We start from the raw sequence: 50,747 nt of genomic DNA, 5'->3' as shown, positions 1-50,747 counted from the left end.
GACGAAAGGGAGTAGTCACCACCTGCTGTGGGGTGCTTCCAAATTGAATCAAATATAGGCGGTTTCACAAAAACCATTTTGTACAAAAGGTACATAAAACCCCGGTTATTGGGAAAGCACTACCACTAACAACAAGGATCGACAATAACAACAATGAGAGCAAAAAGGAATAATGCAGAAAGGAGAGAAGGGGGCGGAGCGATTGCTTGTGATCAGCACATTGTTGACCCATCGGTTTTGAAAACTTGCCAGGTTCTATTGTATTGTATTGTTAAATCAAACAAAGGAGGTTTCATATTGGCCGCTTACTTGATCATGATCATGATCTTGATCTCTTGGATCTCTTTGTTTCAAGATTACTATAGGTGATCACCTTTTATTGTGATTTGTGTGTAGAAAAGGAAATTGTAGATACATCATCATCCATGTAAGATATTTAATTTCTCTTCTAGAAATGGAGAAGCATGTGATGTAACTTAACTTCTTTGCGAAAACACAAATGAGGAGACATTTTAGTTTTTTCAACCTTTCGATTTTTTTTATCATTCGGTTAATATATCTTGACGGACAAGCAATTGCGGAATCGATTACAAAAACTCTAGAAGGAAAGAACAATAAAGATCAGCAATTGAAAGGGGACAATAAACAATGAATAGTGAACAAAGAATAATGAACGTGATTAAAACCCAATGCATCTCGTGATGAAACGAAAGCAAAATAAAGGTTAGAGAGAAACGGAGTAAGAAATAAGAAGTACGAAATAAGAAAGAAGAGGGAAGTAGAAACTTATTAGTAAGGAGATACGATTTCCAAATAAAAGGCAATTACCACCGAATATACATTCTACCGACAATCATTTGCTCTTTTTGTGCTCTTTTTGTGTTCTTTTTTTTTTCTTCTTCTTTTGCAGATCTTGTATTGAAGCCAATACTTCTATTGCGTCCATTTCATCTAATTTTAAATTTAGTTTATAATTGACCGAAAACGAAGAGGTAAGGCGTAAATCAACAACAAGACTACTTTTTTTTTTCTTAGCGGTCGAGCTCAGTTTTGTTACACATAGGGATACGGATACGGATGCTGCTACTACTGCTGCTGCTGCTGCTGATGCTGATGCTGCTGAATAATTGCCCCGATTCTTCCTTTATATTCATACGCACGCCTTGAACTAAAAGCGTAAGCACCATCCAGCAGCAACAGGATGTGGAGCGTGTGATGACGATGGTGACTAAATAACTACACCGCCTTGCATCAAGCATCACAGGCTTTTTACAGGCGGTCTGTTCTTTCTTTTCTTCGTAAACCTCGAAAATTTCGCAATCATTGTTCACTGTGCCAGATCAAAGTTAGAACAAAAGTGATTGAGACATTTGGAGATAAGCTTTTTTTTTTCTTTGTAGCTTAACAACGACAATAAAACCGTTGTAGTCTATTGTCAAGTATAATATGTGTCATCATAACAATGATCGACAGAGAATGGAGACGAAGACTAAAAAATAAGTCATTTTGGCAGTTGGATTTCGGCTAAGCAAGAAGCAAGAAAAAAAAGAAAGGTGTTTATGGTTATGAGACCTTTGTCTGTTATTTTAGTCTTCTCTTTTTATGTTTAGATTTCCTTTGTACAGTATGTTTTTTGGTCTTAGACAAAGAAAAGCAAAAAGAAGTGACTTATCATATGATGATAAATGCATATACGAAACCGAAAAAAAAAGAAAATAAGAGACGAAAAGCACGCCTTATAGATTCGTACTAATAGTTTTAGACGATGGGGAGGTGGATTGCGTAAAATGCATTAATTACATATGTAATACGAAGTTTTCGGGAATTTTGAAAATAGTGTGTGTGAGTACAGGTGCGTCGTCAATGTATTGCGCAACGAGCTTAAAAAGAGTACACGAGAGGTTGCTTTTTGAGACGCAAAAGAAGAAGAAGAAAAAGGGGGTGATACTGACATCGTAAGAAAGTAGCTCGTTCTTATTATTCTCTTTTTTGTTTTAGGTGCTTGTGGGGAAACGGTATCAATGGAAATTGTATTAGAAACAGATTGATAACAAATGCCGAGGTTATTTGAAAAAAAAAAAAAAACAAAAAAAAACAAAAAACAGGGAAGGAGACGATGCATTATCTTGGTGGTTTAGAACTGCCCAAAAGAGGTATACATGTGTGATTATTACCTATAGAGGATTGATTCATAACCATTACAGTAGTAGCAATCAAAGCAAATAGTTATACGTCAAGAGTAATATGTACCGTATAGACGCAAAAACGGTTTTTGTTTAATTTGCTCTCTTTGATTATTTTCTTAGTATTTTAGACCCTTTCAAGGCACACACTTTTTTATGAATTGCGTACCTATTGGGAGACACCGGCATTAATGCATTGTTGATCTCTAAAAGGGAAATATTATTTCTTTTTATTTTTTTTTGCTTCTGTTTCTTACAACCAATGGGGACTAAAAATAGTACTAGTTTTGTGATTTTAAAATTAATTAATTTTTAGTGAGACAAAGACTAGCCCCGTTGATATTTAGGTGTGCGTTTTACTTCTTTTTCTTTTTTTGTTTTTTTTTTTTAATTCTGGAAGGGGGGGGAGGAGAGAGAAGCAACACAGCAGTTGAGTGGTACTTGACTGATTATCTGTTTATTTAAAGATTCGAAGAGAGAGAGAGTGAGAGAGAGAGAGTGAGAGAGAGAGAGTGAGTGAGTGTCTGTGTGGCTGTAATTGGGTAAATATCTTATATCAATAAACAAAAATAAAACAATTACGAACAATATAAAGTGTAAACAATGACATCATTGTTTATTATATTCTGATTCTTTCTATTTGTTTGTGTTTTTATTTTTATTTTTATTTCTATATATTTATTTATTTAATTTTGTGAATTAATTTTATTCAAGATTGATTCAATTTTTTTATTAATTTACGAGAAATTAAAAGACAAAAATTAAGGTCTAGAGCCAGTAGAGTTCTTCTCTACAATATAGAGTGAATAGAAATTAGGATTAAGGTTTTGCTTTAAAGAAAGCATTTTAGTGGAAATATATAAAGTATTAATTTTTTGGATTTATTCTATCTTTTTTCTACAATATTTTATATATTTCTCTGTATTTGTGTAAGACACCAAGGGGTGTGTGTCTATTGTTCAAAAAAAAAAAAAAGGAATTAAAATTAAATCTAAAATTAAATTTAATTTTTTATTTATTTTGTGTAATTAAATACTTTTTGGGTGATGTCATGAGTAAAGGTGATATCTATATATAATATATGAGTCATTACTTAGACAACGGTGCTAATTAAACGGTAGAAGAAGAGAAGCAGAAGTTACTTTGCATTTAGTTAGTTACAGACAAAAAGCGGTTAATTAGAACCAATTTGATTCTCTTTCTTTTTTTTCAAAAAAAGATACTTTTTGGATCTCTACAAAATCTTTTAGTTTAACAAAACAAACGTGGTGTGTTGTTGACGAGGCAAAGTGAATAAAATAAAATAAATAAATATGTATTGCATTGTTATGCATTATACTCTATTGTGTTGTACTCTATTGTTTATTGTATCTTTTTTCTTTTTCTCCTCATCGTCACAGCCCACCACCAATTGAATATATTTTCCCCTATTTTAGTATTTTTACTATTGTTCTATTCTATTATTATTGTATTGTTTTTATAACCATAATACACGGTTATTATTATTATTATTATTTTATTTTTTTTTTATTGCCTCTTCCTTGTTTCTCCGTGTATATGTGCTGATCTGGTCCCCCTGGAATTTGATTGGTATTGTTCTAACAATAAACAAAACAAACCTTAGAACTACTACTACTACTACTACCACTACTACTACTACTACTTTACACAAATACATAGACAAAAAATAAAATTTAAAAATTTATCCGTTTCTTAGTCTTAATCTTCTTCTTCTTCTTCTTCTTTTCCGTTTTTCTTCTCTGTTTCTTTTTAAAGTGAATGTGATAATATTCGTATGTGTATATGCTTTACTGCAAGACCACACGCCATTAAGATACAAGATACTAAAAAAAAAGGAGAAGAAAATATAAGAGAAAGTCTTAAGCTTAGATTTCTTCTTAGCTTGCATTCTTCCTTCTGTTGCATATGTATACACTAAATGTACGATATCATCACACACGCATTCAATCTGCCTATAAACTCACTAATTCTCCCTTGCTTTTCTAAAATAAGTGGCAAAAATAACAAAACAAAAAAAAAAAATAAAAAGGTTCACCTCCGCAACTATCTCCGTTGTCAAACACAAAACATACACAATATAAACACGTGACAGACAATATGGAAATGAAAATAATAAAACTGTGGTTATATGTGTTATATGGGATTATCGTGTTTCTCAGTTATCTATTCGTTCTTCTTCTTCTTATGTTTGCCATTATGCTGTTCTTATTTGAATTTAACCGAATTATATACAGGAGCATATATTTTGAAATTTATCTGATGTTGTGCATACATTTTTAGATGGAAAATTCTAAATTTCTTTTTTTTTTTTTTCTTTTCCATTTTGTTACATATTACTCACGTGCTTAGCTATTAATAGTATACTACCACTACTACTACTACTGCATATTAAAAAATTAGACGTAAATGTATCTCTTCCTAAAGCTTGAAATATATATATAGAATAAAGTGAATGGTAGTGTAAACAGTGTTAATTCCTATTGTTTACAATATTTTAATCTCTTTGTGTATTTATTGAATAATAGATACACAAAGGTAGTAATTTTAAATTTAAATTTTTTTTATAATTTTTTTTTTGTTTTATGCAATAGGTACACGCACTTATTCATATTACACAAACTGTACACACAAACATATTCAGTCTGATTGATCCGCATCCTTCTTTCCATTATTCCTTTTCCATGTGTCTGTGTCCTATATCCAAACTCATTTTGTGGTTTTAAACCCAAAAAAACATACTCAACTCTCTCACAAATGAAAACCAATATAAATTCAACTCAATATTCCCTCTCTCTCTTTCTCTCACTCTGAAAAGAATAGAAAAAGAATACCATCTTTCTACAATCCACTTCCAATAACGACTCATATACAATCACTCTGTTACTACTACTACTCCTCCTGCCACTACTACTACTCCTCCTGCCACTACCTCATACTATCTTTGACCCATACATTCCTTATTGAATAATATACAATCCCTAATATTGTTCTTTGTCTTATCTCATTGTTTTAGATAAAGTTTAAATTCATTTTTTTTGCAATAATTACCTGCTAGATCCCAAACCAGCTATTATATATACACATATCAAGTCATAAATGTCCACAGCAGTTTACTACACACATACTATGCCAGGTGACGACTTACAATCAAGACACAACAACAACAACAACAACAACAACAGTAACAACACTAGCAGCAACACATTACCATCGCTAGCTCAAATCATGCCACCACGTTCCCAACAACAACAGCAACAACAGGATGCTATCAATGCTGCTAATGGTTACTACCCACAACAACAACTGTATGTTCAAGACCCATACTCACAAATATCCACTTCTCACACTACACCAGCCACTGCATACGCAGACCATGCATTAGCAGCAGCAGCAGCTCCTCCATCACAAAAGGGTAAAACTACAGTCAATTCCGGCCGGTCATCAGTATCTTCAACAACAACAGGTACCAACAACACATCGGCTAATGGTGGTGCTGCCCAATGTATATGCAAAAACAAAACTGGCAAGATCCCTCGTCCAAGAAATGCATTCATTTTATTTAGACAAAAGTATCATCAAGCTATATTGGATGAAGGTACAGTTATTCGCTCCAACCCTGAAGTTTCTCGTGAATTGGGAAGAAGATGGAGAGCTTTACCCGCTGCTGAAAAGGAACACTGGAATAAATTGGCTGAAGAAGAAAAGAAGAATCATGCTTTGAAATATCCCAATTATAAATATGAACCAAAAAGAGGTGGTAAAAACAAAAATTGTCTTGTTTGTAAAGATAAACTTTCTACTAAACAAATTCAAAAAGAACAACAAAAGCAACAGCAACAACAACAACAACAACAACAAGCTGCTGCTGCTGCTTCTATCCAAGCACAACGTCATCACTCCGAAGCTGCTCTTGCTGCAGCTGCTGCTCAACAACAAATGATGCAACACCACCATCAACAACAACAACAACAACCACAAGATCCATACCAAAACTATTTCAAACAACAACAACAATTCAACAACAACTTACAAGGGTATCCAGGATACATTATTTCCAATAACCCATACTTGCAAAACTCATCAACTTCATTAGCTTCTACATCTACAGGTAACTTGCCACTTCCAAGTGCACCAGCAGCAGCACAACCACTATCCAATACCACTGGCTCAGCTACCGCTTCTTCAGCAATGGGGTTCTACGACCAAGAGAAATTATCCCCATTATCAGCCGCTGCATACGCTAATAGCAACAATGGAAATAGCAATGGACAAGCTGCTGTTGGAAACGTTGAGATTCTCCAACCTGCTGCTGCTGCTGCTACTGCTACTGCTGCTGCTCCCTACTCGATGTACCCACAGCAACAACAAGGTGGCCAAGGACAACAACAACAACAACAACCACTCTTGCATCATCCTGCTATGGTTGCTCCTGCTGGTGCTGAGTATCAAGTACATGGTGGTGTTGGACACCCACAACAAGTCCAACCACAGGGCTATGGATTGGATGGATACCACCAATAGAGAGATAGAGAGAGAGAGAGAGGGAGAGAAAGACAGGCAGGAAGATCTTTGCATTTTTGTTTGTTTAGAGTTTGTTTCAGTTTTGATATTTTTACCATTTTGTTTGATTTTGTTTTCTATTCAGAAAGATTGTATTTTTAAGAAAAAGAGAGAGACTACTAAAAACACATACACACGTGTGTGATTTTGATGGTTGATGATGGAGTTTAGTTTTCCTTCTGTTTTATCTATATTTTGTATACTAGATGTATAAATTTTAAAGTAACGAATTTCTCGTTTTTTTTTTTTGATATAATTAGAGAGAGAGTTTGTGTGGTGGTGGTGTACTTGATTTAGTATTTGCAACCGTTCTTTACGCTTTGACGTAGTTTGCATTGTTGTTACGTCAATACAATTGATCTTATTGTCAATGGAAAATTGTACCTTAGCCAAGAAAGAAAGAAAGAAAGAAAGCAAGAAAGCTTATCATGAGGAAACAGTTTTTATTGTTGTGCATTGATATTATATTAAGCTTTTTTCTATTGTTGAGAACAGGGGAAGGGAAGGGGAGGGGAGGACTGGGTGATGTTTCTGAGAGAATCCTGTGAAAAGGTGAAAGGGAATAGAAAGATAATACAGTAAAGTTTTTAAATAGAGTGTAGTTGAAATCTTAGATACCAGGTGATGTTTTTTTTTTTTTTCCCCTTCTTTCTCAATATGTTGACCAAGAGAAGGAGGTCGGGATGGTTATTATCTAAATCCCTCGGCACTTGAGTTTTGTCTTTGTTTGTTTGTTTTTGTGAAATTCCAAATCAAGGCTGTGTGTGTGTGTGTTTACTTGTTTGCTATTGGGCATGTTCAAAACCACAACAATACAACAACAACAACAACAACACAAAAAAACCAAGGAGGAATCAGGACATTGACAGAGAGACACAAATCAACAAACTTTTATTTTATTTTTTTTTTTATTTTTTTATTTTATTTTTGACTCTGAATCTATACTTTATCTTTTTTTTTTTTTTTTTTTTTTTAATGGCTCCGTTAAAAAGTGTGGCTATACAAGTCCAAGTATTTTAACATTTTACACTTTTTGAAAATCGAGCTCATTGTTCTAGTTTTTGCCAGAGCCTCTCTTGTTTCTTGTTTCTTGTCTCCTTTCCGATGGTTAGATTCCGTTTTATTGTAATATTTTTTTTTTTGACTTAACCATAAAACAAGAGAAAAAAATAAAATAGAAAAGAGGTGCCTGAAAATTGATATATTTATGTTACCAAACACACGACTTAAGCACAATAAAAGTAAGGGAAATATTATTTAAATATATTTATTTATAGCTTTTGTGATTCTTTGTCACCCAAAAAAAGAGCCAGGGATTTTTGATTCCGTGTTTTATCACACAGTCTTATTGGCTGCTGAAAATTCACTAACCATTTCAAAGTCTCTAATAAAAAAGCTCAATAACGCATTAATGTAAATGGTTTATAATCGTTCACTAGATATGGGTATCAACAAACCTAGAGCTTTTCCCCTCTTCTCCTTACTATTTTTTTGCCGCGGTATCGCCGCGGTATCCCCCAATAAAGTTCATTTTGTATTCAAGCTTTTTAAGTGCATATTTTAAAAAGAAGAACTGAATTGTTATCTTTTGTAAATGCATGAATTAGAAAAAAAAAAAAAACCAAAAAAAAAATGTGTTGTTTATGCACACAAAGAAGATTATGCAGTTATGGCTATGCATCACGTGTGATTGTCTTATCTTTTTCAAATAATGTTGTATAGCACCCTATGCGTTATATGTACCCTGTGCAAACAAGAAAATTCGAGACCAGAGAAAGAGAAAGACGTGTGGAAGGGTTATAAACACGGATAAAGGATATTTCCTCCAGAAGAACTTTCTCCTCTTTTTTTTTTTTTTAGTGTGAATCAACAGAGTTACAATAAGTATTTGGTCTCCCAAGGCCGCAATAGTAGAATACAATAACAGCGCAATTGTTCTTTTCTTCATTACTTTGAAGAATAGTTTTCAGGTTTCAGGTTTCAGGTTTCAGGTTACTCTTTCTCCAGTTTTCTTCTCCTTTAAACAGCAGCGCCCCTTGTTTTATTTTTTTTTCTTTTTTTGCCTTGTTTCTAGAATACGCCTTGTTGTTCTAACAATGGAAGGACCTTTATAACTGTCTGTTTTGGTAATTGTTGGTATTGTTGTTATTGTTTTAATACTATTGTTGTGGAATATTGCTCGGAAGAACTGAACAATACAAATCCTAGTGACAAAAACCATTCAAAAAACAAAACAAAAACATCAAAAAAAAAAAAAAAAAAAAAAAATTAATTACAACAATTTGTTTTTTTTTTTATTTTATTTTATTTTCTGTAACAAAGGACACGACTAAACACAAAAAAAGATAACACTTCTAACAGAAAAAAAACAACAACGACGGCTTTAACGCAAAGCTAATTCCGCTTCTTTTTTTTTTTTTTGCAAACTACACAAACTTGCATTGCCATTGCCAAAACACACACAGCCTTTATTTTTTTAGTTCAACAGAACAATAATCTCTATCTAATCTAATCTCACGGAGAGATCCTCCATGCTCTCTTCCTGCATCATGTTGCCAAATCATATTATCCCCAACCTCTAGCCTTGTGCACCTTTTTTGTAGATTTACTTTACATACATACCCAGTGAAGGGACCTTTATTTCTAAAAAAATACATGGTCTCATTTTTTGGGTTAAAACGGTTATATCATACAAACAAAGCAGATGAGCCGTTTTGATTGTCTGTTTTTGTGTTTTACCAGTTGGCGAGTGGGGTGAATGATACATTCAATTAGCAATTTGCAAATTCCAGCCTCACTTTGAGCTTTTGAATCATAACCTACAGCGTGAAAAACGATTTACAATTTAGGTTTCCAATAGGTGATTCTCCACAATACGTTCACCATCATAGACAGAGCATATCCTACAATTCTTCACTTTAAACTTCCCAATTCCTTTTTTCTTGTTTTGTATTACCAATACATAAAATAAATACCCCTTTTCTCATTCTCCCCTAAATATCCTCATCCATTCCATCCAACGTAATAGCCTCACCAGGTTTGAAAGGAGGCAATCCCAAATAAGGACACCCATCACATCGGAAAGCATCACCCAAAGCACAAGACCCACATCCACCAGTCTTACCCTTGACAGTAAAATCAATCTCAGTCAAATCTTCCTCTTTGAATTTAATTTGCTCACCTTGCTTTTGCTTCAATCTAGCTTCGATTTTCTCTGCTTCTAAACTTGCTGATTGGGCCATTTTACCCAATATTGAATTCTGAAGCAGTTGTTGTTTTGAATCTTCCAATTCTTCCAATTCTTTTAATCCACATGTGCAATCTTTACATGCTTTTCTTCTTCTTTTACCATTGGGTAATTCACATTTCTTGGGTATGATTAGGTTATCAGTTTTCAAATCTTGTATTAGTTCATCTTCGTTAATGTATTCTTCTTCATCTTCTTCGTTTTCTTCATCATCGTTATCTGATTCACTGAAATAAGTAAGCTTAGTCTCAACTAACTTCCTCTTCATACCTCCATTATCATTCTCTTCATCAGTATTTGACGCGGATGTGTCAGTTAATCCCGGTGTTGCTGTAGCTGCTGCTACTGCCTGATCAGACAATTTCTTAAACATAGGCATTTTCTTAACCGATACACCACCATTCACATGTGTATAGTTCCCACCACTTACATCTCTACTATTATTCTTCTTCTTCTTCTTCAATGAAACAACCTCAGTCACAGGCTCAGGCTTACTCCAAGACCCATCCTCCTCAACAACAAACCCCTGCATCAAAACATCCAAATTCTGATCCTTAGGTAAATCACCCTTGACTGACCCACCACCATCAACACTCAACAAATCATGAAACAACTTAATCAACAGTAACGGCATCTCACGATACTCATCTTCATTAGGATTGATATAGTGAATCTCCTTGTAAAATCCATTATCTAGTATCACGTCACCTTGAGTTACTCGATTAATAATTTGTTGATCAATGTGGTGTTCACCAGGGTGATTTTTAGCAATTCGTGATTTGATTGATTCTACTACGTGGGCATCGGTGACCACTGTAGGGTGGAGAAGTAAAAGTATCCTCGTTGTCATTGTGTGTACGCGTGTGTGTGTTTAAAAAGACATGTGTTTTGTATCAAATAAAAGCTAATCAATCTATGAATTAATCTCTGTTTATAGATGTGAGCTATGTTGTACTTTTCTTTATGCGATGGGGTATCAGTATTGATGATATATATTCTTTTTGTTAATCAGTTGATTAATTTTTTCTTTCTTTCTTTTTCTCTTCATTTCTTTCTTTTTATTTTTTTATATGGAATGCATATAATAATAGATTACTAATTGGTTTCAATTAGTCACGTGAACAGAAAAAAGAAATTTAGAAATGTATGACTAAACAATATCGTAATCATTGTTATCTATTCCATCATTGGTTTAAACTATACCACAAAATTGCTCCATTTCTTAGTCACACGACAATACCATACTCCTCAATAATCTAAATATCTATACTTTAATTTGTCAAGGTCCTCCTCCTGCAATCCGGTAACCTTTATAACCTGTGGATTATTAGGAAACAAATCAATCCCATTATCACTAAACCATTGACCATTGTCATCAGCCGAGTCAAAATACAATTGCAACCCTTTCACTGGTTTATTTGTAGATATTAGTAGCTCCCCCATTCCTTGATACTTGGTATCAATTTGTAAGTTGGAGCATAGTCGTTGCCAGCCGATGCTCTTTAAAGGTTGTGGCCAATCTGAAGATCTAGCGATGGTTACACCACCATCTTTTGACAATTTCAAATATACAATTGTATCGTTCTTCAAATGATCAAAATTTGCCCCTTTCATGAGTGTATTAACTCTATTCTCTTTAAAGTCAATACCATTTTGGATGCTCTCATCAACAAGTATCCCATCCGAGTTATAAAACTGAACAGTCAATGTCAAATTAAAACCACTGCCAAATCCCCAAACATCAAAAGCCAACAGTGGCGCCTGAAACACCAATTGTCCCCCATGTTCTACACCATGACCTATCCTCTCACTCTTATACCCAGCAACGCTTATTTCACTCAACTCACGCTTCATCCCATAATAACTCAATTTGGGAACTTTTTCAAAATCAACAACTGACCAAGACACACTAGGCCAACAATCATTCAACTGCCAAACCAATACTCCGTCACATTGAAATTGATCCCATTGTCGTCTCCAGTACCGGAATGCTAATGAAACCGCCTCCAGTTGCATCAATTGAGTTAAATATATCCATTCGCGTAAACCAAGCTTGCTCTTTACAGGCTTATTGAAATTGGACCATACATAATGGTTTAAATTCTCCTTATTTGCTGCCTTGGTGTGGAATTTAATCATTTCCAGATTAGGATATAGCTCACTCACATTTGTGATGTACTTGTGTAATGTGGAGTACAAAGGCAATGCCAACATACCAAACTCACTGACAAATCGAGCTGATAATTGTGGCCAAGCCTGATATGGCAATTGACGACCATGCCAAACATCCCATTGATGCGAATCGCCAAATCTTAAATCATAGGAACTGTGAGTAGGATCTGAATATGGCGATCCATATCGATAACTTACTTGATTGTTAACCAAGTGGCTTACAACCAGTGGGATCAAAACTTCGTAGATGTACTTAGCTGGAAACTGACTTGCATTGCTCGTATCCAATTTCAAGGCATCGGCAATTTGATAATCTTCATTGTTTCCAGCATATATTACAACACTAGCATAATTGCGTAACCGTTTCACTTGACACACAACTTCTGATTCAACCAGAGTGAGTATTGATTTGTTAGGGTATATTCCACAAGCAAACATAAAATCTTGCCATACTAAAATCCCCTTTTCATCACACAACTTATAAAACTCATCTCCTTCATATTGACCACCACCCCATACTCGAACCATATTTTGATTTGAATCAACAATTAAATCAATATAGCGTTGATAGTCTTGTTGAGTAACTTGAGATTGAAATGAATGAGATGGAATCCAATTTGATCCTAGCATTTGGATAGGTTTATTATTTATTTTGAAATAGAATGAACTTCCTATATCATCTGGCATTGTAATGAGTTCAACTTTCCTAAATCCGATCGACTTGGTAACCATCAACTTGTCATCAAAGAACAACTTGATGTTGTATAAAGTAGGTGATCCGTGCTTTATAGGCCACCACAATTGCACATCTTCCAAAATATGACTAATATTCATCTTCAGCTCAACATGATCAATCTTAACCACATCAATAGTTTCATCACCCAACTCTATCTCAATCCTACCTTCATCAACAGTGTCAATCAACACACTATCAATTTCAAACCATAAAAAAGCCAAATCCAACTCATTATTCAAATCATACCGTACATAAAAATCATCAATAAACGTACCAGTAACCAAACTAACTTTATTAAACCCAGTAGTTATCAAATTAGGCCCCCAGTCCCACCCATATTGAAATTGAGGCTTGCGAACATAAACTCGACTACAATCACCATTCCAACATTCCTCAACACCAAATTGGTTCTCAAGTGACTTACCCAATTCAAATCCCGACTTCAACCGTATCTTCAACTCATTCTGTCGTGATACGTTGACTGCAACTTTATACATTTGAAAAGCATTTTCACTTTGTAGAATCACGTCATTGTTAAGCTCAACTATAGCTTCAGTATCCAATTGATCAAAGAACAAGAAAGCAGGTTGATTATTATATATCGCATCCGGTACGTCGAATAAACATCGATACTCCCATGTCAAATCACTAACCCAACTGACGTTCAACTCATTATCATTGATAAATGGATCAGGAATGAGGTTGTAGTACATTAAATCAATGTGGATTTGATGAGATTGTTGATCAGGAGTCGCATTGTACCATGTTTCTGTTAGCACTGGTGGTACGAGATCTTGTTGTATTGGACCCTGCCTGAATGTCCAATTGGTCAATACAGACATGAATCTTTGAAAAGTGGAGTGCAATAAATTTTTGTGTCGCACTTTGCAAAACACCATTTTGCACTACGAATACACCCAGTTTAAATCTAAAAGTCTACATTTTCTCTTGTACACAATTGTCCTCCTATTTATCCTCTTCAACAGTCCGATCAGAATCATTACCATCGTCAACCTCAATAGCAACACCACCTCCTGCTGCAACAGCATCCTCATCATCAGTATCATCAGTAGCAAACACAAGTCCCTTTCGCGACCCCTTTTGTTTCGCCTCAGGACTCTTCATAAACCTAGTCAATGGTGGCAAATGTGGTGGTTGTTGCATATTAGCAAATGTCGGGGATGCAATATGCACCAGTGAAGATCGTGATGAAATTGGTGACGATGCTGCATAGTCTCCCAATTGTCCCGTTGACGGGTAGTTGCCATTACTGTTTAGACTTTGACTTCGTGAATGTCCATATTTGGCAGATTGTGGTGATGCTAGTGACATTAAAGATATGACTGCATCTTGTTCATTGTTTTTGCCAGTGAATCCCTTCATTGATGAACTATTGTAATCTCCATTCAACGCGACGTTGATTGGCGGTAGTTTAATCTCCTTTGGCGTTGTTGCAGCTAGTTGTAAAGTTGGTGTTCCTTCAGCTGTGATTGATTTCCTCTTTGATTCGCTAAATGATGATCGCGATTTCCTACGTTGACGTGAAAGGGCAGCTAATAAAGCTGAATGAGCACTTGTCTCTTCATCTGGAGATGGCATATCATTTAATCGTGACCAACTTTGTCGTTTTTCACCTTTCAATACTGGTGAATTCTTTAATGGGGAATTTGTATTTGATCTAAAGCTGCCATGTTCCAATTTAGGTGATGAATTGTTTGATTTGGCTATTGGTGACTGTTGTAGTGTTTGTAAATTGAGGTTGGCACGTTGAAGGTTGTTTGTAGGTACCCAGTTGTTACCTAACGCTGATTGTCTCTTTGGCGTATGTTTCCTCGTGGGTGAAGTTTGAGAATCAAACGACAACTCGGTAAATGAGATTTTCGAATTACTTGAATCATCTTTTTGTAATTTACCCAACGCTGAACTAAGTTTACTCCGTAACTGTGAGCTAATTTCCGTCAAATCATCACGGTTATTACTAGGACTTCCTTCATCACCTTGAAACAACTTCCTGGGCGTATTACCCAAGTACTGTGGAGTTTTCATCATTTTCACTCTTCGTCCATCTTCATCTTCGTCACCAGTAGGTGAATCTTCAATGGTTGAATGTCGTGGCGTTTTCAACAAGTGAGCAGCACTAAATGGAGAATTGACATTGTGGTAAACCAACTTCCCATCAGGTGACTTGTATGATCCAGTACTTGTTCTCTTATACGATGGTGTATACGGTAGAGCAGACCCTGAATACCTTTTGTTCGCGTCTTTTGGTTGTTCTGGAGTCCTGAGAAATGATGCTGAGGCACGTTTTCTATTTGGCGGAGATGGAGTCGATGGCTTGTCGAGACTTATTTGTATACTGCCACTGCTATTTCTGTTCAACTTAGAGCTTGTATCGTGTATGTTATTATTGTTATTGTTGTTGTTGGAGCTTATAGGAGTTTTATTGTTGCGTAAGGCGTCGGGTAACGTGGCTGCGTCATTGCTGTGTAATACTGCCGGAGCAGCCACAGGCGTTGAAGGCGTGCTCATAGTCTGTTATTGTCTTTGGTTGTCTTGTATATCCCTTCTTATTGTCGAATGCGATTGCTCCAGGCTAACTGAGTTGCTCTTTATTGATGTTGCGTTGTTGGTTTTCACTTTAAATATCTCCCCTTACAGTTTTTTTTTTAAGAAAATTCGTGTTTCGCAAAATTTGAGGTTTTTTTTTCTTTTCTTTTTGTCATTTGTTTGTTTGTTTCTCGTTGTCATTTGTTTATTATTTTATATATATATATTTGATTGTCATTTGAACCTTTTATTTTTTTTAGACATTCTCTTTGTTCCAACAATTGGCACTTGGATAGATACATTCTGTACTGTAACAAAAGGAGAAGATAGGTATCTACCTCCTTTTATGGGGCATGTCTTACTTCAAAAAGCCACTCTTTTGTCGAAAGAATCTTTGAAGTATTCACTACGCATTGCCAACTCTTCCAAAGTCGTGTACCAAATGTTAAATTGCAATTTGTTCATGAAAATATTTTGTGGGTCATTCGTAAAATCAAGCAATTGGATATCCGATCATTACGACGGGGAGAGTGTAGAAGCTTATCATAAGTGTTTCAAGTTTTCTACGAAGAAGTTAAATTTGGATGTAAAGAGTAGTGTCCAGTAGAAAGACAGGGCTTGTTATCCTTTGCAGTTAGTCGCAAAGTGGGCTTTAATCTCTGCATAGATTAGAACCAACATATGTATAATTAAGCTTAAATTTAAGCATTTTCCTTTGTAAAAGGTGAATGCTATATGTCGTGTCGAAGAATAGAATAGATTGACATTTGAAACGCATCTTGTGTGGTACTTTCCTAATTGGGTAATTGTAAACAACAAAGAGAGAGAGAGAGAGAGAGAGAGAGAGAGAAGAACAAAATTTTATTGACGAAAAAAAAAAAGAAGACAGACAAAAGAAAAAGAAAAAAAAAAAAAAATTATACTTTATTTCCTTTATACAGTTCGGTTACTAGATCTGATAAAACTACCCAATTATCTGCATCCATCGCAGTACATACATTCACATATACCAAACCATACAAGAACAATAACGTAAACATACGACAATACTGTTCTTGGTGAAAAAAAAAAGGTATATTGCAGAACAATTTGATTTCAAGAGAGAGAGCAAAAAAAAAGAAAAAAGAACAGAAACGTAAAACCAAAACAAATCTATTCAACTTCATCAGACACCAAACGACTACGCATCCACACCCACAATTGTATGCATCCATATAACCAAGGATGAGCCAATCATCAAATGCACCACCACAAATAAAACCACTACTCTCACTACGAAAACAACAACAGTTTACGAATGGCGGCGGTACTAGGTTGTCACTAGGGATAGCTTCGAGGTCATCTACAATACAATCGACGGCAGGTACTACACCTCCGTTTAGTAACATATATGGAAACAGAGCGAGTATAGGAGTCAATGGAACAACCCAACAATCAAATCCAAGACAAAGCTTTCAAGGGAACGTACAATCTACATTTTCAAACGATAATACCCCATCAACCGGAAACAAGCGAAGATCGGTCTTGTATTCGGTACCGGCATCAACGAATAAGAAAAGAGCAAGCCTGGGAATACCATCACTGCAAACGAATCAACTGACAAATGCACCAAGGACACATTTTCAAGTACTGCAAGACCTGCAACTGCAACAACGACAACCATTTGGACACGTCAGCTCGTCTCAACCAACACCGCTGTCATCTCAGCTGATGCCATTTCAATCACATATACCCCAACCCCAATTTGGTGCACTACATCTGGCCTCTACAGATCGAGCTTTAAACCGAGCCAGACAAGAAGAAATGGCACTGAAAATCTACAAATTTCTTTCTACAAACCACTTTGAAGTAAGAACATCAATATCATTGAATGAAAATACATTGAAAATCCCGACTCAGCGCAATTTTTATGAAATATTCAAGTTCATATACCATTTCATAGATCCAGCTTATATCTTTCGCAAATCAGCAGAACAAGAAATAATACCATTACTAAAGTCATTACAATATCCAGCACTCGGTACTATATCACGTTTACAATTCAATGCAGTTGGAGGCCAAAACTGGCCCAATTTCTTGGCAATTCTCGAATGGATAGTTTCATATGTTGAATCTAATATGGGTATTGTCGATGACCTCAGTCCTAATGATGATTTCGATCGTATTTTCATGGGATATAATTACAGCTGTTATCTCAAGTTTCTTGATGCCGATGAAGATTATGAAGTTCCACACCAACAAATGTTGAAGGAGTTTAATGAAGAAATGGAAAAGTTTCGGAGTCAAGAAAGGAGCCTTGTGGTTCAGAAGGAAAAGTTGAATGAAAATTATGAACATTTATTGAATGATTTGAGACTTCGAGATGATGCTGATAGAAAGACAATTGCTTTAGAAGAGGATTTTACCAAACTCCGTGAATATATTGAAGAAGTGCAAAAAAGGATACCAGAATGGGGTGCAAAATTGCACCAATTGCTGGATGAAGTGAATGCAGCCAATGAAAATTTAAAGACACTTCAAAAAGAGCGAGAGACATTAGAGCGGGAATTCCAAGCCACTGGTGTATCAATAAAGGATATCACCGATTTAGAATTGAAGCGTGATGCTTTATCAAAGAAGATTGAAGTACAGACAGTAAATTTAGAAAGGAAGAAAGATGATCTTCAAGAGAGGATAGCAGATACTCAAAACGGAGCCTTTGTTATTGAGAAATTGGTGTTGAATTATAACAATATTGTGGAGAAGTTCAACTACAGCAATTCCAGCGGCTACAACTTTGGATTACAACTCAAAGACTTGAGTGATTATAATATCGCTTACGAGAGAGATGAATTATTCAAAGACAAGACACTTGGAGAAGAATCACATCAACTAAGCGTATTGCGCAGCAGTATTGATAACAAATTGAGTCAAAACAAGGTTGAGCTTGAAAAATTGATTGATCAATTCGATTCGATGCAAGAATTTCTCACCAGTCAACGTGCAAACTTGGCCAGTATTCAAAATGACGAGTATAAGCAAAAACGCAGTAATGATGAAAAATCACAACAAATCTACAACTTACAAGCCAAGATGTCTGAAGATATTGAAGATCGTGAAAAGAAAATCAGAGATACCAAGTCTGCAATCACGGGCAACATTCTCAACTATGAACGTGAATTTCAAGATGCTCATTTGCACAAGAAAATTGTCATTCAGGATTTACAACAAAAGCAGCTTGAACTTGATGAACAACTTTTTAAAGTCCATGCTGATGTTACCAAATTCAAGACTTCATTGAGTGAACGGTTGATATCAGCGTATGATGATTTTAATTAAAGGAAAGCTCCTTCCTTCCCCCCCCTAGAGACAACCAGTCACATTGTTTTTAATTTTATTTCTTTAACCCACTTGTATTATTCAAATTTATATATCAAATACGTTATTGTATATTTGTATATATTTATAATCAAAATTGTATTATTTTCACTAAATTGAGGAAAATATAAAAAAATTCCAGACACGTAAAAAACAACAACAGTCTCTGTTCACAGTTCCTTTACACATGAGCGACATTAACATCTTCATCACGTCTGATTTGACATCATCAGAGAGGAGGGTATCTCCACAATGGTCACTCGAGTACTTTAAGCAAAAACTAGAACTAATCACCGGAGTCGAGCCGCAAAATCAGCTACTCCAATATTATCCCAACAAGTATTCCAATGAATATGTGCAAATGTCATCACCTCAAAAGAGCCAGGATGAAGATGTGCATTTGAGTCAATTTGGATTGAAAGAATATAGTCGCATACATGTAATTGACATGGATCCTAACTCAACCACCAATCAAATCTCCGCCACCATTTCACCGTCAATAAATGAAGAACCTGATATCAATCCAGAGTTTGAATTACTGGAGGAAGAGTACCGCAAGAGGAACAATACAGTATTAAAATGGAAACAAGAACAGAAATTGGGCCGATTCGATCCTGAATACGAACTACTTCAAAAACACATTGCCGAGGAAAATGCCGCCAAGTTAGCCACAATCCACGTCAATGATCGATGTCGTGTAATCAACATTGAAGGAGAAAGAAGAGGTACGGTGCGGTTTGTGGGCAAGATTGAGCATTTGGATCAAGGGAAACAGGATTGGGTGGGAATTGAATTTGATGAGCCAGTGGGGAAAAATAGTGGTGATATTGATGGGGTGCTGTTGTTTGTGTGTAGACCGAATCATGGTAGTTTTGTCAAGCCTAAGCAGGTTGAAGTTGGCGATTTCCCAGAATTGGATCCATTTGGAGAAGACGATTCCGATGAGGAGTTATAGAAAGGGTATATCACAATGTATTTCATTTGAGAAAGGACGCTATCCACTTATGAAGCATTGCTGATTATGAATTTCCAAGTTTCTTTTGAATCACACATTGTTAACGCTTTCGTCTTCATCAGGGAAAGGTTATACCACCCAGATGTTTAAGTTCGAGTATAGACTCATCATAGCTCCAAGTGCAAACTCACTATAACATCTCTTCAAAATTATCATTTCTTTAGTGCGCTTCTGGCCCTTGAGTACTCTGTATTTGAAATTACTCACTGCTTTGAAGGAGCCCTTTTCTCTACGATGATCATAAAACCAATGGAACCACACGGTTCTTGGAGCAAGAGTTGGACTGAACCATGCCTGCTGGTCAATCACAAAATACTTTGAGCTCGAACTTTCAGGATACAGGAGACTTTCCCACCAGTGGATACTCGCTTTTGGGAATTGCAAGGCAAGTGTACACACTCGTTGAGCCATTACATTATCTGCTACACTTGTTGAAACAACAACTTTTTTTACCGAGGAATGCTTTGCTGTACATATTTGTTCTGATGGGTCATGCTCGCTCTCTTGACGCATGCCAAGTTGAATTAAATTTGGGTACGCATCATCGATACAACTTCCCAGGAAAAGCACAGTAAAATCAAACAGACCAGCAACATACAACTCTTTTAAGTACACAGTGTTGAAGGTTTCATGGAGCTTGCGCACAGGTTCAAAATACGCGATATAGTGCACATGCAACCGTTTCAACTTGAATTGAAAAGTGTCAGCCAGATACTGTGAATGCCGGTCAAAAAACACGTTTAAGTCTGTAAGGTTCACAAATCCAACCGACGATTCAAACGAAAACTCTTCGAAGAGAGTTCTTGGTAAAAAAATATTCGTTATTCGATGTCTAGTGTCCCCCAAATACGTATACGATTCCAACTCAATCCTACTCTTTGGACCCCGCGGTACTGACCAACTCCACCTTTCTTCGGCTCGACTCCAATTCAAAAGGGACTTGCCATCGGATATGCTAGCATACTTGACATGTTTAAAATTATTCATAACTTTCTTATACAAATACTGTAACCCTGGTGAATATTCAAAGCAAGTAATTGGCTGCTTGGGATCCATTGTTTTCCAATACTTTTCCAATGTGTTTTCTGATATGATTGTGAATTTATTAATTGTGGGGTTGTTCAAGTACTTGGGGAATCGAAAGCTGTGCCGATTAGCAGCCTCCCATGATGTATTAAAGAAAAACCTAACACTGTATATGTAGATGTGCTTGTATAACTTGTCTTTGGTGAAGCTTTGCAAAATTGAATGCAAAGGACCGAGAGCCAAGGCTTGATGTTGATTAATTTCAGTAAATACTGTAGCTAAAACGTGGTCTGGTAAGTCAATCAAAGTAGTCATGGTGTCTGCTGACTAGATGAAAATTTTGAAAAAGTTGTATCAAGGGAATGCGTACATATATGTATAATGGCATCAAGATTTTTCTTAGAAAGTTTAAGTCGTTGGATGTGGTTGCAAAAATATTCTGCACAAGATTGCAGTACGGAAAGTCACATGTCAAGGTATGTTCAGGCAGCAATTTTCCCAGTTAAGCGTAACTAGCATCTCAACTTCAAAGTGATTCTCCGCACCCTGCTGTAAGCTACGATTCTGTCAACCCTTAGCGTATGTCATTTCGTTTGTGGCCACCCTTCTCGGTATTAAATCTAGAACTCTCCGCCAACGAATAGCCGGAAAAAATTAAAATAAAAATAAAATTCTCTCAGTCAGCACAACAACTCCGATTGACAAAAGACGCCTCCCCTTTACCCACAGAGTCCACAAGCCATGGCATTTGAAGAAATTTACGACTACGTCGAAAAAGACACATTTCTTAAGTACTTCCGTTTATCAATCGTTATTTGCGCCTACCTCATATTCCGTAAATTCTACTCACAATGGGCAGCCAAGAAACAAAGTGAACATCAACAAAAAGTGGATGACAAGGAAAAAGCAGAGAAACCAGCTAGGGATGCTGAAGCCCAGAGGCAATTAGAAGAGAGTTTGGAAAAAGAAGCTAATGAGTTTGGATGGGGTAAAAAGACTAGAAAGAATGTGAAAACATCTCAAGCTGTTTTGGAACAGTTGGCTGAAGAAACTAGACAAAGACATCAAAGCGCTTATGATGCTCAAGAGGATGCTGATATTGAGGATTTATTGGAGGATTGATGATAGGAGTGTGTATTAGAATGTAGGATACTTTTTAGCCTTCTCGATGCCATCGCACTGAAATGAAAAATGAAAAAAATATACAAAAAAAAAAAATTACTTTGTAGAGATCATCGGTATATATACAGCTGTTCACCATTGATTCCATTATGGCAGGAGATCCTTTTCTATCTGACCCTTCAAAGAAGAGAAAGCGCCTGGGTAAAGTAACAAGCACAACGCGAACCAAAAAGTCCAGGTCATCTACCCCTCAACCACAAGCATCACAACTCGATGAGGAGATATCAAGTGCTAGTGACACTGACAACGAGCAATCTTTAGAGGACCAACGACAGGACGAAGAACTCTCTTCGGATGAAGAGTTTGCAGCTGAAAGCGCAGCAGACAAACGAAGAAGACTAGCTAAGCAATATCTTGAGAATTTGAAAAATGAGGAACTACGCGATGCTGACGACTTTGACGCTCAGGATCTTGATGATGAAATTTTAGCAAAAAGGTTACAGGTGGATGTAGCTGATGCTAAGGGGCATGTATATAAGTTTTGGGGTGAGAAAATCTCACAGCAGTTGGATGGAGAAAAGCTTACTTTGGCAACTACACGTATAGGGTCCAATAACGTCACCAGTATGTGCATTCACTTCCCATACCTATACACTGTATCCAAGGATATTGAGATTATCAAGTGGAATATAAGTCTGAGAAAGCCACAAAGGATAAAGCACACCAAAGGTGGTTCAAAGTATTTCACATTAAACACCACAAACCCAGGCTTGAATCATCACTGGGAACAAATAAATTGCATTGCAGCATCTCCTGATGGGAAATACATAGTCACTGGAGGTTCTGATTCTCGTTTGATTATCTGGTCGAGTGAAAATTTAGCATGCTTAAAGGTACTTCCTACGAGATCAGCAGTCAACTCAATTGTATTTAGAAGAAATACTGATCAGTTGTTTGCCGCATGTGCTGATTTGAGAGTTAGAACATACTCAATAAATCAATTTACGCAGTTGGAAACATTGTATGGACATCAGGATAATATTACTGACATTGCCGCATTAGCCAGAGAAACATGTGTTTCTGTTGGAAGTAGAGATAAAACGGCAATGTTTTGGAAAATTGCTGAGGAGTCAAGGTTAACATTTCGTGGTGGTGATTCAATTGAAAAGAAGAGGAAAAGAAAGAATGATGATGAAAAAACAAATAATGAAGAGCCATTTCATAATGAAGGATCAATTGATGTTGTTTCCATGGTTGACGAATCACATTTTGTAACTGGGTCAGATAATGGAAATATTGCCCTTTGGTCATTAGCAAAGAAGAAGGCACAGGATACTAAAAGATTAGCACATGGGTTGCAGCCACAATTTCAACCACAACAAGCAAGTGCTGAGACCGCGACTGATTTAGCCAGTCGACAAATACCGGCTCCACAACCGTATTGGGTCACTGCTATACATGCGCCAGCATATAGCGACATCTTTTTCAGCGGTTCATTTGGCGGTACTGTAAAAATTTGGAAATTGGATGCCACATTAAGATCGTTTAGCTTAATTGGCGAAGTGGAGAATTTACGTGGGTTTGTTGTGAAAATAGATACAGTTGAAATCCCAGACACAAAACAATTGAGAGTTTTTGTTTTGGTGAGTAAAGAACACAAGTTTGGCAGGTGGTTTGGTAAAGTGCCAGGTGGAAGAAATGCATTAATTAGTTTTACATTTAGTACATAGCTTAATATATCCATGCGTCAACGACATTAGAATGAACTTCAATCTAAAATGCTGCTTCATCATCTCCTGCGTCATCCATTCCATCGTCATCTCCATCATCAAAATACTTTTCAGCATTATAATCATCATCTTCATCCTCATCATCAAACTCATCATCCACATCTTCTTCTTCACTAGGTACATCCTCTTTATCTCCACCGTCTTTCTCATCATCATGCACACCAGCTTGATTAAACATTTGCTCCTTCAAAGCTTGTACTTTTGCTTGCTCATCGATAGTTTCCTGTTTTTCTTCACTCAAGTAATCTCGTAATCCACCATTGGATGCAAATTTCGATAGCGTCAAGTACTTCTTCTTGTTCTTATTGGATATTCCCATCACTGAATACAACTCCTCTGGGAAAAACTGTACTTGATACGGATGCTCTTCGATGGTACGACCAATTTTCTGCACTTTTTTATACCGATCTCCATATCGTTCAATACCATCTTCATTCACACTGGCAACTTGTTTTAGTTTGGACACTTCACGATCTTTGTTTTTAACGAGGTTAGGTTCTAGTTTCCCCGTGTAAAATGGACCATCAGAAACCAACTTTGTAAATCGTATAGATTGTTTGGCTGCTAATGTCTCTATTTCAGATGGTTCTCCATTGACCGGTAGAACGTATTGTGGCTTTTCTGAATCTTCTGATGATTTTACTACATCGGCATAGTCTAGTCCAAAAGGTAATAGCACTTTTCCGGTACCTCCTCCTCCTCCTCCTCTAAACGACATAGTAGTTGTATAGGGTCGGTCTTGAGAAGTGATGGTTGGGTCCATCCTATGATTTTGTGTGCCTTGAAAAAAAAAAAAATTCAAGCAAACGGGAAGAGGCGCTACCGAGGGAAGCCAAAGGGCAATAGAGTTTTGCCTTTAGAAGACCAATTAGTTTATTCTTAAACAGAATATGTCTCAAGAGCAAGATCAAAAAGTCAGAACGTTTTATACTCGGTAAGCTTTTTCTTTGATTAGACGTACTCTTCATGCTCTCACTGAATTGTGAGATTGTTTTATCAACTATTTCACCAAAAAATTGGTGCAAAAATCTCTAAAGTAACAGGAACTACTCGAATATTAGCTCAGTATATAATTTCTATTCTACTTTGACTACATTGAAACTCCCCACAGCTGATTAGGACCTCCCTCATTCTTTTTCATGTAAATCTCTAAATGCTCCGAAAATAGACAGTGTCGTAAATTATTTCACGACACGGATTCCGAATCGGGAGAAAATCAAAACAGAACCAGCCCACTTAGATTTTGTGACCCAACAGGGCGATGTTCCATGCACAAGAAAAAGATGATGATGCTTATCGATTCCAGTTATTCAATAGAGAAACAGTTCAATTCAACCTATAACTTCTTTTTAACAAATGACTTCGACTATAATATCCAATATGCCTAGTGTTTATGATCATTTCGACGACGAGGCTGTTGATGTGCCAAATACAACAACGGACTCCATGTCCCTCACACAATCAGCAGATGGCACATTGGTGATAATGGTTGTTCGTGCAAAACATCTACCAAACAGAAGAAAATTAGATAAGCAATCTCCTTATGTGGTAATAAGGTTGGGTACAAATGCAAAAAAGACCAAATCAGACTTCCGAGCTGGTCAAACTCCAGAATGGACACACGAAATCAGATTTGATATCAGCCGGGAAAAGAAGCCGCTACTAAAAGTTGATCTTTTGGATGAAACAAAAGGTGATCCTACTCCCATTGGAAGTTGCGAGATCGACGCATCACATGTGTTTTCAGATCTCGGGAATAAGCGAGATGGAAAGTATATCCTCGACAAGTGGTATGATTTGACATTTCAAGGTAAAAGAGCAGGAATGGTTTATTTGGAAATGACATTTTATCCAAGTGCCCCAATACTACCTCCAAAGATCCCAACTCATGCAGAGGAACATCATTTGGTTGATAATGGAAGATCATACGGTAGTGGCATATTACCAATACATTCACCACCATCACCACCTCATCACTACGAATCCAATCCCGCACATGATGTTTTTGTTTCACTGGATAGCTCAAAGCATAGTAAGCGGTCTTCAATATTTCTGAAAACGGGTCAGTATTTCCTCAACCCTGGTGAAGGCAGTGCTTCGAGTTATGAAAATCCAGATGAGGTTATAATGCTGGCTCCGAAAGTTGGCAGCAAGAGTCCCAATAAATACATTTCAAAGCTTAACAAACTCAAGGGTAAATTCCAATCAAAACAATCATTATGGGGAAACACAGACAATGAAAATAGTGTAAGCACTTTTTTCTCAAGTCCATCAAGACGGGATATATCTCCTATAAGTGCTTATGGTTCAGGTGATGTGGATGAAATAGGAGAAGATTTGTCTAGGAGTCATATTAGTCAAAACCAGAAGTTGGATGATTTTGATCTCGACTTTGAAATCAAGTCACCACAGGCGGCCGCACCTATACCTCCACCACCACCACCGCCTCATCAGTCCCACTCAAAGCCATTGCCTACACCACCCGGTAGGAAACCTCCATCACCTATATCAGACGTAAATTTCAAAGATAGCACCTCAATTCCATTTTCAGCAGATTCTATAGGACTAGATGAAAACTCAGAGCACTTACCAACAAAGGTCTTTTTATTGGATGAACCAGTGAAATCACTAACTTGCAACGCAAAACACAACATTAGCAAGGATATTCCACACAAGGATGAAATCGATCCAAGGTTTTATGCCCCAACTCCAAGTGAACATTTCAACAGGCGAATGAGATTATCCAATGACGCTGTAACCAAAGATGATCTCAAAGTTGACTTGAGAACCAGTAGAACTGGATACGTTGGTAATGGAAAATTCAGTCCCAGTGTTTTCCAAAAAGCAAGTACAACCAAATTTTTTAATGTGTACGATGACAGTGATGATGAAGATGAAGCAAAACCTGCAGTTCCACCAAAGATCCCACTGGGCTTGAATGAGATGGAGTACTACATACTAGAGAAGGAAAAATACCTTCGTGATCTTCAAGCTAGAAGAGCATAGAGAGAGCATAGAGAGAGCATAGAGACACTGTTTATAGTTTATAAAATCATAATGACGAAACGGTTTATTAAAAGTAATACAAACGATACGAATTGGGTATACAGTTACAACACATGTAGAACTATAAAATTGCTGCGGCCAAGGCGAATAAACCAGCTACAACTCCAGTATATTGTCCATTAAGTAATTTCCTACCAGAGCCCTCCGAGGTTTCCTCAGCTGGGATAGTGATAGCTTCAGATGAACTGGAATCTTCAATTTCAGCACTCAGAGCCGACTCTTTTGTGGCTGATGAAGTTTTAGATTCCGCCTTGAGGGTGACTGTAACGTAATGGATTGTGACATTGTTGTAGTTCTTGCCTTCAAAACCTGCTGTTTCCTGTGCGAGCAAGGCCTCTGAAACTGATGCCAAGGAGCTGTAGTAGTCTTCAGCAATCAGTTGAGCGACAGCAATTGCAGCCATCGACTCCACAGAAGCCAATGAAGCTGCCTTTGCAGCCTCTGCGGCAATACTCATGGACTCTTCAGGAGTGTACAAAGTCTTTGTGATTGTGACAGTTTCAGTGATTGTAGTGTCAGTCTCTGCATTGATTAGGCCAGCTGAACCTAAAGCTAAAAGCAAGGTGGTTGAAAACTTCATGGTTTTAGTTGAGCGTTGACAGTAAAATGAAAGACTAGGGTTGGATTAAAAACTAAATAACGATTGAACGAAAACGGCTAAACGAATGTGACTAGTATATACTCTAGTGGTTGAAACGAATGTGGGTTTTAAAATGTATCAACTTAACTTGACCAAAACATTCGACCACACCAGGAAAAATGGCCAGATTTATAAGCTAAATCTTCCAACTCAAGGAGAATTATAATAGTCACGAATTCTTGCAAATAATAACTTTTCTCTCCAATTGCAAGCTCTTTTTTTTAGGCTAGCTCAATATTATTAAACTTTTTGGTTATACACGCGCTAAGATGTATCTTACCATTTGGTAAACAAAAAAAACTTTATTTTCTTGGAAAAATACCAATCCGTGCAAGAGTAGTGCGATGCATGGCTGTGCATGTTCTTGAGTTGTGATGTGCTCTTTCATGAAATGTGTTTATACAAGTCACACTTTTGTTACTGTGAAAGAGCTTAAACGCTACTGTCCTGTTGAGCCATTTAAACCTTTTATACTTGTCATACACGCCTCGTACAATTCTGCATCAATTTTGAAACTTTCTTTTTTGGAATAAGCTTTTGTTGTTCAATTTCCGGCTAACGTATTCTCCTATTTTAAAAAATTTTGCAACTTTTATTTTCTATTGTCTTGTTTTGTGTCTTGAAGAGAGTGTGGATCGGGATTTGGAAAACAGTGAAAAAAACTGTGCATCTGCGCCTAATTCCCTTTTTGGTCTGACAAAAATATATTTTACTAACTATCGTGTGAATAAGAATTTTACTATTAACAGTTTCAGATTGTACGGCACTATCAGCTTTCACCCAGCGCTTCCTTGTTTAATTGTTCAATTTCTGCCTGCTCATGTTCAAATAAAGTTACACCATGTTCCACATCTTTTGACTCATCAATCTTTTCAACATCTTCAACGATTTTATCTTGCTCAAATACGTTTCGCTCACCCTTGTCCTTTTCTTCATCGTTATAAAATTCCAGTTCTTTTTCAACTTCTTTATCTCTCTGCATTTGCGAGCCACCTTTAGTATCGATTGCATCAGGCATATCTTCATCAACATCTCCAAGATCTTCTTTATCGGCAGGCACATCTTGAAGCTGTACTGAGGGTGCATGTTTTGTGTGATCCAAGTTGGAAATAATCTGCGTTAGCAACTTATCCAAGTACTCCTTTGAGTTGTAATTGTTCATATTGGATGAACGCACATCTAGTTCGTATGTTGGCGCATAGTATTCATAGTACCCGTTGTAGGGTAGTTCCTTGGGCAAAATTACACCATTACAAATACCAGTTTCAAAAGCCCATGTTCTTGCAACATTACGAATAGTATATCCACCACCACCAACAACCATCATTGGTAAGCCAAGAGATCTAACAAAGCTGACACAATTGGCATGACCTCGCATTGACAAATTGAACGGACCCAAACGATCACCACTTAGGGAATCACCACCACATTGTAGCACAATTGCCGATGGCTGGTACCAGTCAACAATCGCTTGAATCACTGGCTCAAAAATTGACTTGTAAGAAGTATCGTCAATACCATCTCGTAATGGGACATTCACAGCGTGGTATTTACCTTTGCCAATTCCGATATCGGTCAAATTACCTGTACCGGGGAAGAACTCACCAAATTTATGGAATGAGCAAGTCATTACTCGATCACTGGTATAGAATGCTTCCTCTACTCCGTCACCATGATGCACATCTGTATCGATATACAATACCCGCGGATGTTTTCGAAGCAATTCTAAAATGGCTAAAACAATGTCATTGGTATAACAGAACCCCGAAGCCTCCGATTTCTTAGCGTGGTGAAGTCCACCAGCATAATTAATCACAATATCGGCACTTCCGTTGTTTAACCTTGCTGCTCCTTCCATTGAGCCACCACATGAAATTTTACAAAATTCACCCAAACCATCGAAAACAGGACAATCTTCTCCAACATTGAAGATTTGGGCTTCTCGTGGGAACAAATGTAAGTTGTCAGGTGATACTCGATCGATAAAGTCAATGTATTCATCAGTATGAAATTGAGTCAACTCTAGATTGGTGGCTGGTTCAGCTCGATATATTTCCATCTTCTTGTATAGTTCATAATTCATAATGAGCGAATGGGTCATTCTGATTCTGTGAGGTTTCATACAGTGACCTGTTCCGTAGAAATAGTTTCCTACATCCTGGTCGTAAAAATAGGCTATTCGTCTCTTTTCGGACAGACCTTTCAATTCATCAAATGGTAGTTCAACATACATCGTGGGGGAGATGCTTCGGGGGTTAACGGGTGGTATGGAGTTTGTACGATGTAGGTGTCAGACAATGACAGTTTCACGTAACGCCCTTAAAGAGAAGTTTGTTTCTGTGGTTTGCAATATGTGATTTTTTTTTTCCCCCTTTTGACATTGAACAATAACCGAAACTGTTTCTGTCTATAATTTACAATCTATTAGTTACACACACCACTATTGACCCTTTTTACCAACTCTGCCACATTCATCCAACTTATATATCCCCAACAAGTAAGCCAATCTCGTAACCACCAAGTCAATCGCCATTTCAATTGAATCTCTTGCTAAATCAATTTTTGAACCATCAATCTCTTGCCAATTAACGGCAATTTCCTTCGTTTGCATTCCTTGCATTTGTCCTAATAGCAACACCTCTACATCAAAAATCCACCTTTCCGTGTGCATGTGGGGGAAGATTTTCTGAACTGAGTCAATATTGAACATTTTGAAACCACATTGAGTATCATGGATTTTTCTGATGCCAAAGACAAATACCAATGTGTGAAGACCATACATTAGGAAGTTACGTATAAGCGACCTTTTAACCACTGCATCAGTGTTGACCATGTGTGCACGTGAGCCAATTGCAATTGCTGGTTCTTTCGGATGAGAATCAAGGTATTCGATTAGTCCCACCACATCTGAGAATCGAGTAGCACCATCAGCGTCAGCAAATAAGGCATATTTGCCTTGTGTATGTAAAAGACCATGAGTGACAGCACCACCTTTACCTCTATTCTTTGACAATTGCACCACCTTCATTGTGTGCGGTTCCAATTTATATTCGTTTGCCAATTTGATTGCATAGTCAGCAGTACCATCACTTGAGCCATCGTCAACGATGACGATCTCGTAATTCTTGTGATAATGTTGTTCAAGAAACTCAGTAGCCTCACTCAACATTTTGCCTAATCGTTTAGTCTCATTATAGCATGGTATTACAATGCTAATCTCCGCTTTTGGAACCCGCTTGGGGCTAGTAGAGTCAATCCTGGGTGGTAGTTCATAATCTTTATTCGAGGTGTCGTTGGTTTTATAGTATGATTCACTGGATGTTGGTAGCCTTGGCTTGTGAGATAGTAATACTAATGTCGCATATACGATAACTGATAGTATAAAGATCGCAGAAGCTGCATAGATTGCGTACATGGTAAAATTGCGGGTCCTATGCAGCTAGTATGGTCCGAATGGCTGAGTGGAGCTTACCGTTGAAAATGTTGAAAAAAAAAAAAAAAGTGAGAAAAACGCGACAATAAACAAAGGAAAGTTGAAGTTTGATTCCTGGACCTATAAATAGAAACCACTTGCCAACTACACGTATATATCACTACAATCAATTGGGCTCAAAAGAATAATACAATCTTGACTAATGAAACTAATCGCACAATATATATACACATCTAACATTTTCCTAACAAATTGTCTCTGTTCACATTGCCAATTTTGTAACTCGGTTGTTGATAATTCTAGCATTGTTCAAGAAAATCTCCACAACTTCCTCTAACCTGTAATTGTCTGTACCCAGTCTTACCTTGTCAATACACTGGAATATTTCCATCGTATCAGCCTCCATCTCCACTTCGTACTTTGTCTCATGATTCACCACCTTTTTACCAGATTTGTTCTTGTACTCACGAGGAACAATGACTCGCGTAAGATCAAACTGGGTAATTGTTGGTGTATGAGTAAATGAAACTCGCTTTTTATCACGTTGCAATTGTGGTTGGCTTTTTGACATGATGGACTCAATATTACCTTCAGGCACGGGCATTTCCAATGAAAGTGAAAGACGTAAATCATACATGGATTGTGGGTTGTGGATGTACAAGTCAGCAACTCGTTCCTTTTGAATGGCTGTGTACCTAGGTGGTTGAAGTAAATTGTCCTTTGATATTCTCACTTTACGCAAATGTTCATTTTTGCCACCGAGTTGGTAGAATGAATCAGTTTGGTCAGATTCAAGCATCTTAAATTTCCGCTTGTCTCGAATACTTTGGTCATTTTTCTTATCCTCTTGGAATCGCCTCTCCAATTCATCAAACATTTTACGCACGTCATTCCAAGCAATCTCTTCAACTTCCATATCAAATCGTACATCTGATCCGTTTGTGTAAACACACTCGGTAGTGACATTTAAGTTGATCCTTTTCCCTGTCCTCTTATCGATAATGGTGCCAAATTTCAATTCCAACTCGACATTTTTTCTATTTGAATCTTCGATATTGGCGGTGTTTGCATATATCCACTCTGCAATCCTACGCGTTATTGACGAGGGTGGAATGACACCAGTGATGCTACATTGAAGATCAACGTAATTGGTAACGGTTCTGTCAAAAACTGGTTTCAGTGATATTCTTGTTATTCCCTCGGTTTGACCATGGTCTTGTACACCGTTATAGCCATCGCCTAGTCCACGCTCGTTAGGAGGTACCCATTTTTGAGCCCATATTGGGGGAGTGCTGTACCTCTTTGGTTTGTTTGATTGTTTAATCTTTTTAATTTTAGTCAAGTCATCGTCATCTGGATTAACCAATGGCGCAGTACTAGTTTTTCTTCCGTGGCCCAGGCTAGGATGATCAGAGTTTGCTGATTGGGGCTTGACTGCTGGAGAGTCCTCAGGGTTGGTCAAATTTGCAATACTATTTCGTTTTGAAGTATTCGGGCTCGTTCTGGAACTCGAGAACCCACTACTGCTTCCCATTTGAATTGGATTTGGCCTTTGTGCTAATACCGGGGAACTCATTGCACTTGAGGTAAACGGCTTTCGAAACTCTTCCATTGGCTGTGATGGCTGAGCAGGTTGTTGTTGTTGTTGTTGTTGTTGTTGCTCGTCATTAGATTTCACCTTTAATGGTTGCTCATCTTGGGCTGGGTCATTCAACATATTTGTAATTGAATGTCTCTGATGAACTGATTGAGTTGATGAGCGACTGGACTGTGGCTGACGAGGAGGTCTCTGTTGAGAAACCGATGACCTCAGAGCATTGGATGTGGACGGGGATTGAGTTGGCTGAGAGGTTTTCTCGGGACCATCTTTTGGCGGATCATCATTTAATATCGAGCCCACGTTCATTGCAAATGTGTTTTTACCAATCGAGGCTGCTCTTTGGGGTCTGAAAACGCACTCGCAGAGTCAGTTTACTTGGTTCTTTCAATTTCTTTCTTTTTTTTTTTTTGTTTTTTTTGTCAGAGTTTTTTTTTCTCTTTCTTTTCGCTACCATGAACAAAGGGTTCTCTTCATAGTTTAAGCTATTACGACAATATACACATATCCACAGCTACTTTAAATTTTTGAACGGCCCAAGTTCTTGTTCAATCTGCTTGCTACTGCGTCAATGAATTCTTCAGTAGTGACGTAACTAGATCTATCGGTTTTACCTTGTGCCAATGCCAAATCTTTAGTCATTATATTGTCCTTGGCAACAGTGTCAATAACAGCTTTCTCCAAATTGTTGGCAAATTCAACAACTTGTGGAGTGTCATCCAACTTACCTCTTTGAATTAACCCTCTGGTCCAGGCGTAAATTGATGCAATTGAGTTGGTGGAAGTTTCTTTTCCTTGTTGGTGTTGTCTATAATGTCTAGTGACTGTACCATGAGCAGCCTCAGCTTCGAAAGCTTTTCCATCAGGAGTGGTCAAGACCGAAGTCATTAAGCCCAAAGAACCAAATCCTTGAGCAACAATATCGGATTGAACGTCACCATCGTAGTTCTTCATAGCAATAATGTATCCACCTTTTGATTTCAACATTTGTGCCACCATATCATCGATCAATCTGTGTTCATACCAGATTCCCAACTTGTCCATTTCTGGCTTGAACTTGGTGGCATACAAGTTTTCAAATATATCTTTAAATCTACCATCGTATTTCTTCAAAATGGTGTTTTTAGTTGATGAAAACAAGTTCAATTTACGATCAATTGCCAATCTGAAAGAACTGAGGGCAAAATCAGTAATGGATTCGTCGGTGTTGTACATGGCCAACCCAACACCTGGACCTTGAAAGTCATAAACTGGATATTCAACTGGTTCACCACCATCTTTTGGAGTATACACCAACTTCAAATGTCCAGCTTGAGGCACAATTATATCAGTGGCCTTGTATTGATCACCGAAAGCGTGTCTTCCAATGATAATAGGCTGTTCCCAAGCTGGAACAATTCTTGGAATGTTGTCAATAACAATTGGTTCTCTAAACACAGTACCACCAAGAATGTTTCTCAAGGTACCATTTGGAGAAAGCCACATCTTCTTCAAGTTGAATTCCTTAACTCTTTGTTCGTCTGGGGTAATAGTAGCACATTTGACACCAACACCATACTTTAAAATAGCTTCAGCAGCATCAGTTGTGACCTTGTCATCTGTTTTGTCTCTATATTCGATACCCAAATCGTAGTATTTCAAATCAATGTCCAAGTATGGGAAAATCAACTTGTCCTTGATGAATTGCCAAATGATTCTGGTCATTTCATCACCATCCATTTCAACAATGGGGTTCTTAACTTGGATCTTTTGAGTATTTGGCATGACTGGTAAATTGAATTAGTAGCGGTAAACTCCGAAAGGAAGAGAAATTAGGAATGTAAAAAAAAGGTTTAAAACTAAAAGAAGAAAGAAAAAGTTTTTTTGAGGGAATGAGCTTGGTTTTATATTTTTAGAAAACTGTTACTAATACAGTTGAAGAGGGAAATATCACTAAAAAAGAAAAACGTATTTGTATGTATGTTTGAATAATAATTTTTTTTTTTATTTCATAAAATGTATTTATGGCGCGAAAGAAAGACTATATTTTTTTTTTTGACTCCGAAATAAAAGCTTAAGTGAAAAGAAAGAAGGGTATGTCCGATTCTCATTCTTACTCAGTATATTTATACACTGTAAATTTATTAAATTACACTCTGATACAATTCAGTAAGCGTAGTCTCCACTCGGCTACAGGTATCACTCTGATTTCATGCGAATAGATAGATCCTTATAGGATTGTATCGGCAAAATAACATATACCAATAATATTTAGCCGACACTGTTTAACAACAATATAGTGCACAAAGCAAAAAAAAAAGAAAAAAAAAAATCTTCATTAAATACCGAAAAGGTGGGGAAGAAGAAGAAGAAAATTAGAAATGGAGAAACCAGATATACAACAAAAAGAAAATTAAAAAAAACCCAAACAGGAACAAAACTGCAACTTATCAACAGATCATAATCTCTTATCTCTATACTGGATACATGTGCTTTGATTTGCATAAATCTGTGGAGGGCAGATGATTTCATCAAGCGGCTAGGAATGCATTGTACAAAAAGATGCTCAACACGTCTTAAATCCGAGGAGAAAAAGAGCGACACTTAACAAAGGATACTTCCGGCTTTGTTACTCTACCCAACGTACTATGGGCTAACTTTAGAACAAGATTCACAATTTCAAACAATGCTCTGTTCAAATATGAAATTGTGGCTGTCAAATAACTACTTTGACATTTTCCGATTCATTGATTGGCTCTTTTGTATAACCCCGACCTTTACTTTGCTCTTTTGTAATGGCTGACTAAGCACGGAAGATTTATGTGTAAACCACCGCAGTCGCCCACTTACCCTCTGCTCATGTATTGAATAAAGTCTTCCCTATTGCATTAATCTCTCACACTGAGTCAATATCTTCTCTTTTGTTTTCTCCGTTGAATATTACTTAATTCGTTGTCCATTTCCGATGGATAGAGAAAAAGATCAAAGTGGAGTTAAAGGGTACAAAAATAATTACTTTTGTCCCTCCTTTTACTCCGAAGAATTCCATACTCCGAGTTCTTCCCGGGTCGTACAAAAGAGGTGAATCTCATTCTCATCAGATAATAGGAGGGGAATCAGATCTATAGATTCACCATAGAGGAGATTATCTAATATATTACATCCTCATATGTGTTAGCGTATGGACAATGGATACGCAGCGTGATCATAGCATGTACCTTCCGAGAAGGGCAGTATACTTAAAGAGTGTATTCAAGAGGAGCTTTGACGAAACGGATGAAACCGAAGCGCTTTTTCCCCCCACCACAATCACAAATTCAACAAGGTTGATAGCGTAAGGGGCGGAGCTCTCCGAGGGTTGTGTCCCTATGCAAACAGTAACCTTCGTGAATCACATTTTCTAGTACGTTTGCATCGAGTAAACCTCACGACATGGTAACCCTTCTAGTCTTTTACAAACAATTTTCAGAGAAACAAAGAACGGGCGTTTGTTGTTGGTGAGTCATGCGCTTTACAACTTCTTCCTCGTCGTCTTCAGTGGGAGCTGTAGATACCAGCAAAGTCCACAAATGTGTCGCGCTCTTGCGCGAACCTATAGAGAGTATACACACGTGTTGACCTCCGAAATTGTCACAATAGATTTTCTTTATCTTTGTTTCAGCTATTTATAGAACTACACGTTTTCTCTTTAGCTATCTGATACGTTCATTCATGAATATGCTTGTACTTTATCAACTCCTATTCAACCCGCTCGTGTTGATCCATCAAAGCTCATTCATACTCATTTTCATCTACGACTATTCCCTTATCAGTGTATGACGTAACAGATTTGGTGGTTTGTTTACCTTTTTCTGATCGTCTTTTTTTTTTTTGTAACATCAAAATGTAAATACGCCGTGTCCGTCTCTGAACAAAGATCTTTCTTCCAATCCACAACCTTCCAGCAGGCCTGGTAATACTATATCATGTCGAACGCGTTCAACTCACAAAATATGTTTCTAAAGAAGGGTCAAAGGGATCCAGAGAACTCAGACGTGAATCAGGTCGCACTCCCCTCACCTCGTGTTACATACGACATTGAACATCAGTTACACACACCTACGGGACAAGGCTCATCGGAAACTCAGAAGAATAAGCCGAATCTCAAAGCAGTACGCTCCTTTGACTACCCTGCTTTGTCCATCAAAGACCCTTCCCACTCGCTAAGACCTGTGAGCACCACAGTTCCATCAACTCCACTGATTCCAAAACATCTCCTTTCGCCTAAAAAGAAAACATCCTTGAGTAGATTGAATATTAGGTCACAGGTTTTCAAACGACAAAACTCACAACGAACCTTTTTACAAAGCCCACGTTTCGATGGAGATGGAAGTGCCGACTTTGATCATGATGATGAATTAACCTCGTTGGCCACTTCCAAAGCTAGCGAGTCGATTATTTCCAACCTTAGGGAGAGCTTACTAGATCCCATTCAATCGATAAGAAACTACTACAATGATTTTACAACAACCGATTGGACCAAAGCGTATCTCAAGGGGAACCAGTTCAGATATTCAGTAGAAAAAGGTGAATGGATTGGTTATGAAAAATCAAATGATCCAGATAACTACACAAACAATAAGAAAATCCCCTTTTTGCAAAAACAGTACTTTATTTTGGGAAAATGGATATTGATTGTTCTTATTGGCCTTTTCTTTTCATTTATCGCCTTCCTGATTGATAAAGTTGAGATATTACTAGTTGGCGTCAAGTACGGCTACTGCAAAACTAACTGGTTTGCAAGTCAGGTTTCATGCTGTGCCGAAGGGATACAAGATAAAGCGGGTGGGTCTCTTAGACCTTTCGACGAGCCGCAGTGCCCCAACTGGATCAGTTGGTCTCAGATATTTCACAAGTTGTACTTTGGTGGTATTCGATTAGACTTTGCACTATATGTTGCACTCACCGTGGTTTTTGCAATTTCTGCGGGTTATATCACATTAACAACAAAAATTACTACTGGAATAGAGAAAAAGGATGAGGGTGGTGAAGCTCAAGGAAAGGATGAGGAAGTAGCTCAGATAAATATGAAACCACGTGTTATTTACACAGGTATGGGATCAGGTGTTCCAGAAGTGAAAATCATTCTTTCAGGTTTTGTTATACGTCGCTTCCTTGGCGTTTATACACTCTTTTCGAAATCGGTGGCTCTCGTTTTGGCAATTGCATCGGGTATGTCATTGGGTAAAGAGGGTCCATATGTTCACTTGGCTACTTGTGTAGGAAACATTACGTCACGCTACTTTCCATTCATTTATACAAATGATTTTTTTGAGAAGCAAATTTTGTCAGCAAGTGCATCAGCTGGGGTGGCGTTAGCTTTTGGGTCACCACTAGGTGGTGTCCTATTCATTTTGGAAGAAATCAATAACCATTTACCAAATCATCAGTTATTTCAGGTTTTCTTTTGTGCCATCATATCGACATTGTTTTTAAAAATGTTGGACCCTTATGGTTCTGGTAAAACAGTATTGTTTGAGCTTGAATACTATTCCGATTGGAGACCCATAGAGTTGCTCTTTTTTGTCATATTGGGAATTGCTGGTGGGATTTTTGGTGCTTGTTTTGTCAAGTTTATTAGTTGGTGGCCAAAAGTCTTTCGCAAGCACAAGATAATTAAACAGAATCCAATTTTGGAAGTGGGAATAATTGCATTAGTGACCGGGTTGATTACGTTTTGGAATCCATATACCAAGCAAGCATCTTCTGAATTAGTTTTAGACCTTGCTACGTCGTGCACTGGTAGGGAGTTGGATCGATCATTATGCCCAACTACAAGCGAGGAGTATTTACACGAGTTAGGGTCTTTGTGCTTTGCATTTTTGGTAAAGATTATATTAACATTTGTTACATTTGGATTGAAAGTTCCCTGCGGGATATATGTCCCGTCAATGGTTGTTGGTGCCTTATTTGGCAGGATTTTTGCAATGACATTGCAGTTGATTAGCATGTGGGCCAGCACTGGCGAAGGTAGTATGGGGAATGGCGTGATGGCTTATGTTTTTGAATCACTTGCCTGTGCACCAGGGACTGGGTCTGCTTCAAACAATTGTATCGATTTGGGGATCTACGCTATGATATCAGCAGGTGCGTTTATGGCAGGAGCTACGCGAATGAACATTACCGTAGTTGTCATTATGTTTGAATTGACATCATCATACACTTATGTGTTACCCATTGCTATTGCGATTTCTGTTGCCAATTGGTCGGGAGGTTTAATGGAGAAGAATTCAATTTATGAGTCCGTTTTGATCAACAATGATTATCCCTTTATGGCCCCAGATCCAGAACCAGTTGATCCAAGAGTTAAAGTAATTGATATTATTGACGATGGGCTCATCTTTGCTCCAAACAGGTCGAGTCCAACCTCTAGAGACAGGAGCCACCATATTTACATTGATTTGACACATCTGAGCTATGTCTCGACTACTGTGCTTGAAGAAAAGCTTCATATACTAGCAAAAAACAGTCTTTTGGATGGATGCGTTCCTATAATAAAAAATGGAACTTGTTTGGGACTAATTTACTTTGCCGATTTGGAAATTTGTCTCGATCGAATCAATGCATACTTGGATGAATGTGGACCGGGCCGTGGAGAAGTTGGCGAAATTTATTGTAAATTGATCAATGATTCATCTCCAGCAGCAGCTCGTCAGCCTTTGATTTTCGAGGGTGATTATTTTACATATGGCTCTACAATCTCACTTGATGAGCAACTGTATTTTGATGAACTAACGGATCTTACCCCGTATGTCGACACACATCCGCTTTTTGTTAGCGAGGAATCTCCTTTAAGTTTTGCTAGTTTGATTTTCGAAAGAGTTGGAAATCGAGTCATTGTGTTGTTGAATAAAGAGGATGGTTCTTGTTGTGGAGTATTACATAAGAAGGCTTTGGTTGATTATTTAAGACGAGGAGAGACAGGAAAGTAATACAGGTTGGGAGATTATTCATTAATCTGATTTATGCATTTTCACGATTGTGATTTCTTGGGTCACAGGTATTGTTCTTCACCTTACAACAAATATAGAAATCAGTAATCAACTGCCGACACAATTCCAACTGCTTTGGCAAAGTCACATAGTTGATACATTGAGCTTGATGTTCGATTCCATAATGAGCCAAAATTTCACAACTGGGCGGAGTCACATTTTGCCCTACTATTTTCAGTAATTCCACTGAGTCGTACTGATACAATTCATACAATTTTAAATGCAGGTGATATATCTCATATGATTCAACAAGATAGTTTATGATTTCGACGAATGTGGCACAATTGAACATATTGTACTTGAGGAACAATATAAGGAAAAACCTGTTTAAAGATGCATTGAGTGAAGTTTTATTTTGAAAATATTGCAATAATAATGGGAACACTTGGGAAATTAATGCACATTGTGCGTCAAGGATGTAATTTTCAATTGATGCAGAGTATTGGGTCAATAATGTCGTGAATCTGCTAGAGACCGGTTGGGCATCACCACTATGAATTTTCATTGTTTTAACTCGAATTTGATCAAGAAAAGCCAAGTTGAAGGTCAAAAACTGTTGATCACTTTCTTTGGTACTCACAAGTTTCAAGAAACATTGGTCCTGCTTAAGCGATACATCCGCCAACACATAAAGAAACCTTTCCACTACTCTGCTTTCTTGAAGCTTGTCATTCAAGTACAATTGAAATGAGAACTCGTCAAATAGTCGCCCCAAGGTTGTTGCCGCATTCAAGTTTAAAGACTGTTGCAAAATGAATAAAATTGAATTATCACAGTTTACGCTCATATTCAAGTGCCTTTTTAACGTGTTGATGAACTTGCCAAAGTATTTCAATCCCAATTCATAACTTGCATACTCCATTACTTTGATGACTGCGCTCAAAACTGGCTCAAGCACTGATACGTGCAACAAACCGTATTCCTCGGGAGGAAAAAAGTACAACTCAATCATACTGTCAAAGACACCAACTTCTTGGGAACACAAATGTGCGTTCAACTCAGATGAGTCCTGACTCAACTTGATAAAGTTTTCCCAATTTGTCGTTTTGAACGTATCCAATTCATTCATTGCAAAATTTTCAATTATTTGTTGGAGTGAAAGTACGTTGACGGGATGGGTTTCCTGAGTAGGTGCCCCAATCAACCAGATACTCAAGATATCAGTATGTGATTCACAGATCATCAACACTTCACTCACTAACCTGTTAACATATGGGAGCTGATACGGTGCCAAAGAAGTATGAATAGTGAAAGTGCTTAGGTGATTTGCCAAGATTGTGGCAATAACTGCAATGAACTCGTCACAATCGTTGGTGTTCATGTACACTATCAACAATTTCATAAAGTATGTAGTTTGTTCAAATAATCTTTTATCATTACACACCACTGCACTCAACTTGATTGGAAATTGGTGTTCCAATATGATTGGAATAGAATAGTCCTGTGTGCAAACTTCCAGAAATCGTAACTCCCTTAATTTGCCAACTAACTGATCAGTGACCCTGTTGCGGTCATTGATAGTGGAGTTAGGAATCCTAAACTGAGAACTCATTAGTATATTTTTTAAACTTTTTCTTAGCTTCTTTGAATCATACATTATCATTATATTCTTCAATCGATTTGATTGTTTTATCCAAGTGATGTTTGATAACAAGTTTGTCGTAGTTTACTCTATTTTTAGCACGGAGACCCTCAAACTTCATGAACATCATCCTACTGTTGTTGTTGTTGTTGTTGTTGAGGTGTAAGTATAACTCTGTTATGCTATGTATTTGATTGCAAATCGTAAAAAGAAGGTTTATGAAACAAAGGACTTTTTTTTTGTGCAACTTTTGTAAACACCCACCACCAACAACCACAACAAACTTAAATCACTTTTGACACATTCACTAGTCCACTATTAATACACAGAACGTATTGCCAAGGGAAGCCCTGTTTCATATCACAAAACTCATCTAAAACACAACTTCTAGTTTGGTTCACTATAAAATCAAATCTATTTCACCTTACAGAAAGAAAAGGATACACATACCAAAGAGGGGTGCATCGAGTTATGTACACTTACAACAAGTTTGGTTCAAGAGCATCAACTGCCACATCAGGAACACAGTCATTAAAGAAAGCATTACCTCCGTCATCGCCAACTACCAGCACCACCAAGTCAACAAAGCTAACCTCATCGGATAAGATCAAAAAGGATGCAAGCAAGCCAGTTTTGCAACCCATTGATTACAACAACCATTACATTCACTCGGGTGAGTATGCTACTAAATTCATCCGTAATGTCGTCAATCCACTTGATGGGTATCCTAAATTGAATAAACTTCACGAGTTGAAGAAACAACAAGTTGCGAAGCATGCAACAAAAGCATTTGGAGTCCGGTGTTCTACAGATAAGATTGTTCCTACATTAAACTCTTGGATTCAAAAACATAATCTCAAGTTTGATGTCATCATGATTGGTGCGTTGGTTGATAATCAGTTTATCCTACCAGTGTTAAATAGCTTACCAATTCATAAATTGTGTTCTAAACCCGGTTTCTTATTTATTTGGTCAACTACACAAAAGATCCAACAATTGACTAAATTGTTAAACAATGACAACTTTAACAAGAAATTTAGAAGATCAGAGGAGCTCATATTCTTGCCAATCAATGACAACTCGCCGTATTATCCACACGTGGCTAATACAAATGAAGAAAAACCGTTATTTGAAAAACAGCAATGGCATTGTTGGATGTGTATCACAGGCACAGTCAGAAGATCAACCGACAGTGACTTGATCCATTGCAACATTGACACAGATTTGCAAATCGAAAGTCCTCCCAACACGTCCAAGTATGGACGTAATGCATGTCCTGTCCAAATTTATCAAGTGGCAGAAAATTTCTCCAATTCAAATAGAAGATTGCATATCATCCCATCAAAATTGGGACCGGAAACTCATGTCAAATTACGACCAGGATGGGTCATACTTGGCCCTGATGTTTTGATTAACAACTTTGACCCTGAAACGTACAATGACGAATTGCATGCTAAATCAGTCATAAAGTATAAACAAACTAGTTCTGGAGCAAACACAAGTTTGTCAGCTCAATTTTTGGTCCCTCAAACAAATGAGATTGAGGAATTGAGACCAAAGAGTCCAGTCATTACAGCTAAATGAGTTAGTATAATCGTGTTTGATAATTCATTCCCATTTCCTTTGTAATCAGAAATTTGATGAATGTTATTAGGAACTGTTTCTCAGCATTGTAAGACTCTGAGTGAGCTGAGTAAGGTTTTCATCATTAACAAAGTGAAAAATGGGATCCACTGGGAGCTTTTCACATACAGTTTATTTAATGTATATTGTGAAGAGAAAGATAAGTTGTAAAGTTGTGTGAAAAAATTTTTCTCTCTTCTCATAAAGATGTGTAAGAAAAAACAAAGACTCTGGCATTAAAGTATAGGAACCTATACACGTACAAGCAATTTTCAAAAAGTTATTCATAATAGTAATAAAAAGATTAAAATTAGATATTAAATGGAAAGTAGAAACTGCAGTTCTCTTTCAACTAAACAAACAAAAGAGCAACAAGATAACCTAAAGATGCTCCAGCAGCCAAGCCAACAGCACCATTAGTGGCAGTAGCTGGGGACTCAGTTGGGCTCACAGTTTCAGTTCCTGTCCCCGTTTGGTTAGTCTGGGTCGTGGTTTCATTGTGAGCAGTAGCATGTTCAGTTGTGGTGTTTGCTTGACCTCCAGCTCCACCAGCACCCTCTGTTCCTGTAGTAACATCGGTAGTAACCGTCACAGTCTCTTGTCCTTCAGTGCCGGATCCAGTACCAGTACCAGTACCCGTACCAGTTCCGGTGTTAGTGTCAGTCACAGTAGTTGTTGCTTCTCCACCAGCACCACCTCCATTTGTTGGAGTCACAATAACACCAGTTGGAGATTGAGGTGTCTGAGCTGGAGTGGGGTGCTCCCCACCTGCTGGCTCATCAGGGTTGATTATAGTTGTTGTGAAACCAACAATCACAGTGCTTCCTTGAGCAGCGATGGAAGTTGCAGTTAAAGCGATTGGTATTAAGGATGAAAATTTCATAATGGAAAAACTTAGGTGAAACTTGTGGTTAAGAGGAAGAAGGATTACAAACTATTTTGAGGGCACCCACCAGTGGTTTATATAACAAGGCATCGTATACTGGTTATAGTTAGTAGCCCCTTTGCTTCTTCTTTAGTTGCTATCTCCAAGAGGAAATAATAAGCTTTGCATAAAATTGCAGCCAAAAAAAAAAAAAATTGAGAAAAAGCAAAATTGTTGCTGCAAATTGAAGCACATGCCTTTGCTGAAATCAATTACGTACACACTTTTGCACCCAACACCTAACTACAAAATAACAGTATCATTCCAAAGACAAAAATGTATTAGTATCTAACTATTAAAATTTTTAAACTTAAAGTAAGGCAACAGCAGCGACGTAAGCCAAAGCTCCAACACTCAAGTAACTAGCACCAGCACTAGCAGATGAGGAGTCGGAAGAGCCACTTCCACTTGATCCGGATGATGATGAACCACTTCCACCGCTAGATTTGGAGTCACTTCCACCACTTGATTGGGAGCCACTTCCACCGCTGGTTTTGGAGCTGCCACCACTTGATCCACCAGATCCACCTTGGGCCAAACCACCACCAGAGCCAGAACCAGTTTCTTCAGAACCAGTTTCTTCAGATCCGGTTTCCTCAGCACCAGATTCACCACCAGCTCCTCCAGATTCACCACCACTACCGGTTTCTTCAGCACCAGATCCTCCACTGCCACCAGTCTCTCCAGCGCCAGTTTCTTCTGAACCTCCAGCAGCACCAGACTCTTCAGCACCAGACTCTTCAGCACCAGACTCTTCAGCACCTCCGGCAGCACCACTAGCACCTTCTGTTTCTAATGCACCACCTGCAGCAGCACCGCCAGAAGCAGCAGCACCCGCAGCGGATTGAGCACCAGAAGCAGCAACACCTCCTGCTGATTGAGCACCCGAAGCGGCAGTTCCAGCAGCACCAGCAGCACCTGATGCTGCAGCGCCACCAGCAGATGCAGCGCCTGAAGGTGCATCAGCAGCTAAAACATTTTTCTGTTGAACAATATCATTTTGAGCAGCAATTGCCAATGAAACGATTGGTAGTATAGCGGAATATCTCATTATATTAGTATTTGTTGTATATGTAGTGAATGTATTAAACTTTGAATGTTGATTAGAAGGCAAAACTACAGCTCAAGTTCCTGGATAGATTGAACCCTTTATATAATCTTCTACCTCGAAGGCTGTGGTCTCGAATTTCAGACACGAAATCAGGATTTCAAACATAGACCCTATTGTTTCGATTGGTATGTTTGCTAAGTAACGTCATAGTTTCCACAGTATTGGCGTTTAATTTTGTTTATTTAATCTTGCATTGTTTTTGAAAGGGGTACACCTGTTTATGACGCAAAAGGTTGAGAACAATGGAATAGATCAAACTTGAACTGTATGTAGGGGCTGTGAGCCCTTGTTGATTTGTAAATCACACGAAAATGAAAAAAGAAAAAAGCATTATTGTTTTATGTCCTCTATGTTTACTTTTTGACTCTTCTTGGTAAATTATGCTGGTTGTATACAATAACAAAATCTTGCTAAACATAGCCCACGTACGTTTCAGGTACACACGGTTTGCACGAAGCCGGTACTAACAATTGACGCGTTCTGCAATAATTCCGCTCACTCAGCCACCCTTTTTTTGTGGTTCCTGAACCCCGTGGACAAGAAAAAATATGAAATCACCTAAAAGATGGTACCTGAAAAATTACGGAAGATAGAGACACAAGTCTAGGGCAACGGGGTTGTAAATTGTAACGCCAAAAATTGACTGTATATCATTGAGTAGTGCTATAAACAGTTTTACAGGATTATTTTATCTAAATCAGGCGGGTAGTGTATATTGACATATGGTATAGTCACACTACCTTTATCACGTTAATGTACAGTACTCGAAGCACAGCGGCAATGACGAAAACTCGGCGCCTCTCTCTACCTGTCTTCTTTTTTGCAATTCCTAAAAATAAACTACGCAATTGCACAGCGAGGCGTCTCCATGTGACATTAGGTGCAGGAACTGGTCATAGCTTTTGCATACTGCACTTTTTTTTCCGTTGAGTGGAGTGTCACATATCTCGGTCCAAATTTTGCGACATAGCTCCATTACACCAATTGCTAGTGATCACCACAAGAAAGGCTTGAATGCCATTCTATTCGTCCCAAGAAATACAATTCAGAAGATTTTTCAACTCGTCGTCGTCATAGATATTTTTGAACATTACTTTCAAGTATCTTTCTCAATATTTGATGCTTGACCAAATTAAAAAGGATAAACTTTATCTTCTCCTTAGTTGTCAGTCAAGTAACTATTGAAATCGTGCCGGCTTTCACTATAGTGTCAGTGGTGCATTAAGTAGGTACGTAGTTATTGAAGCTCTTATAAGATGAGATATAATGCTCTGCAATGTTGCTTATTGATTAGCTTTCATAAGTGGAAAGATGCCTTCAAAGGGAATCCCCCTCGAGTATTGGCTACGAAGTCAAGCCGTTGGCGCAAATAACTTGTCCTCCATATAGCGTCTCCCAACTAACTACCCTACCAAACCAAAAGCACTGATTAGTCTGCATATGAAAATAGTCATTTTCCAAGCTCACTGTACAACCCCTTTGGAAAGTAATTTACAAAAGGCTAACGTACTTGAGTTAAGGAAGATATTACATTTTTAACTGCATCAGTTCTTTGGTTCCAAAAAGTTACGAGAGTAAAAAAAAAAAATTATTCAGATCTTCAACATTCTAGAGTGTTCTGTAGAAAACTATGTTTGAATTATCAACATTTCAACATACTATCACACAAGTATGACCACTAAAAAGCATGCTCGTGACTATGAAAGTGATAATGAAGAGTATGAAGACGGGACGGGGAAGCGGATAAAATTGGATAAACTATTCGAAGATTTGCAATTGAACGAGGAGGACAGGGTGGATGACAGAGTCGCTGACCATGATACGGACTCATTCGTTTTGCCCCAGTTCAAGAGCCCTCTTGGTGGTGGAGTATTTAAATCCAAGACATCGCCCCGTACTTATACACCATCGCAAATCGATTCCTACATCAATGAGAAAATTGTCAACCACTTTCACAATATCATCACATCGGGGTTGAAAGTTATACCTTGGTACAATTACCGCTTCCTAGTCTTATATAGATTGCAAAGATGGTTCATCAAGCTTTTCAACCGCTTCATAAAAAAATATAATTCAAAAAGCAATACGTCAATAAAGCCATTCAAAAGTCACGGACAGATTCTCCAATTGGTGCGAGATGGTCTTCTATCGTGGAATGAACTAGGAAGCATAATCGCTGAAGAAAACAAGTTGGAAATCAAACGCCTACTAATAAAAGAGGAGAAGCGACAGGCGAGAAGAGACGATAAGAAGATACAGGAAGAAACAGAAGCATACAAAGATTTAGGTTACAATTACTGGGACAATTTAGATTTTGATAGAGACCTAGACATGCTAGACGAGGACGTGGATGAGTCTAAAATTGCGCTGCTGCCGGTAGATATAGAGGATGATGTGGCAATGGCGGAGGACGAAGATGCGCATTTTCACGGAGTAGAAGCGAACTATGGATCCTACTACTATAAAGATTGACTGAAATGCAACTTTGTCATAGGTTCTTCATACTTTTGTAGTATTGAAATAGGAAGATTAGTTTATTTTAATGAACCCTTTTGTGATCTTGCAAATGTCGGAGGCGGACATTCTCACCAAAAAAAAAAAAAAAGAAATTCTTTTTGCCTATTTGAGCTCATCAAACTTTCTCTTTTTTAGATAACCACCACAGTTTAGATAACAAGTCCATACTGTATTTCATCTTTTCAATACCCAACGCTATGGAATCATTATCGAGACTACCGAGTGAAATAGTTTTACTGATTTTCCAATACCTCAGCACTGAGAAAGTTCAAGAGCTCATAAACTACTATAACAACGCCAAGCTGCCAGTTTTAACTTTGCTCTGTCAACGTCTATTTGGTGGGGTCTTATTGATTCAGAATGGAGCTCCGAGAGAAGCATCTACTGCCGATTATTCACTCACCGTTGACTCGTTCGAAGATAAGATTTTAAAGGATTGTTCATTTCAAGGTGAGTTGTTCAAAAATATACGGCCAAGCTTGATTGAATTCAAATTCACTAGACAAACTTCCGATTACCATCAATTTATTAGTGACTTGAATGGTCTTCTTTCCCTTCTTGAGTCGGATGATCCAAAAGTGTCCAACTATTTTGAACATGCACAACAGATCAATTTCCATATTGATGCACATTTAATATTCATTGAAAATCCAGATTCACTAAACTCAATCATCATCAAGTTGCTTTTAGAGCTTAGCCGACACAACTTGACGAAAAAAATCAACAAGTTCACCATCAAGTCGAGTGAAATTGGTACTCTCTATATGGCCCATTGGTCAAAATTATTTCAATATTTCAGTTCATTAAACACATTGGATCTTTCGGAAAACCTTATTTGCAGCAACCATGAGCACTTCTTAGACGTATGGGGTATGCTGAAGAAATTTCCAAACACATTGACCACACTCAACATGAACAACAACATGTTGACATACATATCAAAGGATTTCATTCACAATCTACCTCCAAGCTTGGAGTTTTTGTTAATGAATCAAAACGACGTTGAAATCATTGAACCTTGTGATATACTGGAAGCTTTACCCAGGCTCAAGAACTGGAGCTTAAACTATACCAAGTTATTCCTGCTTAGTCCCGCTATGTTTAAAAACTGTGGTAAGAATTTCGAATTGGAAATCAAGTCGACCTATCTACCGGAAAGTGACTTGATAAAGCTAGAACACATCTCAAAGCACCGCGGGTTTAAAGTTTTATTTTAGAAAGGTGATTTTAGTAACGTGTATATAAAGGTATGTAAAACTATAGGGTATCAAATATAGGAAGGCTTGAAGTCACGTATCCCGTAAGTTTATCAACAGCATCCTCTGGCCAATCTTTGTTGAAAAACCGTTTGTTGAATGTCTTTGAATTTACTGGAGCCGGCTCTTTCTCAAACAAATCGAAGTCATCATAAACGTAGATGGTATTTCCAGTTGAATTCATCAATGGGTTCGTCGTTAGAACAATGCCACTGCAGTGCCATCTAGCTATATGTCTCCCATGTCGTAAATGAGGAAATGTATTGTGTATTTCTAATTTTCCTGTTTTCTTATTGATTGAGCAAAGAAGGATAGCTTTTATGTCTTCTGTTTCATCCTTTAGGATATTGTTGTAGACTTTCCTATAGCTCTCAATGTACTCACCTTCGCCGTGGTCTAGGATTGTGTTGATGAAAGTATCCAAGTACTTTGATATGTCAACCTCTAATGTGAATAGCGTATAGTTGAGCTGCAAATTGATCAATGTATCACAATCTTCCTTGGTGATTATATCTACCAACTTTGATACCAAATTCCTTTCCCAGTCCTCTATAAAAATGTCATTACCACCTCTAATTCTTCTCTTGCCAATTTTGTCTGAAACTGGTGAAAAATAGTTTTTTGTAATTTCTGGGATACTAGACTTGAATACTTTTGTTAAATGTAGCGCCTCTGTTTTCCTCGATTTCCTCGATTTAATTTCTGAAAAGTGTTTTAAATCTTGATCCAAATGTTGAAGGAAGTCGTGAAAGAATGTCTGTTTAAATTGAATAAATGGGTTTATCTTCATCCACTCTGTTAGTTGTACTTTTACCTTATTGGATTTGAATCTCGCAGAATGCGGCTTTTCCAGGTTCAAGAATCTCAAATCATTGGTTTTAAAATCTACTACCCTTCCACCAAACGGGACAAGTTTTGAGCAGACATTTAACTTGTTGAAATGAACTTTGTCATCCACAGAGAGCCTGTCCAAGACGTTCAATTTTCTGATGAGAATTTCATTATCAGGGAGCTGACATGCATCATTTGACATACCACAAAAGAACTTTGCAAAATTCTGCAATTTAAGGAGCAAGGACTCTAGATTGTTTCCCTCTGGCTCCAAGCAGAAAACTCCTTCCACGTTGGAGCCGACATTGGTAAACTTGATGTCGCAAAAATTGGGCCCTGAACAGCTATCAAGACTCGCTCTGTAGTGGGATCCTGATTGAAAACAACTCGAACATAGGCCATCTAGCAATTTGTGTTTATCAATATTGAGATAAGGGTATCCAGGAGGTATGCTGAAATCGTTTGAATTTTTCTCAACTCTGTGGTTAGTTTTCTGACGCTTGTACTTGCTGGGTCCTTTCTCACTTATAGTTCTCTTTTTAGTACTTGGTGGTGGTGGGGGAGGTAAAATCTTCTCAAGAAATAGCATTTTGTTCACCCGCTTCCACAAAAACTCGTCCATCATTAGGTCACCACATTTCCCATCAAGCAGGCACCCCTGCATATGGTTCTTCAAGCTAGCAAAGTAGCGAACACTAAATGGTTTGTGAAGGTTAGTGGGAAACAAGAAGGACTCTTTTCTTGTTTTCTCAATAGTCTTTAAAATTGAATGAATTTCCTTTTGCAACAGTTCCGCTTCCTTTTCGAGCAGCTCGCATGAAGTTGAGTCACCACCTCTTTTATCTTCTTCTTGATTGTTTTCCTCATTTAGCATACTTCTTATACGTATTGCATTTTGCCGCCTTAGCGGTATTCCTTGGGACACTTGGGGACTTCTAGCAGTTCTTAGCAAAAGTCGTTGATTTGGTTCAAAACCTGCGTCCGCTTCTTCCATAAGCAGTCCCAAAGCTTCTACGTCATTATCGCTCGATTCATCTTCGATATTATCATCATTGGAGTAGTATTCCAATCCTGTATTTGCATCGTCTTCATAGTGAAAACTTTGATCACCCTCATCGTCCTCTTCACCGCTAGACTCGACAAAGTATGCTTCTCTGCGCCTTGAGTGCGACAACTCCCTGGAGAGGTTTCTCAATGGTAAAGGGATATTGTTCAACTCTAAACTTGTATTGCTGCTGCCGTCCCTGTTAACTAGTCTATTGAAATGATTCTGTAGCCTGTTTATGTCGCTAAAGTGGCGGAGAATACGAGCTCTAAACAAAGTTTCATCGCTTGTCTGCTCCCTTGTAGTGTCATCTCTCAACATCAGATCGGATATAA

At 37.7% G+C, this 50,747-nt stretch overlaps 24 protein-coding genes across 24 annotated transcripts; 10 read left to right on the top strand and 14 right to left on the bottom strand. All coding sequences in view use genetic code 12, as the record gives it.

Moving 5' to 3' along the window:
• Nucleotides 1–5,300: 5,300 nt before the first annotated feature.
• On the top strand, nucleotides 5,301–6,725 carry RFG1 (HMG domain-containing transcriptional repressor; the record flags this gene model as incomplete). The annotated part of the gene is made up of 1 exon (XM_067694720.1): nucleotides 5,301–6,725. One exon carries the CDS (start codon nucleotides 5,301–5,303, stop codon nucleotides 6,723–6,725), a length of 1,425 nt encoding a protein of 474 aa, XP_067545919.1.
• A 3,032-nt stretch (nucleotides 6,726–9,757) lies between these two features.
• DRE2 (electron carrier) lies at nucleotides 9,758–10,861 on the bottom strand (the record flags this gene model as incomplete). Its single annotated transcript, XM_067694719.1, has 1 exon — nucleotides 9,758–10,861. One exon carries the CDS (start codon nucleotides 10,859–10,861, stop codon nucleotides 9,758–9,760), a length of 1,104 nt encoding a protein of 367 aa, XP_067545918.1.
• A 398-nt stretch (nucleotides 10,862–11,259) lies between these two features.
• On the bottom strand, nucleotides 11,260–13,761 carry I9W82_005531 (uncharacterized protein; the record flags this gene model as incomplete). The annotated part of the gene is made up of 1 exon (XM_067694718.1): nucleotides 11,260–13,761. One exon carries the CDS (start codon nucleotides 13,759–13,761, stop codon nucleotides 11,260–11,262), a length of 2,502 nt encoding a protein of 833 aa, XP_067545917.1.
• A 124-nt stretch (nucleotides 13,762–13,885) lies between these two features.
• I9W82_005530 (uncharacterized protein) lies at nucleotides 13,886–15,448 on the bottom strand (the record flags this gene model as incomplete). Its single annotated transcript, XM_067694717.1, has 1 exon — nucleotides 13,886–15,448. The coding sequence occupies one exon, from the start codon at nucleotides 15,446–15,448 to the stop codon at nucleotides 13,886–13,888; it is 1,563 nt and encodes a 520-aa protein (XP_067545916.1).
• A 1,242-nt stretch (nucleotides 15,449–16,690) lies between these two features.
• On the top strand, nucleotides 16,691–18,784 carry I9W82_005529 (kinetochore-associated Ndc80 complex subunit; the record flags this gene model as incomplete). Its single annotated transcript, XM_067694715.1, has 1 exon — nucleotides 16,691–18,784. The coding sequence occupies one exon, from the start codon at nucleotides 16,691–16,693 to the stop codon at nucleotides 18,782–18,784; it is 2,094 nt and encodes a 697-aa protein (XP_067545915.1).
• Nucleotides 18,785–19,010: 226 nt separating this feature from the next.
• Nucleotides 19,011–19,778, top strand: I9W82_005528 (uncharacterized protein; the record flags this gene model as incomplete). Its single annotated transcript, XM_067694714.1, has 1 exon — nucleotides 19,011–19,778. The coding sequence occupies one exon, from the start codon at nucleotides 19,011–19,013 to the stop codon at nucleotides 19,776–19,778; it is 768 nt and encodes a 255-aa protein (XP_067545914.1).
• A 129-nt stretch (nucleotides 19,779–19,907) lies between these two features.
• On the bottom strand, nucleotides 19,908–21,179 carry I9W82_005527 (uncharacterized protein; the record flags this gene model as incomplete). Its single annotated transcript, XM_067694713.1, has 1 exon — nucleotides 19,908–21,179. One exon carries the CDS (start codon nucleotides 21,177–21,179, stop codon nucleotides 19,908–19,910), a length of 1,272 nt encoding a protein of 423 aa, XP_067545913.1.
• A 426-nt stretch (nucleotides 21,180–21,605) lies between these two features.
• On the top strand, nucleotides 21,606–21,986 carry I9W82_005526 (uncharacterized protein; the record flags this gene model as incomplete). The annotated part of the gene is made up of 1 exon (XM_067694712.1): nucleotides 21,606–21,986. The coding sequence occupies one exon, from the start codon at nucleotides 21,606–21,608 to the stop codon at nucleotides 21,984–21,986; it is 381 nt and encodes a 126-aa protein (XP_067545912.1).
• A 149-nt stretch (nucleotides 21,987–22,135) lies between these two features.
• RRP9 (Rrp9p) lies at nucleotides 22,136–23,716 on the top strand (the record flags this gene model as incomplete). The annotated part of the gene is made up of 1 exon (XM_067694711.1): nucleotides 22,136–23,716. One exon carries the CDS (start codon nucleotides 22,136–22,138, stop codon nucleotides 23,714–23,716), a length of 1,581 nt encoding a protein of 526 aa, XP_067545911.1.
• A 43-nt stretch (nucleotides 23,717–23,759) lies between these two features.
• On the bottom strand, nucleotides 23,760–24,494 carry RPC31 (DNA-directed RNA polymerase III subunit; the record flags this gene model as incomplete). Its single annotated transcript, XM_067694710.1, has 1 exon — nucleotides 23,760–24,494. One exon carries the CDS (start codon nucleotides 24,492–24,494, stop codon nucleotides 23,760–23,762), a length of 735 nt encoding a protein of 244 aa, XP_067545910.1.
• Nucleotides 24,495–25,132: 638 nt separating this feature from the next.
• INN1 (Inn1p) lies at nucleotides 25,133–26,782 on the top strand (the record flags this gene model as incomplete). The annotated part of the gene is made up of 1 exon (XM_067694709.1): nucleotides 25,133–26,782. One exon carries the CDS (start codon nucleotides 25,133–25,135, stop codon nucleotides 26,780–26,782), a length of 1,650 nt encoding a protein of 549 aa, XP_067545909.1.
• Nucleotides 26,783–26,903: 121 nt separating this feature from the next.
• PGA34 (Pga34p) lies at nucleotides 26,904–27,422 on the bottom strand (the record flags this gene model as incomplete). The annotated part of the gene is made up of 1 exon (XM_067694708.1): nucleotides 26,904–27,422. One exon carries the CDS (start codon nucleotides 27,420–27,422, stop codon nucleotides 26,904–26,906), a length of 519 nt encoding a protein of 172 aa, XP_067545908.1.
• An 829-nt stretch (nucleotides 27,423–28,251) lies between these two features.
• Nucleotides 28,252–29,715, bottom strand: RPD3 (Rpd3p; the record flags this gene model as incomplete). Its single annotated transcript, XM_067694707.1, has 1 exon — nucleotides 28,252–29,715. The coding sequence occupies one exon, from the start codon at nucleotides 29,713–29,715 to the stop codon at nucleotides 28,252–28,254; it is 1,464 nt and encodes a 487-aa protein (XP_067545907.1).
• A 207-nt stretch (nucleotides 29,716–29,922) lies between these two features.
• On the bottom strand, nucleotides 29,923–30,897 carry ALG5 (dolichyl-phosphate beta-glucosyltransferase; the record flags this gene model as incomplete). The annotated part of the gene is made up of 1 exon (XM_067694706.1): nucleotides 29,923–30,897. The coding sequence occupies one exon, from the start codon at nucleotides 30,895–30,897 to the stop codon at nucleotides 29,923–29,925; it is 975 nt and encodes a 324-aa protein (XP_067545906.1).
• Nucleotides 30,898–31,177: 280 nt separating this feature from the next.
• CET1 (polynucleotide 5'-phosphatase) lies at nucleotides 31,178–32,821 on the bottom strand (the record flags this gene model as incomplete). Its single annotated transcript, XM_067694704.1, has 1 exon — nucleotides 31,178–32,821. One exon carries the CDS (start codon nucleotides 32,819–32,821, stop codon nucleotides 31,178–31,180), a length of 1,644 nt encoding a protein of 547 aa, XP_067545905.1.
• A 210-nt stretch (nucleotides 32,822–33,031) lies between these two features.
• On the bottom strand, nucleotides 33,032–34,276 carry IDP2 (isocitrate dehydrogenase (NADP(+)); the record flags this gene model as incomplete). Its single annotated transcript, XM_067694703.1, has 1 exon — nucleotides 33,032–34,276. One exon carries the CDS (start codon nucleotides 34,274–34,276, stop codon nucleotides 33,032–33,034), a length of 1,245 nt encoding a protein of 414 aa, XP_067545904.1.
• A 2,180-nt stretch (nucleotides 34,277–36,456) lies between these two features.
• GEF2 (Gef2p) lies at nucleotides 36,457–39,462 on the top strand (the record flags this gene model as incomplete). Its single annotated transcript, XM_067694702.1, has 1 exon — nucleotides 36,457–39,462. The coding sequence occupies one exon, from the start codon at nucleotides 36,457–36,459 to the stop codon at nucleotides 39,460–39,462; it is 3,006 nt and encodes a 1,001-aa protein (XP_067545903.1).
• A 31-nt stretch (nucleotides 39,463–39,493) lies between these two features.
• On the bottom strand, nucleotides 39,494–41,074 carry I9W82_005516 (uncharacterized protein; the record flags this gene model as incomplete). The annotated part of the gene is made up of 1 exon (XM_067694701.1): nucleotides 39,494–41,074. One exon carries the CDS (start codon nucleotides 41,072–41,074, stop codon nucleotides 39,494–39,496), a length of 1,581 nt encoding a protein of 526 aa, XP_067545902.1.
• A 501-nt stretch (nucleotides 41,075–41,575) lies between these two features.
• KAR4 (Kar4p) lies at nucleotides 41,576–42,688 on the top strand (the record flags this gene model as incomplete). Its single annotated transcript, XM_067694700.1, has 1 exon — nucleotides 41,576–42,688. The coding sequence occupies one exon, from the start codon at nucleotides 41,576–41,578 to the stop codon at nucleotides 42,686–42,688; it is 1,113 nt and encodes a 370-aa protein (XP_067545901.1).
• Nucleotides 42,689–43,079: 391 nt separating this feature from the next.
• Nucleotides 43,080–43,610, bottom strand: PGA22 (Pga22p; the record flags this gene model as incomplete). The annotated part of the gene is made up of 1 exon (XM_067694699.1): nucleotides 43,080–43,610. One exon carries the CDS (start codon nucleotides 43,608–43,610, stop codon nucleotides 43,080–43,082), a length of 531 nt encoding a protein of 176 aa, XP_067545900.1.
• Nucleotides 43,611–43,962: 352 nt separating this feature from the next.
• On the bottom strand, nucleotides 43,963–44,703 carry PGA23 (Pga23p; the record flags this gene model as incomplete). Its single annotated transcript, XM_067694698.1, has 1 exon — nucleotides 43,963–44,703. The coding sequence occupies one exon, from the start codon at nucleotides 44,701–44,703 to the stop codon at nucleotides 43,963–43,965; it is 741 nt and encodes a 246-aa protein (XP_067545899.1).
• Nucleotides 44,704–46,434: 1,731 nt separating this feature from the next.
• Nucleotides 46,435–47,235, top strand: I9W82_005512 (uncharacterized protein; the record flags this gene model as incomplete). The annotated part of the gene is made up of 1 exon (XM_067694697.1): nucleotides 46,435–47,235. The coding sequence occupies one exon, from the start codon at nucleotides 46,435–46,437 to the stop codon at nucleotides 47,233–47,235; it is 801 nt and encodes a 266-aa protein (XP_067545898.1).
• A 242-nt stretch (nucleotides 47,236–47,477) lies between these two features.
• I9W82_005511 (uncharacterized protein) lies at nucleotides 47,478–48,497 on the top strand (the record flags this gene model as incomplete). Its single annotated transcript, XM_067694696.1, has 1 exon — nucleotides 47,478–48,497. One exon carries the CDS (start codon nucleotides 47,478–47,480, stop codon nucleotides 48,495–48,497), a length of 1,020 nt encoding a protein of 339 aa, XP_067545897.1.
• Nucleotides 48,498–48,537: 40 nt separating this feature from the next.
• I9W82_005510 (uncharacterized protein) lies at nucleotides 48,538–50,733 on the bottom strand (the record flags this gene model as incomplete). The annotated part of the gene is made up of 1 exon (XM_067694695.1): nucleotides 48,538–50,733. The coding sequence occupies one exon, from the start codon at nucleotides 50,731–50,733 to the stop codon at nucleotides 48,538–48,540; it is 2,196 nt and encodes a 731-aa protein (XP_067545896.1).
• Between the last annotated feature and the right edge of the window lie 14 nt (nucleotides 50,734–50,747).

Source organism: Candida metapsilosis (assembly GCF_017655625.1).
Source record: "Candida metapsilosis strain BP57 chromosome Unknown scaffold8, whole genome shotgun sequence".
In the NCBI taxonomy this organism is placed as follows: domain Eukaryota; kingdom Fungi; phylum Ascomycota; class Pichiomycetes; order Serinales; family Debaryomycetaceae; genus Lodderomyces; species Lodderomyces metapsilosis.
The sequence above is the reverse complement of the archived record's forward strand: the minus strand, read 5'-3'. Positions and strand labels throughout refer to the sequence as shown.